This window comes from Cherax quadricarinatus, unplaced genomic scaffold, assembly GCF_038502225.1.
Source record: "Cherax quadricarinatus isolate ZL_2023a unplaced genomic scaffold, ASM3850222v1 Contig1883, whole genome shotgun sequence".
Classification (NCBI taxonomy): domain Eukaryota; kingdom Metazoa; phylum Arthropoda; class Malacostraca; order Decapoda; family Parastacidae; genus Cherax; species Cherax quadricarinatus.
Genome location: NW_027196909.1, coordinates 1 through 72,089, shown reverse-complemented (window position 1 = coordinate 72,089; position 72,089 = coordinate 1). Strand labels below are relative to the sequence as shown.

Sequence of the window (72,089 nt, the reverse complement as noted above, 5' to 3'; positions counted from 1 at the left end):
TCACATGTGTATGGTGCCACCTGAGTCACATGTGTATGGTGCTACCTGAGTCACATGTGTATGGTGCTACCTGAGTCACATGTGTATGGTGCTACCTGAGTCACATGTGTATGGTGCTACCTGAGTCACATGTGTATGGTGCTACCTGAGTCACATGTGTATGGTGGTACCTGAGTCACATGTGTATGGTGCCACCTGAGTCACATGTGTATGGTGCTACCTGAGTCACGTGTATGGTGCTACCTGAGTCACATGTGTATGGTGCCACCTGAGTCACATGTGTATGGTGCTACCTGAGTCACATGTGTATGGTGCTACTGAGTCACATGTGTATGGTGCCACCCGAGTCACATGTGTATGGTGCTACCTGAGTCACATGTGTATGGTGCTACCTGAGTCACATGTGTATGGTGCCACCTGAGTCACATGTGTATGGTGCTACCTGAGTCACATGTGTATGGTGCTACCTGAGTCACATGTGTATGGTGCTACCTGAGTCACATGTGTATGGTGCCACCTGAGTCACATGTGTATGGTGCTACCTGAGTCACATGTGTATGGTGCTACCTGAGTCACATGTGCATGGTGCAACCTGAGTCACATGTGTATGGTGCCACCTGAGTCACATGTGTATGGTGCTACCTGAGTCACATGTGTATGGTGCTACCTGAGTCACATGTGTATGGTGCTACCTGAGTCACATGTGTATGGTGCTACCTGAGTCACATGTGTATGGTGCTACCTGAGTCACATGTGTATGGTGCCACCTGAGTCACATGTGTATGGTGGTACCTGAGTCACATGTGTATGGTGGTACCTGAGTCACATGTGTATGGTGCTACCTGAGTCACATGTGTATGGTGCTACCTGAGTCACATGTGTATGGTGCTACCTGAGTCACATGTAAATGGTGCTACTTGAGTCACATGTGTATGGTGCTACCTGAGTCACATGTGTATGGTGCCACCTGAGTCACATGTGTATGGTGCTACCTGAGTCACATGTGTATGGTGCTACCTGAGTCACATGTGCATGGTGCAACCTGAGTCACATGTGTATGGTGCCACCTGAGTCACATGTGTATGGTGCTACCTGAGTCACATGTGTATGGTGCTACCTGAGTCACATGTGTATGGTGCCACCTGAGTCACATGTGTATGGTGCTACCTGAGTCACATGTGTATGGTGCTACCTGAGTCACATGTGTATGGTGCCACCTGAGTCACATGTGTATGGTGGTACCTAAGTCACATGTGTATGGTGGTACCTGAGTCACATGTGTATGGTGCTACCTGAGTCACATGTGTATGGTGCTACCTGAGTCACATGTGTATGGTGCTACCTGAGTCACATGTAAATGGTGCTACTTGAGTCACATGTGTATGGTGCTACCTGAGTCACATGTGTATGGTGCTACCTGAGTCACATGTGTATGGTGCCACCTGAGTCACATGTGTATGGTGGTACCTGAGTCACATGTGTATGGTGGTACCTGAGTCACATGTGTATGGTGCTACCTGAGTCACATGTGTATGGTGCCACCTGAGTCACATGTGTATGGTGCCACCTGAGTCACATGTGTATGGTGCCACCTGAGTCACATGTGTATGGTGGTACCTGAGTCACATGTGTATGGTGCTACCTGAGTCACATGTGTATGGTGCCACCTGAGTCACATGTCTCAGTAGTAGTAACCAGTTACCAGTAACCAGTGTACCGTTGACTCAACGACCAACCGTCTCTGCCTGAGTCACTATCTGAACTCATATTGCGCTGACCTGGCATTATTCAAAGACCCTATCACATATGGGTACTGTGGGCGGCCAGTTAGTCAGTTATACGAGAGTGAGCAAGGAGGCAGGTCACGGCTGTAAGGGCATTATCCACCTTATCTGTAATTATACGTACTACCAGCCTACGTGAGTATTTCTTTACCTAATCCACGTATTCGAACTCCCACATGATAAATGGTGGCAAAAGAATGTAAGAGGGGCCTTGAGACGTGACTAATGAACAGAAGAAATGTCATTTTAGTGCCAGGAATGTATTTCTTGTTTGTTCTGGACCCTATTCAGAAATTGGCATTTTTTGAAATTTGTGTGAAATTGGCAAAATTGCTAAATTCTGACCACTGTATTGGATAGTTGAAAATGGTAAATGGGTGGTTTCTTGCACTCATTCAATAGAAAAACGTAGTTCTAGCGAAATATTCATGTTTTTTGTTGACTAGTACAGAGGAATTGGCCGAAAATGGGGCTCAAATTGGGCAAAATCGCCGATGCGTAAACATCGCAGTGACCGCTAACTTCGCGAGAGCATAATTCCGTAAGTTTTCCATCAAATCACATAATTTTGGTGTCATCATGATCGGGAAAAGATTCTCTATCTTTTCATAAGAAAAAATAATTTTTTTTTTTTTTAAATTTGGCCGACCCTGAGAACAAGTTTCTGAGAGGGCCTGTCGACCCTCAAAGGGTTAAAGGAGGGGTTTGGGATATTGGCAGTTTAGAGGGATATGTTGTGTATCTTTATATGTGTATGCTTCTAAAATGTTGTATTCTGAGCACCTCTGCAAAAACAGTGATAATGTGTGAGTGTGGTGAAAGTGTTGAATGATGATGAAAGTATTTTCTCTTTGGGGATTTTCTTTCTTTTTTGGGTCACCCTGCCTCGGTGGGAGACGGCCGACTTGTTGAAAAAAAAAAACACAAACTGAAGAAGAAATGCGCAGTTACATGACACTTACATTTATTGAAGATCTGGTGATGATTGATGGTATGGGAGGAGGGGAGAGTGTTGATGGTCTTAGTGTTTAGAAGGGGAATCCCCTTCCATTAAGACTTGAGGTGTCAAGTCCTTTTCTGGGGTTACTTCCCTTCTTTTAATGCCACTAGGACCAGCTTCAGAGTCACTGGACTTCTGTCGCACAACATATCTGTCCATAGAGGTCTGTACCTCTCGTTCCTTTATAACTTTCCTAAAGTGGTTCACAACATTGTCAGTGTAATAGTCACCAGCACGGCTTGCAACAGCTGTCTGAGGGTGATTTTCATCCATAAAGGTTTGCACTTTAAGCCACATTGCACAGATTTCCTTAATCTTTGAAGTAGGCAACTTCTTCAATTTCTCTCTCCACTCCTCCTAAGCAGTTTCCTCAGGTCTGGCCTCTTGCTGTTGAAGTTGATCTAGCAGCTCATCAGTGGTTAGTTCTTCATTGTCCTCCTCCACCAACTCTTCCACATCATCCCCACTAACCTCCAACCCCAAGGACTTTCCCAATGCCATAATGGATTCCTCAACTGGCATAGGATTCCCAGGGTTAGCCTCAAACCCTTCAAAATCCCTTTGGTCTACACATTCTGGCCACAGTTTCTTCCAAGCAGAGTTCAAGGTCCTCTTAGTCACTCCCTCCCAAGCCTTACCTATAAGGTTTACACAACTGAGGATATTAAAGTGATCTCTCCAAAACTCTCTTAGAGTCAATTGAGTTTCTGAGGTCACTACAAAGCACCTTTCAAACAGAGCTTTTGTGTACAGTTTTTTGAAGTTTGCAATAACCTGCTGGTCCATGGGCTGCAGGAGAGGAGTGGTATTAGGAGGCAAAAACTTGACCTTAATGAAGCTCATGTCCCCACAAAGTTGCTCTGCCAAGTCTGTAGGATGACCAGGGGCATTGTCTAACACCAGGAGGCACTTAAGGTCTAATTTCTTTTCAGTTAGGTAATTTTTCACATTGGGGGCAAATGCTTGGTGTAACCAGTCATAGATAAAGTCCCTAGTGACCCATGCCTTACTGTTTGCCCTCCACAGCACACACAAATTAGCCTTGAGGATATTCTTTTGCCTGAACGCTCTGGGAGTTTCCGAGTGATACACGAATAAAGGCTTCACTTTGCAATCACCACTAGCATTGGCACACATGAGAAGAGTAAGCCTGTCTTTCATAGGCTGATGTCCTGGGAGTGCCTTTTCCTCCTGAGTAATGTATGTCCTGCTTGGCATTTTCTTCCAAAACAGGCCTGTTTCGTCACAATTAAACACTTGTTCAGGTTTCAGTCCTTCACTGTCTATGTACCCCTTGAATTCCTGCACATATTTCTCAGCTGCTTTTTGGTCCAAACTGGCAGCCTCACCATGCCTTATCACACTATGTATGCCACTATGCTTCTTAAATCTCTCAAACCAACCTTTGTTGGCCTTAAATTCACTCACATCATCACTAGTTGCAGGCATTTTTCTAATTAAATCCTGATGCAACTTTCTAGCCTTTTCACTTATGATCGCTTGAGAGATGCTATCTCCTGCTATCTGTTTTTCATTTATCCACACCAATAAGAGTCTCAACATCTATCACTTGCGATCTCTGTTTCGAAGACACAGATGAACCTTTGGCAAGAACAGCTTCCTTGATTGCCGTTTTCTTGGACACAATAGTAGCGATGGTTGATTGGGGTTTACTATACAACCTGGCCAGCTCGGAGACACGTACTCCACTTTCATACTTAGCAATGATCTCTTTCTTCATCTCTATAGTAATTCTCACCCTTATTCCTGTAGGGTTTGCACTAGAAGCTTTCTTGGGGCCCATGGTCACTTATTTTGCAGATGAAATCACCAAAAATGCTGCAATATGAAATGTTCCGATTGTATGCTTGGATGTTACCGCGGAGGCTGGCTGGTAAACAATGCCACCGGCAGAACATGTGAGGCTGGCTCAAGCCGCACATTAGACGTGTCTTGGACGAATAGCGTTGAGCGAGTTTTTCAGCGGTATGCAAGGCTGAATTTTAGCGATAAAATGTATCGGTATGCGGATTTAACGTTATGTGATGCCAACGGTATATGAGGGTCCACTGTATTAACTTTTCCACTATAGCAAGCAAAATCCCAAATGCAAATACTCAGCCACAAGACTACAGTGGACCCCCGCATACCGGACGCTTCGCATACCATACAATCCGCATACAGGACGCTTTGATCGCAAAAATTTTGCCTCGCATACCGCCCAAAAACCCGCTCACCGCCCTTCGTCCGAGACGCGTCCAATGTGCGGCCTGAGCCACGCTCACATGTTCCGCTGGTGGCATTGTTTACCAGCCAGCCTCCGCGGTAACATCCAAGCATACAATCGGAACATTTCGTATTATTACAGTGTTTTTGGTGATTTTTTTCTGGAAAATAAGTGACCATGGGCCCCAAGAAGGCTTCTAGTGCCAATCCTACAGCAATAAAGGTGAGAATTACTATGGAGATGAAGAAAAAGATCATTGATAAGTATGAAAGTGGAGTGCGTGTCTCCGAGCTGGCCAGGTTGTATAATAAACCCCAATCAACCATCGCTACTATTGGTGGTACAGCTGCTGCTGTACCACCGTCAGCTGCTGCTGCACTGTCAGCTGCTGCTGCGCTGTCAGCTGCTGCTGCTGTACCACCGTCAGCTGCTGTTGCTGCTGTAGTACCATCTGCTGCTGCTGTAGCATCGTCTGCTGCTGCTGTAGCATCGTCTGCTGCTGCTGTAGCATCGTCTGCTGCTGCTGTAGCATCGTCTGCTGCTGCTGTAGCATCGTCTGCTGCTGCTGTAGCATCATCTGCTGCTGCTGTAGCATCGTCTGCTGCTGCTGTAGCATCGTCTGCTGCTGCTGTAGCATCGTCTGCTGCTGCTGTAGCATCATCTGCTGCTGCTGTAGCATCGTCTGCTGCTGCTGTAGCATCGTCTGCTGCTGCTGTAGCATCGTCTGCTGCTGCTGTAGCATCGTCTGCTGCTGCTGTAGCATCGTCTGCTGCTGCTGTAGCATCGTCTGCTGCTGCTGTAGCATCATCTGCTGCTGCTGTAGCATCGTCTGTTGCTGCTGTAGCATCGTCTGCTGCTGCTGTAGCATCGTCTGCTGCTGCTGTAGCATCGTCTGCTGCTGCTGTAGCATCGTCTGCTGCTGCTGTAGCATCGTCTGCTGCTGCTGTAGCATCGTCTGCTGCTGCTGTAGGATCGTCTGCTGCTGCTGTAGCATCGTCTGCTGCTGCTGTAGCATCGTCTGCTGCTGCTGTAGCATCGTCTGCTGCTGCTGTAGCATCATCTGCTGCTGCTGTAGCATCGTCTGTTGCTGCTGTAGCATCGTCTGCTGCTGCTGTAGCATCGTCTGCTGCTGCTGTAGCATCGTCTGCTGCTGCTGTAGCATCGTCTGCTGCTGCTGTAGCATCGTCTGTTGCTGCTGTAGCATCGTCTGTTGCTGCTGTACCACCGTCAGCTGCTGCTGCTGCTGTAGCACCATTGTTGGTGTGGCTTATTGAGAATACCAAGAAACAATTAACCCCAGAGGATTTGCCTCCCAGGATAACCCAAAAAAGTCAGTGTCATCGAAGACTGTCTAACTTATTTCCATTGGGACCCTTAATCTTGTCTCCCAGGATGCAACCCACACCAGTCGACTAACACCCAGGTGAACAGGGAAAATGCCTGGAACTAGTGGTCATATTGGTGAATTTAGAGCCAGCAAAGGTTGGTTTGAGAGATTTAAGAATCATAGTGACATACACAGTGTGATAAGGCCTGTTCTGGAAGAAAATGCCAAACAGGACCTACAGTACTCAGGAGGAAAAGGCACTCCCAGGACACAGTGTCTCATCAGTCATTGCTGCATCTTCAATAAAGGTAAGTGTCATTTATTCTTCATTTAGTAGAGTAGTACATGCATAATATATATTGTGCATGTACTACTCTACTATTGTGCATGTATCCTTCTCTTTGTGTGTAGGAAAATGTATATTTCATGTGGAAAAATTTTTTTTTCATACTTTTGGGTGTCTTGCACGGATTAATTTGATTTCCATTATTTCTTATGGGGAAAATTCATTCGCATACCGAACATTTCGCATAACAACCAGCCCTCTTGCACGGATTAAGGTCGCTATGTGGGGGTCCACTGTACCTTACTGGTAATTGCCTAAATACTCTATATATATAGCACCAACAAATCCTAATCAAGCCTCACTAATTATTTAATCGTTAAAAAACCAGGCAGGAGATCTAAACAACTTGCCAACATTCATGTATAAAAAAGCAGCTCATGTGCTGTCCCCCATTATTGTAACACCACCACCACCACTACCACTACTACTACTACTACTACCACTACCACTACTACTACTACTACTACTACTACTACTACTACTATTTAACAAATCTGTTGAATCTTCTAAATTCCCATCCGCACTCGAGACGGCAAGGGTCACCCCGATCCTGAGCCTGTAGTTGTTGGAGTGCCACAGGCTAGTGACCTAGGTCCTCTATTCTTTCTTATTTACATCGATGACCTCCCGAATGCACTGCGGCTTCTTAGACCAGTTCTATTCACAGATAACACCACTTGTCTGTGTGTGTGTGTCTGTCTGTCTGTCTGTCTGTCTGTCTGTCTGTGTCTTCTCCCACACAAACACAGCTACACTTAGTAACACTGTAAACGGTGAGCTACTTAAAATATCAAACTGGATGACTGACTACCAACAAACTTGCTTACCCTCAATACAGACAAAACCTACTTCAAGCTTTTTGGAAGCAGAGCATCAAATAACCAGCTAAACATATCAATAAATAGTTCACCCATTACAAGACACACTGTAATCTTAAATTTCAGACCCACATTCAGCATATAACTAACAAAGTTTCCAAAACAGTAGGTACTATCCTTTGCAAGATACGATACTATGTACCCCAACGGGTCCTCCTTACCTTATATCGCTCTCTAATATACCCTAACCTCACCCAAGATATTTGTACTTGCGGATCTACCACGGCCAATCGTCTCAAACCTTTAATAACCCAACAAAAAGCAGCAGTGAGGATCATCACAAACTCCAGTGCCAGACAATACACATCACCTCTCTTTAAAAACATCTACTTACTTAATATACACACTTATTATTGTGCCTACTACATATACAAAACATTAAACTCCAATATCAACCCTCCACTCAAACTTCTCCTAGACAGCTTCAACACAACACACAGGCATAACACAAGTCACAAAACACTTTGATATCCCTCATGTCCATCTCACACTTTGCAAACATGCAATGCACATAAAGGTCCCTAAGATCTGCAACTCTATACCTGAAGCAGCAAGAGGTCCCAGGCCCACAAATCAGTTTAGGATTATACTCAAAAATAATAATAATATGATAATAATAATAATAATAATAATAATAATAATAATAATAATAATAACAATAATCATCATCAATCCCAATCAAATTTAAAGCAACTCCCCTAAAGTCTTTATTATACTTAAACTATTAAGCCATTTTTACAAACTTATAATGTATGTTTGTATCACTAATTGTACTACTGAATATTAATAATAAGAGTAAATGAACTTCTTTCTTTCAACACACCAGCCGTATCCCACCGAGGCGGGTTGGCCCAAAAGGAAAAACAAAAGTTTCTCCTTTTGCATTTAGAAATATACACAGGAGAAGGGGTTACTAGCCCCTTGCTCCCAGCATTTTAGTCACTTCTTACAACACACATGGCTTACGGAGGAAGAATTCTGTTCAACTTTCCCATGGAGATAAGAGGAAATAAACAAGAACAAGAACTAGAAAGAAAATAGAAGAAAACCCAGAGGGGTACGTATATATATATACTTGTACATGTATGTGTAATGTCACCTAAGTTTAAGTACAAGTAGCAAGACGTACCTGGAATCTTGCATATTTATGAGACAGACAAAAGACACCAGCAATCCTACCATCATGTAAAACAAGTACAGGCTTTCGTTTTACACTCGTTTGGCAGGACAGTAGTACCTCCCTGGGTGGTTGCTGTCTACCAACCTACTACCTATGAACTTAATTACAAACTTAAAAATGTATGATTGATTGTATCATAAACTGGCTATCATAAATTGTACAACCTCATATTAATAATAAAAGTGAAATATATAACATTTGTATTCTACCACTGTAAAAGAAGCTAATTTTGTACTTAAAAATGTAAGATTGTCATAAATTGTACAACCTCATATTAACAATGGAGTGAAGATTGACTGTTTGTTTGTATTCTACCACTCTTCACCTGTCTAGAAAAAAGTAGTGTATAAGTATTAGGTAAAGTCTGCCTGAAATACCTAGGCATGATAATGGCTTTCTCTGCTCCATTCATACTATATGAAAACACACATTGTAACCTTAGCAAAGAAATAAATATGGAGTATGGAAGAAGTGAATGTTTTCAGATACTTGGGAGTTGACGTGTCGGCGGATGGATTTATGAAGGATGAGGTTAATCATAGAATTGATGAGGGAAAAAAGGTGAGTGGTGCGTTGAGGTATATGTGGAGTCAAAAAACGTTATCTATGGAGGCAAAGAAGGGAATGTATGAAAGTATAGTAGTACCAACACTCTTATATGGGTGTGAAGCTTGGGTTGTAAATGCTGCGGCGAGGAGATGGTTGGAGGCAGTGGAGATGTCCTGTCTAAGGGCAATGTGTGGTGTAAATATTATGCAGAAAATTCAGAAAGCGGAAATTAAAAGAAGGTGTGGAGTTAATAAAAGTATTAGTCAGAGGGCTGAAGAGGGGTTGTTGAGGTGGTTTGGTCATTTAGAGAGAATGGATCAAAGTAGAATGACATGGACAGCGTATAAATCTGTAGGGGAAGGAAGGCGGGGTAGGGGTCATCCTCGAAAAGGTTGGAGGGAGGGGGTAAAGGAGGTTTTGTGGGCAAGGGGCTTGGACTTCCAGCAAGCGTGCGTGAGCGTGTTAGATAGGAGTGAATGGAGACGAATGGTATTTGGGACCTGACGATTTGTTGGAGTATGAGCAGGGTAATATTTAGTGAAGGGATTCAGGGACACCGGTTATTTTATATAACCAGACTTGAGTCCTGGAAATGGGAAGTACAATGCCTGCACTCTAAAGGACGGGTTTGGGATATTGGCAGTTTGGAGGGATATGTTGTGTATCTTTATACGTATATGCTTCTAAACTGTTGTGTTCTGAGCACCTCTGCAAAAACAGTGGTTATGTGTGAGTGTGGTGAAAGTGTTGAATGATGATGAAAGTATTTTCTTTTTGGGGATTTTTTCTTTTTGGGTCATCCTGCCTCAGTGGGTCACCCTGCCATAGTGGGTCACCCTGCCTCGGTGGGAGACGGCCAACTTGTTGGAGAAAAAAAAAATTGAACTGTATTAATTTCAACTGTTTTTCTTTCAATAACAAGCTCTACAAACAAACCTACGGCATGGGAATCGGGGTCCCCCATCATTGCCATCTTAGCCAACTCGTACGTGGAACACCTAGAGTCCGAACACTTCGCCAACATCATCCCTTCAAGCATCACTTGGTTACGTTACGTGGACGACATTCTCGTAAGAACTCCCAGATGTTTTGATGTACAGAATCTTCAGGCAAGGCTCAACGCAGTTGAACCGGCGATCCAGTTTACACTAGAAGAAGAGTCCAATGACAAGTTACCTTTTCTAGACGTCCTCATTCACAAAGTAGACAACAACCTAAGATTTCAAGTTTATCGAAAATCTACAAATAAAAATGATCTCGCACACTTCTATTCCAGTCAAGATACTGAGACCAAAAGAGGCATCGTCACTGGATTTTTCCCGAGAGCATGCTGAATTTGTAGTCCCGAGTTTCTTGACAAGGAATGTACATACATTCACCAAACCTTCACTGATTTACATTTTCCTTCCTTTTTCACCAAAGACTGCAAGAAAAGAGCACTTCAGATCATTAATTCTCCACGCACCAACACCACTCCCAACAAAGTTATAATTCTTCCCAACAGCCAGGTTGCACTGAATGTTTCTAAAGCACTTTCACAAGCTAACACCAGAGTCGCCATCGCTTCCAGCACTTCAATAAAGAATCTAACCAGAACAAAATCCAAGCACCACAAACCAGTCAACGAAGGGGTTTACACTATACCCTGTGGAGGCTGCAGCAAGATTTATGTTGGTCAAACAGCAAGAAACCACGACACCCGCTTCAATGAACACATTTACGCATGTAGGAACGATAACTTGAACAACGCCTGTGTACAACACCGAAATTCCACCAATCGATCATCTCCTGAAATTCAGGGACGCCCAATTAGTAATCAAAGAAACTAATTTCCACAGACGCAAGTGCCTTGAATCTTCACTAATAGCCATTTCTAATACAGTTAAACAAAACAACGGCAGCTTCACCATCTCTGAAGTCTTAGCAAGAATCCTCCTGAAAACAGTAAACCCTGCCATCACATAGTCTCTCCTGTTAATACTACACAAGCACATTACAGAGAATGAACACTGAAACAGGCCTTCTCTATCCAGCCTCCAATAGAAATATTTATTTAACCTATTTTGATGTTACCCAAGTAATAGCTTTTATATCCTTTTACTCGTGTGCGAGTTAATTGTTCTAACATATTGTATTACTACTATAACTTGCATTACTGCTACTACTACTACCACTAGTATTGCACCTCACTCTGAGCCTATATATACCCTCGGTGTCCACGTACTGTTTGTGACGGCTTGATAAAGCTCCTGGAGAGCGAAACGTTGCCACAATAAAAATGTCACATTAGTTGCACTTGTGTCCTTTTACTTTACACCTTCCTTAGCTCTAACTATTGGAAACTCCTGACCTAATCCCATTTATTTCTCCCCACTGAAACTCTCCTACTACCCCTTTCAGCTTTGTTTCACCGAGCCAGGACATCCAAATTCTTTTCATTTATAACATCCACAATCATCTCCATCTTGTCATGTGTACTACATCCATGCACAAACATCCCAACTTAAAGGTTTTATTTTCATTTTTAGTAAGCTGTAAGCTTAGCATTTTAGTTGCAATGTAGGTCAACTGTGCTTGTAAGGTCAAAAATTTACTTGAATGACCAGTGTAAATTGTCACACCCCTCGCCTTGGCACAGCAAGACTCCTGGTGCCGTTCCTTTGTGCCCCATGGAGGGCGACTCCCAAAACCTGGGGTTAAAGGGGGTTGCAGAAAAGACAATATAAACCAAGGAAGCAGCTAGGGAGGGAGAGAGAGAGAGAGGGCCTGTGAGTGGGAGCTCTGGACAGCCGAGTGTGTAGTGGGCCACTTGGGGCAGAGCTCGGATTGGCTGGTCGGTGAATTGAGAGAGCGTACGAGTCCGTGTTACTGATAACGTTCTCACCCCCTCCTGGTAATAAGTCCCACGAGTCAATTATTATACTATGTAATTCTCTAAGATAATGGTGTATTCCCTCTTTATCAAGTAAACTATAGCCACTGTTCTTATTTTTATATGTACCCTCTTGTTAAGCACTGGGTAATACAGGAGACAGCCATGCTCACTTGTTGGGATACAACAGGCAGAGTGGGTGAATGTCTCGCATAGTTGACTTACGACATGCATGGCTTACGCAGGAACAATTCTTATTCCACTTCCCCATGGATAAGAAAGGAAAATAAGAACAAGAGCTATTAAGAAAAACCAAAGAACGCTCAGATGAGTGTGTATACATAAATGTATACATACATGTGTACTGTGACATAATTGTAAGTAAAAGTACTACCAAGATATACCTCTTATCTTGTGTTTATAAAACAAACAAACAAACAAACAAAAAAAAAGACATCAGCACTCCTACCATCAAGTAGGACAAATAAAGGTTTCTGTCTTGCACTCATCTGGCAGGACAGTAGTAGTAGTAGTAGTACTCTCCTGGGTAGTTGCTGTCTACCAGTTCAAAATGGAATTCATGTGTAAAGCCTGGGAACATAACTAATGAACAGAGGAAATGTTATTTTAGTGCCAGGAAAGTCTGTACTGTTTATTCTGGACCCTATTTTGAAATTTGTATGAAATTGGCCAAATTACCAATTTCTGATCACTTTTTTGAGTAGCTGAAATAACTGATTGGGTAGTTTCTTGGGCTCAATCAATGAAATGGAAGATAGCTAAGAATTTGGTCGACTGGAACAATGTAGTTGGCTTCAAATAGGACTCGAAGTGGGCAAAATTGCTGATGCATACAAACACAAACAAACAGCAAAATTTGTGTAATTTCAACAATTTTCCATCAAATTTCATGCTTTTGGGTTTATTACCTTCAGAAAAAGATTCTCTACCATATCACAAGAAAAAAAAATTGGGGGGGGGGAGAAGAATCTTGGACATTATGGACACTTGAGACTGGGGGTCTGATTACTTAGGGGTTAAAGAACCTACTTACCTTTATTTTTGGATCCTCACTTCTTGTCCATACAATCCAACCCTACCCTGGGTTATCCTGGCTGGTTAACCCTCTCTACCCTGGGTTATCCTAGGTAGCTATCCCACCCTACCCTGGGTTATCCTGGCTGGCTATCCCACACTACCCCAGGTTATCCTGGGTTATCCTGGCTGGTTATCCCATGCTACCCTGGGTTATCCTGGCTGGCTAACCCTTCCTACCCTGGGTTATCCTGGGTTATCCTGGCTGGTTATCCCACACTACCCCAGGTTATCCTGGGTTATCCTAGGTGGCTATCCCACCCTACCCTGGGTTATCCTGGCTGGCTAACCCTTCCTACCCCAGGTGGCTATTCCACCCTACCCTGGGTTATCCTAGGTGGCTATCCCACCCTACCCTGGGTTATCCTGGCTGGCTAACCCTTCCTACCCCAGGTGGCTATTCCACCCTACCCTGGGTTATCCTAGGTGGCTATCCCACCCTACTCTGGGTTATCCTAGGTGGGTATTCCACCCTACCCTGGGTTATCCTAGGTGGCTATCCCACCCTACCCTGGGTTATCCTGGCTGGTTAACCCTCTCTACCCTGGGTTATCCTAGGTAGCTATCCCACCCTACCCTGGGTTATCCTGGCTGGCTATCCCACACTACCCTGGGTTATCCTGGCTGGCTATCCCACACTACCCTGGGTGGCTATTCCACCCTACCCTGGGTTATCCTAGGTGGCTATCCCACCCTACCCTGGGTTATCCTGGCTGGCTAACCCTTCCTACCCCAGGTGGCTATTCCACCCTACCCTGGGTTATCCTAGGTGGCTATCCCACCCTACTCTGGGTTATCCTAGGTGGGTATTCCACCCTACCCTGGGTTATCCTAGGTGGCTATCCCACCCTACCCTGGGTTATCCTGGCTGGTTAACCCTCTCTACCCTGGGTTATCCTAGGTAGCTATCCCACCCTACCCTGGGTTATCCTGGCTGGCTATCCAACACTACCCTGGGTTATCCTGGCTGGCTATCCCACACTACCCCAGGTTATCCTGGGTTATCCTGGCTGGTTATCCCATGCTACCCTGGGTTATCCTGGCTGGCTAACCCTCCCTACCCTGGGTTATCCTGGGTTATCCTGGCTGGTTATCCCACACTACCCCGGGTTATCCTGGGTTATCCTAGGTGGCTATCCCACCCTACCCTGGGTTATCCTGGCTGGCTAACCCTTCCTACCCCAGGTGGCTATTCCACCCTACCCTGGGTTATCCTAGGTGGCTATCCCACCCTACTCTGGGTTATCCTAGGTGGCTATCCCACCCTACCCTGGGTTATCCTAGGTGGCTAACCCTTCCTACCCCAGGTGGCTATTCCACCCTACCCTGGGTTATCCTAGGTGGCTATCCCACCCTACCCTGGGTTATCCTGGCTGGTTAACCCTCTCTACCCTGGGTTATCCTAGGTGGCTATCCCACCATACCCTGGGTTATCCTGGCTGGCTATCCCACGCTACCCCAGGTTATCCTGGGTTATCCTGGCTGGTTATCCCATGCTACCCTGGGTTATCCTGGCTGGCTAACCCTCCCTACCCCGGGTTATCCTGGGTTATCCTGGCTGGTTATCACACACTACCCCGGGTTATCCTGGGTTATCCTAGGTGGCTATCCCACCCTACCCTGGGTTATCCTGGCTGGCTAACCCTTCCTACCCCAGGTGGCTATTCCACCCTACCCTGGGTTATCCTAGGTGGCTATCCCACCCTACTCTGGGTTATCCTAGGTGGCTATCCCACCCTACCCTGGGTTATCCTAGGTGGCTAACCCTTCCTACCCCAGGTGGCTATTCCACCCTACCCTGGGTTATCCTAGGTGGCTATCCCACCCTACCCTGGGTTATCCTGGCTGGCTAACCCTTCCTACCCCAGGTGGCTATTCCACCCTACCCTGGGTTATCCTAGGTGGCTATCCCACCCTACTCTGGGTTATCCTAGGTGGCTATCCCACCCTACCCTGGGTTATCCTAGGTGGCTAACCCTTCCTACCCCAGGTGGCTATTCCACCCTACCCTGGGTTATCCTAGGTGGCTATCCCACCCTACCCTGGGTTATCCTGGCTGGCTAACCCTCCCTACCCCGGGTGGCTATTCCACCCTACCCTGGGTTATCCTGGCTGGTTAACCCTCCCTACCCGGGGTGGCTATCCAACCCTACCCTGGGTTATCATAGGTGGCTATCCCACCCTACTCTGGGTTATCCTGGCTGGCTAACCCTCCCTAACCTGGGTGGCTATCCCACCCTACCCCGGGTTATCCTAGGTGGTATCCCACGCAACCCTGGGTTATCCTGACTGGCTAACCCACCCTACCCCAGGTTATCCTGGGTTATCCTGGGTTATCCTAGGTGGCTATCCCACCCTACCCTGGGTTATCCTGGCTAGCTAATCCTTCCTACCCCAGGTGGCTATTCCACCCTACCCCAGGTTATCCTAGGTGGCTACCCCACCCTACCCTGGGTTATCCTAGGTGGCTATCCCACCCTACCCTGGGTTATCCTGGCTGGCTAACCCTTCCTACCCCAGGTGGCTATTCCACCCTACCCCGGGTTATCCTACGTGGCTATCCCACCCCACCCTGGGTTATCCTGGCTGGCTAACCCTCCCTACCCCGGGTGGCTATTCCACCCTACCCTGGGTTATCCTGGCTGGTTAACCCTCCCTACCAGGGGTGGCTATTCAACCCTACCCTGGGTTATCCTAGGAGGCTATCCCACCCTACCCTGGGTTATCTTGGCTGGCTATCCCTCCCTACCCCGGGTGGCTATCCCACCCTACCCCGGGTTATCCTAGGTGGTATCCCACGCTACCCTGGGTTATCCTGGCTGGCTAACCCTCCCTACCCCGGGTTATCCTGGGTTATCCTGGGTTATCCTAGGTGGCTATCCCACCCTACCCTGGGTTATCCTGGCTGGCTAACCCTTCCTACCCCAGGTGGCTATTCCACCCTACCCCGGGTTATCCTAGGTGGCTATTCCACCCTACCCTGGGTTATCCTAGGTGGCTATCCCACCCTACCCTGGGTTATCCTGGCTGGCTAACCCTTCCTACCCCAGGTGGCTATTTCACCCTACCCCGGGTTATCCTAGGTGGCTATCCCACCCTACCCTGGGTTATCCTGGCTGGCTAACCCTCCCTACCCTGGGTGGCTATTCCACCCTACCCTGGGTTTATCCTGGCTGGTTAACCCTCCCTACCAGGGGTGGCTATCCAACCCTACCCTGGGTTATCCTAGGTGGCTATCCCACCCTACCCTGGGTTATCTTGGCTGGCTAACCCTCCCTACCCCAGGTGGCTATCCCACCCTACCCCGGGTTATCCTAGGTGGTATCCCACGCTACCCTGGGTTATCCTGGCTGGCTAACCCTCCCTACCCCGGGTTATCCTGGGTTATCCTGGGTTATCCTAGGTGGCTATCCCACCCTACCCTGGGTTATCCTGGCTGGCTAACCCTTCCTACCCCAGGTGGCTATTCCACCCTACCCCGGGTTATCCTAGGTGGCTATCCCACCCTACCCTGGGTTATCCTAGGTGGCTATCCCACCCTACCCTGGGTTATCCTGGCTGGTTAACCCTCCCTACCCGGGGTGGCTATCCAACCCTACCCTGGGTTATCCTGGCTGGCTAACCCTCCCTACCCCGGGTGGCTATGCCACCCTACCCCGGGTTATCCTAGGTGGTATCCCACGCTACCCTGGGTTATCCTGGCTGGCTAACCCTCCCTACCCTGGGTTATCCTGGGTTATCCTGGGTTATCCTAGGTGGCTATCCCACCCTACCCTGGGTTATCCTAGGTGGTATCCCACGCTACCCTGGGTTATCCTGGCTGGCTAACCCTCCCTACCCCGGGTTATCCTGGGTTTTAACTCTCTAAGTTAAAAGTATCCAAACAAAATCTTGTTCTCAATGTGAAACAAAATTAGTGAACCTCCAAGCACTTTTCTCACATTTATGACGATAAACAAAATCACCAACAAACAAACATATTATAACCATCAATCAGTAGATAGGCAGATAAAATTTCTCAAAAAAAGAAGAGAAAAAAAATCCCAGAATGACTGACCAGCTGGTGTTGTTGTTGTTGTTGTTTACAAGGGCCAGTCACAGCTCAGTCAATATGGCGGCCAACTTCCAGATGTACTGCCAAGATTTCTTGACCAAAACTGAACCCTGAAAGAAATAAGAAACATGAGTTCTTTTGTAAATATTAACAAGATTTAGAATCTCTCAGTTATATGGTGTGGAGCAGCTTGCCAAGCACCAGCAGAGCGGGATGCCCACACCTTCACCCAAGTTCACTAACCGGCTTCCAAATTAAACCATTGAAGAATTAGATTATTATTATAATCAAGGGGACGCGCTAAACCCAGAGGATTATACAGCGCCTGGGGGGGGATGTGGAAGGCATTCAGGCTTAATTCGGGGAACTGGAGCACAGATCCAATTCCCTAAATCAAGAGCCCCTCACCAACGTCAAGGAACCTTCCTTGAGGGGGAAGAATTAGAAAGGACATGAAAGAGAAGCTTACGACGACGTTTCGGTCCGACTTGGACCATTTACAAAGTCACACTAACCAGAAGTGGAGCAGGACGGCTATATATAGGCAGGAAGAGGTGGTGGTGGTAGTAGTAGTAGTACAAGAATGGTATATAATACCGACAAGATGAAATTAAGACATGCTCAACACCCGGGTGTATATAATCATGTATCTCTCCCTCCTGCGTTCCAGGGAATACAGGTTTAGGAACCTCAAGCGCTCCCAGTAATTGAGGTGTTTTATCTCCGTTATGCGCGCCATGAAAGTTCTCTGTACATTTTCTAGGTCGGCAATTTCACCTGCCTTCCAAGGTGCTGTTAGTGTGCAGCAATATTCCAGCCTAGATAAAACAAGTGACCTGAAGAGTGTCATCATGGGCTTGGCCTCCCTAGTTTTGAAGGTTCTCATTATCCATCCTGTCATTTTTCTAGCAGATGCGATTGATATAATGTTATGGTCCTTGAAGGTGAGATCCTCCGACATGATCACTCCCAGGTCTTTGACGTTGGTGTTTCGCTCTATTTTGTGGCCAGAATTTGTTTTGTACTCTGATGAAGATTTAATTTCCTCATGTTTACCATATCTGAGTAATTGAAATTTCTCATCGTTGTACTTCATATTGTTTTCTGCAGCCCACTGAAAGATTTGGTTGATGTCCGCCTGGAGCCTTGCAGTGTCTGCAATGGAAGACACTGTCATGCAGATTCGGGTGTCATCTGCAAAGGAAGACATGGTGCTGTGGCTGACATCCTTGTCTATGTCGGATATGAGGATGAGGAACAAGATGGGAGCAAGTACTGTGCCTTGTGGAACAGAGCTTTTCACCGTAGCTGCCTCGGACTTTACTCTGTTGACGACTACTCTCTGTGTTCTGTTAGTGAGGAAATTATAGATCCATCGACCGACTTTTCCTGTTATTCCTTTAGCACGCATTTTGTGCGCTATTATGCCATGGTCACACTTGTCGAAGGCTTTTGCAAAGTCTGTATATATTACATCTGCATTCTTTTTGTCTTCTAGTGCATTTAGGACCTTGTCGTAGTGATCCAATAGTTGAGACAGACAGGAGCGACCTGTTCTAAACCCATGTTGCCCTGGGTTGTGTAACTGATGGGTTTCTAGATGGGTGGTGATCTTGCTTCTTAGGACCCTTTCAAAGATTTTTATGATATGGGATGTTAGTGCTATTGGTCTGTAGTTCTTTGCTGTTGCTTTACTGCCCCCTTTGAGAAGAGACTTGAATTTATAAACAGGTAGTGTTTCTTTTATATTTACAGGTAATGAATTCCAAATTTTAGGGCCTTTTATGTGCATTGAGTTTTTGCATAGCGTGAGATGGACACGAGGAACATCAAAGAGTGATCTGTGCCTTGTGTTATGGTCATGTGTTCTGTTGAGGTTGGCAAGATGTTTGAGGGGAGGGTTAGTATCAGAGTTAAGTGTTCTATGTATGTAATAAGAGCAATAATAAGTATGGATGTTTTGTATGGTGAGTAGGTTGAGTGTTTTGAATATTGGTGGAGAGTGCTGCCTGTAGTGAGAATTTGTTATCATTCTAACTGCTGCCTTTTGTTGGGTAATTAGTGGTCTGAGATGGTTAATTGTTGTTGAGCCCCATGCACAAATTCCATAGGTGAGATAGGGGTAAATAAGAGAGTGATAAAGGGCCAGGAGGGCTGACTGTGGAGCATAGTACCGTATCTTCGATAGTATGCCTACAGTCTTGGAAATTTTCTTAGAAATTTGTTGTATATGTGTATGAAATTTGAGTCTATTATCGAGGTGGATTCCTAAGAATTTTCCCTCTGTTAGCTTTGTGATAGGTGATCCGTTTATCGTTATGTTAAGAGGTACATCTGTAGCTCTGTTACCAAACTGAATGAAGTAGGTTTTGTCAATGTTTAGTTTAAGTTTGTTAGTCCTCATCCAGGTAGATATTTTCTGTAATTCGGTGTTTACAGTATTGGCTAGCGTGACTGGGCTCGGGTGAGAGAAGACGTATGTGGTGTCATCCTTAGAGGAATACCTTCAAGCACTGAAAATTTTAGGTAAGGACTGTCACTTCCAAGCAGTGACAGCTGCTCAGTATTGTGAAGAGTCCATCAGGGATGCTTTTATCAGTGGCCTGCAATCACCAATAATAAGGCAGCGTTTATTGGAGAATAAAACTCTCGACTTAGCCGCTGCCTTTGACCAGGCAAGAGCTCTAGATTCAGCCCAGAAGAATTCTGAAGTATACAGTACCACTCAGCCTTCTCGAGTGGTAAGTGCTGCATTTCCTGACCAAGACTCTTGCAATGAAGTTACTGTGGAACCTGCCTCAGTGACAGCAGCAGCAGGTACGGTGTGTTTCTTTTGTGGTTTTTCAAGACATCCACGTCCAAAGTGTCCTGCTCGTGAAGCAATGTGCCATAAATGCCACAAGAAAGGTCACTTTGCTAAAGTATGTCGTGCTAATGCATCAACAAGAGCTAGTGCCTCCACACATTCCAGTGATCATGTGACTCTAGCAACAGTGACTTCTGCGGCTACTCCAAATTCACTGTCAAAGGCAGTTGTGAAAGTATTCATCAAAGGAACAGAAGTAGATGGTCTTATTGATAGTGGCAGCTCAGAGAGTTTCATCAACCTTGACTTAGTTAAACACCACTCCTTGACTGTACATCACTCATCAGGTACCGTTTCCATGCCATCAACATCTCTCTCTATTCAGACCTTAGGGTTTTGTAAGGTAAATCTCAGAGTTAATGGAAAGGATTATCAAGATGTACATTTAGCTATTCTGCCACAACTGTGCTCTGATGTTATCCTTGGTCAGGACTTTCAGAAGCTGCATGGTAGTGTCACCTTAACATATGGAGGTGAACTGCCTCCTCTTGTTGTCTGTGGACTTAGCACTTTAAGGGTAGACCCACCAAAGCCGTTTGCAAATCTTACCGCGGATTGCCATCCTATATCAGCTAAGTCACGCCGCTATTCTTATGAGGATCGGATGTTCATTGAGAAAGAAACTCAGAGGTTGCTGAAGGAGGGTATTATAGAACCGAGTAATTCCCCTTGGCGTGCACAGGTTGTTGTTGTTAAAGATGATTATAGGAAACGGAGACTGGCTATCGATTACTCTGAGACAATCAACAAATTTACACTTCTTGATGGGTACCCTCTACCTCGAATTGATGATACAGTGAACAAAATTGCTCAGTACTATGTGTTTAGCACAACTGATCTACAGAGTGCCTATCATCAAGTCCCTATAAGGAATGAAGATAAACCATACACAGCGTTTCAGGCTAGTGATGGCCTGTATCAGTTTACCAGAGTCCCTTTTGGAGTCACCAATGGGGTAGCCTGTTTCCAACGAATTATGGATTCACTCATTCAGGAAGAGCAACTCATGGGAACTTATGCATATTTAGATAATGTTACCATTTGTGGCAAGACCCAGGAGGAACATCATGCAAACCTTGATAAGTTTTTGGAAGCCGCCAAGAAGAAAAATATGTTACAATGAGGAAAAGTGCACTTTTTCAACTAAAAGGCTTAGCATCCTTGGTTATGTAGTGGAAGGAGGTTCAATATTCCCAGACCCTGAACGACTACGACCTCTACGGGAACTTCCAATGCCTCAAGACAAAAAGTCACTCCGAAGAACTCTTGGTCTCTTTGCTTATTACTCACAATGGATCTACAACTATTCAAGTAAAGTCCACCCATTGAGTGCTACCACATTTCCTGTGACAAAGGAAGCAGAAGCCGCTTTCCATACTCTCAAACAGGACATTGAAAACTCAGTAGTTCAAGCCATTGATGAGTCCCTACCATTCGAAGTGGAAACGGATGCATCTGACATTGCCATTGCTGCAGTCTTATCTCTGGCAGGACGACCAGTAGCCTTCTTTTCGAGAACTTTTCAAGGATCAGAGAAATGTTATGCTGCTGTAGAAAAGGAAGCCCAGGCCATCATAGAAGCAGTTCGCCACTGGAGGCATTATTTAACTGGTAGACATTTCACCATAAGGACTGACCAACAGTCCGTGATGTATATGTTCGACAAGAAGCACAAAAGTAGGATAAAGAATGACAAGATATTATGCTGGAGGATGGAACTATCGTGTTATGACTTTGATATTCTGTACCGACCGGGTCAAGAGAACATCTCACCTGATGCATTCTCTAGGTCCCACTGTGGAGCAGCATGTCATGATTTACAATCACTCTCAGCGCTCTGTACCATTTTGTCAAATCAAAGAACATGCCCTACTCAGTGGAAGATGTGCGACAAGTGATCAGAGCATGCAGAGTATGTGCAGAGTGCAAGCCAAACTTTCATCAGCCAGAGAAGACTCATCTCATAAAATCCACCCAGCCTTTCGAGAGACTGAATATAGATTTCAAAGGACCTCTACCAAGCACAAATCAGAATAGGTATTTCCTTAACATAGTAGATGAATATTCAAGGTTTCCCTTTGTATTCCCCTGTGCAAATATGACTGCTTCAACTGTTATTAGTTGTCTTTCACAGTTGTTCTCTATTTTTGGTATGCCAGCTAATATCCATTCAGACAGGGGATCCTCGTTCATGAGTAACGAACTTCAGGAGTTTTGGGCTAGCAAAGGTATTGCCTGCAGCAGAACAACAAGCTACAACCCTCAAGGCAATGGTCAAGTGGAGCGGTTCAATGGTACTATATGGAAGGCAGTTACAATGACATTGAAGTCGCGCAATCTACCTGTTCAAGAAATTAGATCAAATAGAAATGACCCAAAATGGATGAATAATAGGCTGAAATATCTACTAGGGCATAAGAAAGGAATTTATAGGCGTATCAAAAGAGGCGAGGGTCATCTTATGAATCAGTATATTGACACTAAGAGGGACATTAAAAAGGGGATAAGAAAAGCTAAAAGGGACTATGAAATTAAAGTTGCTAGGGATTCTAAAACTAACCCAAAAAGTTTTTTCCAGGTATATAGAACAAAAGTCAGAGATAAGATAGGTCCCCTTAAAAATAACTATGGGCATCTTACTGACAAAGAGAATGAAATGTGCTCGATTTTAAATAATTATTTTCTCTCGGTTTTTACACAGGAAGACACTAGTAGTGTTCCGGTAATTAATTTTTATAGTGGGCCAGAAGAAGATAAATTATGTAACATCATAGTCACTAGTGAAATGGTTGTGAAGCAGATAGACCGACTGAAGCAAAATAAGTCACCGGGTCCTGATGAGGTTTTTTCAAGGGTTCTAAAGGAATGCAAAATGGAAGTCTGTGAACCATTAACTAATATTTTTAATTTATCTCTTCAAACAGGTGTAGTGTCTGATATGTGGAAGATGGTTAATGTAATTCCTATTTTTAAAACAGGGGACAAGTCGTTACCGTCAAATTACCGCCCAATAAGCCTGACCTCAATTGTAGGCAAATTACTAGAGTCAATTATAGCTCAAATTATAAGAAGCCATCTCGATAAGCATAGCTTGATTAATGATACTCAGCATGGATTCACAAGAGGCCGGTCTTGTCTAACTAATTTATTAACTTTTTTCAGTAAAGCTTTTGAGGCTGTTGACCACGATAAAGAATTTGATATTATTTACTTAGATTTTAGTAAGGCATTTGATAGAGTTCCGCACCAAAGACTGTTGAAGAAAGTAGCAGCTCATGGCATTGGGGGAAGGGTGCTCTCGTGGATCGAATCATGGCTCACAGACAGGAAGCAAAGAGTGTCCATAAATGGGGTTAAATCCGAGTGGGGATCAGTAACAAGTGGCGTTCCACAGGGATCAGTCTTGGGCCCGTTGTTGTTTATAATATATATCAATGATCTTGATGAAGGAATTACTAGTGATATGAGCAAATTCGCCGATGACACGAAGATAGGTAGGATAATTGATTCAAACGTAGATGTTAGGGAACTTCAGGAGGATTTAGACAAACTCTACTCTTGGTCAGAAAAGTGGCAGATGCAGTTCAATGTAGATAAATGCAAGGTTCTGAAGCTCGGAAGTGTCCATAACCCTAGCACTTATAAGTTAAATAATGTAGAACTTAGCCATACAGATTGCGAAAAGGACTTGGGGGTTATGGTAAGCAGCAACCTTAAACCAAGACAGCAATGCCTAAGCGTACGTAATAAGGCAAATAGATTACTGGGATTTATATCAAGAAGTGTAAGCAACAGAAGTCCAGAGGTCATACTGCAGCTTTATACATCATTAGTAAGGGCTCACCTAGATTATGCAGCTCAATTCTGGTCTCCATATTACAGAATGGACATAAATTCGTTAGAAAACATTCAGCGTAGGATGACTAAATTAATACATAGCATTAGAAATCTTCCTTATGAAGAAAGATTGAAGACTCTTAAGTTACATTCACTTGTTAGACGAAGAATGAGGGGAGACCTGATCGAAGTGTATAAGTGGAAGATAGGTATTAATAAAGGGGATATTAACAAGGTCTTGAGGATATCTCTCCAAGAGAGAACCCGCAGTAATGGATTTAAATTAGATAAGTTTAGATTTAGAAAGGACATAGGAAAGTATTGGTTTGGAAATAGGGTAGTTGATGAGTGGAACAGTCTACCTAGTTGGGTTATTGAGGCTAGGACTTTGGGTAGTTTCAAATTTAGGTTGGATAAGTACATGAGTGGGAGGGGTTGGATTTGAGTGGGACTTGCATATCAGAGCTTATTTCTTGGGTAGCATTGAAAATTGGGTTGGTCAAATGTTTGTTAGTGGGATGAATTGTAAAGGACCTGCCTAGTATGGGCCAACAGGCCTGCTGCAGTGTTCCTCCTTTCTTATGTTCTTATGTTCTTAACACTGGCAAACTGTCCTACCTGATGCTCTTCACTCTATTAGATCATTGCTGTGCACAGTTACTAATGCAACCCCTCATGAAAGACTCCTTAACTATTCACATCGTTCCTCTACAGGAGCCTCCGTGCCCACTTGGTTATGTCATGGAAATATAAACACAAATGCAGTATAATGTAATCCTTTATTGACAACGTTTCACCCACACAGTGGGCTTTTTCAAGTCACACACGGATCTACCTGGGGTTGGAGGTAGGGGAGTATTTATAGTCATGTTGAGGTCAGGTGGAGAATGCTGCATCTGATGATCTACCGGGTGGGGTTATAGTCTTGGGTAGCTAGGCAGGGGTATTGGACAAGTTGTGAGTAGACCTTCTGCAGTGTTCTATGTTCTTATGTGGGATAGCGATGAAGAAGTTTCTTGGCGAGTGGTTCAGCTATGTTATAGAAGCCATTGTTCTGGTTGAAATTGTTAGGTAAGACACATATGCAACAGTTAGGTATCTTTATTTTGAAACGTTTCGCCTACACAGTAGGCTTCTTCAGTCGAGTACAGAAAAGTTGATAGAAGCAGAAGATACTTGAAGACGATGTAATCAGTCCATCACCCTTAAAGTTTTGAGGTGGTCAGTCCCTCAGTCTGGAGAGCATTGTTCCATAGAATGAAACAATATGGAGATGAAGTGACAGGATGGAGCCTATTTATAGCGCCAACAGGTGAGACGTAGGTCACTAGGAGAGGTAAGAACTCAGATGTTGGGAGGTCAGGTCCCTCTCAAATCCAGCCGTTCTCACTAGTAGAGGTTGTAAAAGTTGATTGTAGGTCTGTACCAAGATACCCTTGTGTTGCAGTGTCTGACAGGTTGAACATTAAAATGGTATAAAATACCGACAGGTTGTTAGGTAAGACACATATGCAACAGTTAGGTATCTTTATCTTGAAACGTTTCGCCTACACAGTAGGCTTCTTCAGTCGAGTACAGAAAAGTTGATAGAAGCAGAAGATACTTGAAGACGATGTAATCAGTCCATCACCCTTAAAGTTTTGAGGTGGTCAGTCCCTCAGTCTGGAGAGCATTGTTCCATAGAATGATACAATATGGAGATGAAGTGACAGGATGGAGCCTATTTATAGCGCCAACAGGTGAGACGTAGGTCACTAGGAGAGGTAAGAACTCAGATGTTGTATCTTCTGCTTCTATCAACTTTTCTGTACTCGACTGAAGAAGCCTACTGTGTAGGCGAAACGTTTCAAAATAAAGATACCTAACTGTTGCATATGTGTCTTACCTAACAACCTGTCGGTATTTTATACCATTTTAATGTTCAACCTGGTTGAAATTGTTGGTTCTAGAGATAAGCGATGATTCCAGGATTCTTCTGTATTGAGTGTTGTCTTCTGTGGCTATAAGTCTTGAGTTTCTGTAGTTAATTAAATGGTTGTGTGAATTGCGATGTTGTACACAGGCATTCCTTGTATCGTCAGTCCTGCTTGCATATTGGTGTTCTGAAATACGTGTTTGGAGGTCTCTTGACGTTTCGCCCACATATAATTTGTTGCAGTCATTACAAGGGATTATGTATACCCTTGCAGAGGGTGGAGGCTTGTCCTGTCTACTACTGGTGATGTCCTTGATGGTCGTGGTTGTGGAGGTAGATACTTGGAATGATGTTTTGGCAAAGATGTTGGAAACATGTTTGGCAATGGAGTTGGTGGGAAGGACTATGTATCTCTACTCGGCAGTGTCTTCTCTGGGTGTGTTGAAGATGTTTAATGCCCGCCGTCTGCAGTCTCTGATGAAGTGACGAGGATAGTGGAGTTTAGAAAATACTTGTTCAATTATAGTGCATTCTTCCTCAAGGAACTCGTTGCTGCAGATTCTGAGTGCACGCAGGAAGAAGCCTATAATTACACCACGTTTGGTTTTGGTGTCGTGGTGAGAGTAGAAGTGGAGAAGATCGTTTTGGTTGGTGGGTTTTCGATAGACTTTAAAACGAAGTTCGTGGTCAGCTTTGCAGAGCAGAACATCAAGGAAAGGAAGAGTGTTGTCAACTTCTTCTTCAAGTGTGAACTGGATTGAAGGCTCGACCTGGTTGAGCTTGTCTTGGAGAGCTTGAACGTTGAAACGTTTAGGAGTTATGAGGAGAATGTCGTCAACATAACAATGGGTTCTATAACATAGCTGAACCACTTGCCAAGAAACTTCTTCATCGCTATCCCACATAAGAACATAGAAAGCTCACGTTACAAGATCAAGGTATGTTACGAGTTTCTTGTAGATCGGGGGACTGCGCAGTTCTTGAGTCGCAAGGAGTTTGTAATCAACCTATAGTCGGCAGTAAGGTGTGGACTTAATCTAGGTGAAGTAGAGCTTGATCATACAGAATGTGAAAAAGACTTGGGAGTCATGGTAAGCAGAAATCTAAAGCCAAGACAGCAGTGCCTTAGTGTGCGCAACAAGGCCAACAGATTACTTGGATTTATCTCAAGAAGTATAAGTAACAGAAGTCCAAAAGTTATTTTGCAGCTCTATACATCACTAGTGAGGCCTCATTTAGATTATGCTGCTCAGTTTTGGTCTCCTTACTACAGGATGGATATAGACTCATTAGAGAGCATACAGAGAAGAATGACTAAAATGATTTACTGTGTAAGGAACCTCCCGTATGAAGATAGACTTAAAGCCTTAAATCTCCACTCTCTGGAGAGGCGTAGAACGAGAGGAGATATCATTGAAGTGTATAAGTGGATGACAGGCATAAACAAGGGAGATATTAATAAAGTACTGAGGGTGTCGAACCAGGTAAGAACCAGAAATAATGGATATAAGTTGGATAAATTTAGATTTAGAAAGGACATAGGTAAGTACTGGTTTTCTAACAGAGTTGTAGATGCGTGGAACAGTCTTCCTAGTGGGGTGATAGAGGCTAGGACCTTGTGTAGCTTTAAGAAGAGACTGGACAAATATATGAGTGGGAGGGGCTGGGTTTGATTGGTGTTGGGGGGTGCGGGAGTTGTTTCTTGAGTAGCTTTAGGTAGATGTCGTTTTGATAAGGACCTGCCTCGTATGGGCCAGTAGGCCTTCTGCAGTGTTCCTACATTCTTATGTTCTTATGTTCTTATGAGTGGGAGGGGTTGGATTTGAGTGGGACTTGCACATCAGAGCTTATTTCTTGGGTAGCATTGAAAATTGGGTTGGTCAAATGTTTGTTAGTGGGATGAATTGTAAAGGACCTGCCTAGTATGGGCCAACAGGCCTGCTGCAGTGTTCCTCCTTTCTTATGTTCTTATGTTCTTATAAGTACATGAGTGGGAGGGGTTGGATTTGAGTGGGACTTGCACATCAGAGCTTATTTCTTGGGTAGCATTGAAAATTGGGTTGGTCAAATGTTTGTTAGTGGGATGAATTGTAAAGGACCTGCCTAGTATGGGCCAACAGGCCTGCTGCAGTGTTCCTCCTTTCTTATGTTCTTATGTTCTTATGACTTTTGAGTCCAAACAAGTAGGTATATAGTCAGCCATCATCGAATGTAATATGCTGACATAACACCCCTCAGGGGTAATTTATACTTACAAATTATATTTCTTGACAACCCATGTTGAGATGGTTTCGACAGCTTCTAGACCTCGTCTGCAGGGGCGCTTGTGTAGACGATTTGCTGTCATTTATCAGCTAAGTGTTTCCTATATTTATACTTATAAATTAAAAAAAAACTGGTAAGGCCAATATCTTCAACCCACACCAGTCCACTAACACCCAGTATGCAACCCACACCAGTCCACTAACACCCAGGATGCCACCCACACCAGTCCACTAACACCCAGGATGTGACCCACACCAGTCCACTGCAAGACTGTAGTGTGTCTTGTAAGACTGTAGTGTGCCTTGTAAGTCGACAGTGTGTCTTGTAACACTACAGTGTGTCTTTTAAGACTGTAGTGTGTCTTGTAAGACTGTAGTGTGTCTTGTAAGACTACAGTGTGTCTTGTACCACTACAGTGTGTCTTTTAAGACTGTAGTGAGTCTTTTAAGACTGTAGTGTGTCTTGTAAGACTGTAGTGTGTCTTGTTAGACTGTAGTGTGTCTTGTAAGACTGAAGTGTGTCTTGTAAGACTACAGAGTGCCTCTGGAAAATGTACAAAGGAGGATGACAAAGATGATCCCATGTATCAGAAACCTTCCCTATGAGGATAGACTAAGGGCCCTGAAACTGCACTCTCTAGAAAGACGTAGAATTAGGGGGGATATGATTGAGGTGTATAAATGGAAGACAGGAATAAATAAAGGGGATGTAAATAGTGTGCTGAAAATATCTAGCGTAGACAGGACTCGCAGCAATGGTTTTAGACTATGGAACAATGCTCTTCTCCAGACTGAGGGACTGACCACCTCAAAACTTTAAGGGTGATGGACTGATTACATCGTCTTCAAGTATCTTCTGCTTCTATCAACTTTTCTGTACTTGACTGAAGAAGCCTACTGTGTAGGCGAAACGTTTCATAATAAAGATACCTAACTGTTGCATATGTGTCTTACCAAACAACCTGTCGGTATTTTATACCATTTTAATGTTCAATCTGTCAGACACTGCAACACAAGGGTATCTTGGTACGGACCTGCAATCAACTTCGACAACTTCCACTAGTGAGAGCGGCTGGATTTGAGAGGGACCTGACCTTTCTACATCTGAGTTCTTACCTCTCCTAGTGGCCTACGTCTCACCTCTTGGCGCTATAAAAAGCTCCATTCTGTCACTTCATCTCCATATTGTTTCAGACTATGGAACAATGCTCTTCTCCAGACTGAGGGACTGACCATAAGAACATAAGAACATAAGAACACATATGCAACAGTTAGGTATCTTTATTTTGAAACGTTTCGCCTACACAGTAGGCTTCTTCAGTCTACTGTGTAGGCGAAACGTTTCAAAATAAAGATACCTAACTGTTGCATATGTGTCTTACCTAACAATCTGTCGGTATTTTATACCATTTTAATGTTCAACATAAGAACATAAGAATGTAGGAACACTGCAGAAGGCCTACTGGCCCATACGAGGCAGGTCCTTATCAAAACGACATCTACCTAAAGCTACTCAAGAAACAACTCCCACACCCCCCAACACCAATCAAACCCAGCCCCTCCCGCTCATATATTTGTCCAGTCTCTTCTTAAAGCTACCCAAGGTCCTAGCCTCTATCACCCCACTGGGAAGACTGTTCCACGCATCTACAACTCTGTTAGAAAACCAGTACTTACCTATGTCCTTTCTAAATCTAAATTTATCCAACTTAAATCCATTATTCCTGGTTCTTACCTGGTTCGACACCCTCAGTACTTTATTAATGTCTCCCTTGTTTATGCCCGTCATCCACTTATACACTTCAATGATATCTCCCCTCATTCTACGCCTCTCCAGAGAGTGGAGATTTAAGGCTTTAAGTCTATCTTCATACGGGAGGTTCCTTACACAGTAAATAATTTTAGTCATTCTTCTCTGTATGTTCTCTAATGAGTCTATGTCCATCCTGTAGTAAGGGGACCAAAACTGAGCAGCATAATCTAAATGAGGCCTCACTAGTGATGTATAGAGCTGTAAAATAACTTTTGGACTTCTGTTACTTATACTTCTTGAGATAAATCCAAGTAATCTGTTGGCCTTGTTGCGCACACTGAGGCACTGCTGTCTTGGCTTTAGATTTCTGCTTACCATGACTCCCAAGTCTTTTTCACATCACTTTAAGGGTGATGGACTGATTACATCGTCTTCAAGTATCTTCTGCTTCTATCAACTTTTCTGTACTTGACTGAAGAAGCCTACTGTGTAGGCGAAACGTTTCATAATAAAGATACCTATTTTATACCATTTTAATGTTCAATGGTTTTAAGTTGGAAAAATTCAGATTCAGGAAGGATATAGGAAAGTACTGGTTTGGTAATAGAGTTGTGGATGAGTGGAACAAACTCCCAAGTACCGTTATAGAGGCCAGAACGTTGTGTAGCTTTAAAAATAGGTTGGATAAATACATGAGTAGATGTGGGTGGGTGTGAGTTAGACCTGATAGCTTGTGCTAACAGGTCGGTTGCCGTGTTCCTCCCTTAAGTCAATGTGACCTGACCTGACTAGGTTGGGTGCATTGGCTTAAGCCGGTAGGAGACTTGGACCTGCCTCGCATGGGCCAGTAGGCCTTCTGCAGTGTTCCTTCGTTCTTATGTTCTTATGTTCTTAACACTGCAGAAGGTCTACTCACAACTTGTCCAATACCCCTGCCTAGCTACCCAAGACTATAACCCCACCCGGTAGATCATCAGATGCAGCATTCTCCACCTGACCTCAACATGACTATAAATACTCCCGTACCTCCAACCCCAGGTAGATCCGTGTGTGACTTGAAAAATCCCACTGTGTGGGTGAAACGTTGTCAATAAAGGATCTCATTATACTGCATTTGTGTTTATATTTCCATTGTGTCGGTATTTTATACCATTTATTTCCATGGTTATGTCATCCTGGACCCGTTCTCCTGAAGAGTCACCGTAGGATGAACAAGACAGATCCTTTAGTGGAAGAGGTAGAGCTCCTGCAAGCTAATCCACATTACGCCTGTGGAAATTTATTTGGTCCCTAAAGTTTCACGGCAGCTCCAGCATGGCCGTATGGGACGGCCGAGCCGGGCAGAGCCCTTAAAGCCCTCCCAAACATTCTCTGGTTGGCGGTTGTTGGTAAGTCACGTTGTTGGTAAGCTTATTTAATTTATAGATTTACTCTTCAGGGAAGGAATAGGTAGTATTACTGGTAGTACACACTAATATTAGGTTTACTAAGGCATCTGTAGATAATGATAAAGTAGACCTAAGACCTTAACATAGGTAGTAATAGGCTGATAATGTAGGCAAACACTAGGATAAGTTAGCTAGGGAGAACTGGCAGCCCTAGCTTGAACAAAGAGACCAGGGTGGAAGGGAGATTTATCTCGCTCTTTTTAGGTCAGACACGGACTGGGCGAGACGTGCAGTGATCAGCAGTCAGCGCCCCCACGTGTCTTCACATCTGGTAGAGGCTCCTCGGAAATATAAACACAAATGCAGTATAATATGATCCTTTATTGACAACGTTTCTCCCACACAGTGGGCTTTTTCAAGTCACACACGGAAAAAGCCCACTGTGTGGGTGAAACGTTGTCAATAAAGGATCATATTATACTGCATTTGTGTTTATATTTCCATTGTGTTGGTATTTTATACCATTTATTTCCAGAGGCACCTCCATGTACCCTAGATGACCTCCTCCATCAGCCCATACAGTAAGACAAAACCTTTTTCCCGTGGGTTCTGGCCAGTGTCTTGGGAGATTTTTTATTTATTTATTTAAGATAAGATAAGATTTAGTTCGTATTTTTAACCCCGGAGGGTTAGCCACCCAGGATAACCCAAGAAAGTCAGTGCATCATCGAGGACTGTCTAACTTATTTCCATTGGGGTCCTTAATCTTGTCCCCCAGGATGCGACCCACACCAGTCCACTAACACCCAGGATGTGACCCACACCAGTCCACTAACACCCAGGATGTGACCCACACCAGTCCACTAACACCCAGGATGTGACCCACACCAGTCCACTAACACCCAGGATGTGACCCACACCAGTCCACTAACACCCAGGATGTGACCCACACCAGTCCACTAACACCCAGGATGTGACCCACACCAGTCCACTAACACCCAGGATGTGACCCACACCAGTCCACTAACACCCAGGATGTGACCCACACCAGTCCACTAACACCCAGGATGTGACCCACACCAGTCCACTAACACCCAGGATGTGACCCACACCAGTCCACTAACACCCAGGATGTGACCCACACCAGTCCACTAACACCCAGGATGTGACCCACACCAGTCCACTAACACCCAGGATGTGACCCACACCAGTCCACTAACACCTAGGATGTGACCCACACCAGTCCACTAACACCCAGGATGTGACCCACACCAGTCCACTAACACACAGGATGTGACCCACACCTTTATTTATTTATTTATTTATTTATTTATTACAATTTGAGCACACATACAGAGGTACAAAAAAAAAAAAAATACAGATAAGAGCAGCATGCCAAAGCCACTTATACTATGCATAGCATTACGGGCTGGCTTAAAATTAACTTAAGATTAACTAAGCAATGATGAAATCAGTGATAAAACATTAATGTAAACAGATTACTATAAAGCACAAGTGAGTATTACAAAGACAGGTCATATGGTTGCATTCAGTCATATGAAGGATTCTGTTAGGTAGTGTATTTAAAAAATAATAAAGTTAGATTCGGTTTTAGGTTTAACATTTATGTGATATAATTGTGAGAAACATTTAAGATATACAATTTATAAGGTTCAGTTATTCAGTATTTATTTGGTTTTGGGTGAGTAAGTGATCTTTGAGTAGAGACTTGAATTTATAAACAGGTAGTGTTTCTTTTATATTTACAGGTAATGAATTCCAGATTTTAGGGCCTTTTATGTGCATTGAGTTTTTGCATAGTGTGAGATGGACACGAGGAACATCAAAGAGTGATCTGTGCCTTGTGTTATGGTCATGTGTTCTGTTGAGGTTGGCAAGGAGATGTTTGAGGGGAGGGTTAATATCAGAGTTAAGTGTTCTATGTATGTAATAGGTGCAGTAATAAGTATGGATGTTTTGTATGGTGAGTAGGTTTAGTGTATTGAATATTGGTGGAGTGTGCTGCCTGTAGTGAGAATTTGTTATCATTCTAACTGCAGCCTTTTGTTGGGTAATTAGTGGTCTGAGATGGTTAATTGTTGTTGAGCCCCATGCACAAATTCCATAGGTGAGATAGGGGTAAATAAGAGAGTGATATAGGGCCAGGAGGGCTGACTGTGGAACATAGTACCGTATCTTCGATAGTATGCCTACAGTCTTGGAAATTTTCTTAGAAATTTGTTGTATATGTGTATGAAATTTGAGTCTATTATCAAGGTGGATTCCTAAGAATTTTCCCTCTGTTAGCTTTGTGATAGGTGATCCGTTTATCATTATGTTAAGAGGGACATCTGTAGCTCTGTTACCAAACTGAATGAAGTAGGTTTTGTCAATGTTTAGTGTAAGTTTGTTAGTCCTCATCCAGGTAGATATTTTCTGTAATTCGGTATTTACAGTATTGGCTAGTGTGACTGGGCTCGGGTGAGAGAAGACGTATGTAGTGTCATCTGCAAATAGTGTGGGTTTGAGTAATTGCGAAGCATTTGGAAGGTCATTTATGTATAGGAGAAAGAGAAGAGGGCCAAGGACACTTCCCTGTGGGACACCAACTGTAATTGGTTGCGCAGAAGAGTTTGCCCCATTTGCGTACACATATTGGCTTCTGTTGCTGAGGTATGACTTGAGGTAGTTGAGGGAGTGCCCTCTTATACCATAGTGTGACAATTTTACGTGGAGCAAGTCATGGTCAACTGTATCAAAAGCTTTACGTAAGTCAATGAAGATCCCCAGTGGGACTTCTTTTTTCTCTATTGCAGTGTATATATGTTCTAGCATGTGTATAATAGCATCATTAGTATTTTTATTAGGCCTGAATCCAAATTGGCAGGGGTTGAGTATGTTTTGGGAGATAAGGTAGGAGTAGATTCGTTTATGAATTAATTTTTCGAAGATTTTTGAGAGAGGGTGTAAGTTGGATATTGGCCTATAGTTATTCAACTCTGTTTGGTCTCCTCCTTTGTGGATCGGGGTGACCCTTGCTATTTTGAGTACTGTAGGGAAGGTGGAGGATTCAATGGATTTGTTAAAGAGTGTTGCAATGATTGGAGATAGCACTTGTGACACTTTTTTGTATATAAAGGGTGGTAAGGTACTTAAATCTCCTGCCTTGTTTTTTAGTGCATTGATAATAAGGGAGACTTCGTATGGGTTAGTCGGAGCTAGGAACAGTGTGTTCGGGTAGTTGCCGGTGAGGTAGTCATTTGGTGGGGTATCTGAGCTTGGGATTTTATTGGCAAGGTTTTGTCCTATAGTGGAGAAGAAATCATTGAGTCTGTTTGCTGTTTCTGTTGGTGGGAGTTGGGGTTCATCTGATTTTGCTAATTTTATTTCGCTATTTCGTGATATCTTTTTTGTTCCCAGAATTTCTGATAGGGTTTTCCAGGTCTTTTTTATATCACCTCGTAAGTTGGATAATCTGTTCTCATAATACAATTTTTTTGCCCTTCTTATCAGGCTGGTTAGGATTGACGAGTAACGTTTTGTTTGGTCTCTGGTTATGTGACCCATTCTGTACTGTTTTTCATATTGGTGTTTTGTATTTATGGATTTGAGAATGCTGGGTGTTAGCCAGGGACTGTTCAGTCTCTTTGCTGTCATCTGTTTAGTTTTTTTAGGGCAGTGCTTGTTATAGAGGTATTGGGTCTTTTTTAGAAAATTATTAATACATTCGTCAATATCTGTATAGATTTCTAGCTCAGTGTGCCAATCAATGTTTGCTAATGCTGTTGTGAAGTTATTAATGGCTGCCTCATTGTGAAGTCTGAAGGTGACTTTAGTAGTGTCTTGGGGTAGTTTACCAAGAGTTGTTATGAGGAAAGTAGGGTAGTGGTCTGTGGTATTATCTGTAATTATGCCTGATTTTAAAGGGGATATGGTGTTGGTCCAGATGTGGTCAAGTAGGGAAACACTAGTCTCTGTAACTCTTGTAGGTTTTGTTACTGTTGGTAGTAACATACAGTTACTCATTGTGTTTGTGAATTCAGTAACGTGTGGGTCCTGGTCTTGCAGGAGATTTATATTGAAGTCACCTGAGAGTAGTAAGTGATCTTTGTTCATGCGTGCATCAGTTATCATACTTCCTAGATTTTGACTAAATTGGCTAATGTTTGACTGTGGAACTCTGTAGATGTTTATCAATGTGAGAGGTTTTTGTAGGTATTTGGATTTGAATTTAGCTATTATATATTCCCCATGTTCATCCCTTGTGCAAGTATTAGTGATACATTCTAGTTGGTCTGAGTAGTATATGGCTGTGCCACCCCCTTGTTGGTCTGGCCTACAGTTGTGTATGGCTGTGTAACCAGGAATGGCATAGACATCTGTACTATCAGGCTTTAGCCAGGTTTCAGTTAGTGTAATGATGGACATATTGGCATGTAAGGAATTTAGTAATGCTATGAGGTCATCGTAATGCTTGCTTAAAGATCTGATATTGTAGTTAAAGATAGTTATGTTGTTGTTGGCACTGAGAAGTGCCTTTGATTGTTCTGCAGTGTAGTAATTACAGTAACTGTTTGATTCATTTAAGTCATTAAATAAGAGGTTGGTATCAGGATCAATGCTTGTAATCATAAGATTTGTAGTGAATCTATAGTTAGAATTAAGTATAAAACAAAGTAAATAGTCTTAAGCTAAAAAAGAGCACCTGAATTATTTAACAAATGTAAAATAATGAGCTAAGGGACTAATACAAATAAAGTGATGATCATATAATAGAGCTTGGGAATATGATAGTAGGTAGTACTATAAAGGTAATTTTTTAAAGTTAGAATTATAGTTTAAAATTATAATAAAAAGGGACTAATATAGGTTGTGGTGAACAATAAAGTGGTAATCAAATAAATGAGCTTTGGAATATAATGGCAAAATTGTGAACTTATTCTACTTTAGCACCTGAGAATAGCACCTTGATTATTTTAACAATTGTGGATATATAAACTAGGATAGTTATATAAAGCTAAAATAAAGGAGAAAATATATAAGGGACTAAAATTAAGTAATGGTAAGCAAAGTTAAATGGACAGATGGTAGGAATTATAATATAAACTTATAATATAAAAATACAATTTGAAATGGTACTTGCAATTGCACTAGAGTCTGGTATAGGTTGTTGACAAGATCAAGATTATAACTATAGATTTAAATTGACAAAATAAAATTCACAATTAAAGTACCAAAAGAATAATAGTAAAAAATCACAATGGTAATGTCTTGGTTATAATATGATAGTAAGATGGTAGACAGGTACCCAGGTACACAGGTACAAAGGATAATATAAAGGTTGGGGTTGAATATAAAAACTTGAAAATTTGGCAACAAAATGTTATGGGAAGTATAAAATAATGTTTAATGTACAAAAGTAAAATTGACTGGTAGTAAATATGGTGTTTAATAAAATTTTAGTAAGTAATAATGATTACAAAAAAGTGAAAAAGTAATGTTTATTTCATTCAATATTGCACTGGTAGTTATACTTGAGGTTATATGGCAGTACAAGGTAATTAAGAGTAATCTAGGATAGTAAATGTGGTATTAAAACAGGTAAAGGTAATTAGACAAGTAATGGTTATTAAATGTCAAAAATGTTAAGAGTAAATAGAAATTTTAGTAAAAATGATATTTATTAATTTTAGTAAGTAATATCAATTGATAGTATTTAAAAAAATAAGAGGTAGTAATATGGACAGAGAAAGTATCAATTCAGCTAATGTTCAAGCGAACAATAGTAAATAAGAAAATCACATAAGGTGATTTATGCTTACTAGTAAAATTACAAAATGAGGTAGTTGAATATTTAATTACTAAGAGATTGTACAATGAAATTTGAACAATAATGGAGCAAAACATACACTACACTACGTAGGCTTTTAAGTTGGACATTGTTTAGTTATTCTCTGTAAGATTAGTATCCCTGAGAAATCGTGATAGATCATTCTCGTTCGTGATTGTGTACAGTTGACCTACATTTGTTTTCCTAACTAGAATTTTCCCATCCCGTGTGAAGCATTGGTGTATTGTGTCATTATTCTCTCGCTTAAGTTTTCTGACTCTATACAGGAGGTTCTGACGTTTTTTGGTAAGACACTCGTTTATGTATACCTCTTTCTTTACTTTAATAGATGCAATAATTAAGTCTTTTTTCCTGTCATGTGAGTGGAATCTAAGCATAACACTTTTTCTACCATGGGATCCTAGTAACCTGGCTTCTTTTATTTCAGACTCTGGTACAATAACACTAGTTTGGTCCTTTATGATCTGCAGAGTAATTTCTTTACTGTTTGTTTGGTTCATATCACTGGGAAAAAGTGGACTGTTAACTATTACTGCGTCCGATAGTTTATCTTGCTCAGTTTTATCTTCTTGGAGAGCAAAGTAGTCACTGAACTGGTTATCTAAGTTGTTCTTCCATTGTTTTACTGCTTCTTCAACCTTTGTATTAAGAGATATTATTTGTTGGGTATGGCTATCTATGACTGTTTGGATGGTCTTGTCACAGTTAGTCATTCCAGGTGTTGATAACTTTTGTTCAAGACTGAGGATTTTGTTTTCGAGTTGTGTCATCCTGGTGTCTTGTTTTGTTAGCGTCTCTCGAAGATTCATATTTTCAATAACTAAGTTGGAGATGCATGACTTTAGGGTATCTGGATCGTTGGTCATACCTGAGAGACTACTTGGTAGGTTGAATCCGGGGAAGAGAGGGGAGGATGGGCTGGCGGCAGCCATGTTTGTTGTTATTGTTGTGGTGTCGCCTTGAGTTGTGGTGAGTGGGGTGGTTGCTGGGCCGGCGTCCTCCTGACTACACTTGTTGAATAGTTGATTTTTCGGTGTTTTCTTGCTGGCCTTGGTGCTGTTTCCTCTTAGATTGCGCCTCATAATACTACAGGAATTGTTGTTGTTAAGAAGAAGTTGTAGTATACAAAGCTTAGGGTTACGTTGTTCGGCTGGCAGCGGGGTGTTGCTTTCGGTTTGTGTGCAGTCTTCCTTTGATCTCTATTATTTTCGATTTGTAGGTTTCACTGTTGGTAATCTTTGGTCATTCTGGGTGCTACGTTGGGTAGTGCAGTTTTGCTTGTAACTAGGTCATCATAGGAGCATTGGTAGCTCTGGTAGTTGGAGAAAAGTACGGAGCTTGGAAGTCGCTGCTGCCGCTGCCGCTGTTGTTTGAGGTGAGACACAGCAGGATACAGCCAGGAGACACATAAATAACGGCCAACATGTCACAAGATAAATTAGACACACGGTCCATATATATAGGAGAAACTTGAAGAACAGGAGGAGAATGAGGTAATCAGTCCCTCAACCTTGAGTCGATGTGGTCAGTCCATCAATCTGGACTGATGAAGTCACTGTGGCGAAACGTTTCCTCAGTAAACATTATTATTATTATTATTATTATAATCAAGGGGAAGCGCTAAACCCGGAGGATTATACAGCGCCCAGGGGGGGGATGTGGAAGGCATTCAGGCTTTTAATTCGGGGAACTGGAGCACAGATCTAATTCCCTAAATCCCCTCAAGGAAGGTTCCTTGATGTTGGTCAGGGGCTCTTGATTTAGGGAATTGGATCTGTGCTCCAGTTCCCCGAATTAAGCCTGAATGTCTTCCACATCCCCCCCCCAGGCGCTGTATAATCCTCCGGGTTTAGCGCTTCCACTTTGATTATAATAATAATAATAATCCCCTAAATCAAGAGCCCCTCACCAACATCAAGGAACCTTCCTTGAGGGGCCGGGCTCAGATTATTATTATTATTATTATAATTATTATTATTATTATTATTATTATTCAGGGAACTGGAGCACAGTTCCAATTCCCTAAATCAAGAGCCCCTGACCAACATCAAGGAACCTTGAGGGGTCAAGAGACCCAAGAGCTGCACATGTGTCTAATTTATCAACATGTCGGTTCTCTGAACCATTCATCTACAATATAAATTGTCATTTAAAGTGATGGGATCTTGATCCCAGGAATGGGAGTTGGTCCTTTTTTTTCTAACTAAGAGGAGCTATGTGCCCAGAAGGTGCTAGTTTCTAGTGACTTGTTAAAAAGTAATGAAATAGCATGCGAAAGGACATGGGCCGCTCGCTTGTACAATAATGGTGGGACATGAGACAGATTCCCTGAGTTATTTTTAAGTGACTTTATAATCTCGGTGACTTCCGTGGGCTCAGTTGGTACAAGATAGAAGGAATTTGGGAAATTCCCATCTAGGTAGTCCCCGGCATGGGCATTGGTACGTGGGATTTTATTGGTGGGATTAGATCCTATGTTTGAGAAGAAGCCGTTTATCTTGTTAGCTGTGTCAGTGGGATGTAGTGGTGTTTCATTAGGTTTAATTAGGACAATATTCTTGTTCTTTCTCAGTTTGTGGGTCCCTAGAATCTGAGTGTTTTCCAGGTCTTTTTTTAAATCTCCTCTTGTGTCAGTGAATCTACTGGAGTAGTATAGTTGTTTGGCTTTCTTTATTACTTCGGTGAGAACTGATGAATAGTGTTTAAGAATATCTTTGTGTATTAAGCCCTGGCTATATTGCTTTTCATATTGGTGTTTCTTATCAATGGATTTCAGAATGGTGCTGGTTAGCCATGGGCAACCAAGCTCCAAATTTTTCCCCTCCCACAAACTGAACCCTGTTAAGTTAATTTTACAAAGTGTTATAAAAAATATGCTGCAATTCTTCAGTAGTGCTATAACCAAAATGTGCCAAACAAAACCCTGTTAAACGACTGTCTACTCTACATAATTAGATATTTATAAATTTACTATGAAGTTCTTTTAATAAAAATATTTTCATACATTTGTAGGTAAGCATAAGTGCGAGTGAGTCTACACTGTGTTTAACGATGGTCCAGATCCCACAAAAAAGACGACGACTTGAAGAAACTATGGTAATGGACGATAAACCAGAGGTATAGGTGGTGCTATTACTAATGGAAATGCAAAGTGAAAAACTTGCTTGTTATAATACCATCATTTGATACCATTATAAGTCATTAATAAAGCTCTATTTATTCACAGGGAGCCACCCTGGAGGGCGAAGGTGAGGATACTGCTCCTCCAGGAGAGGAAGGAAGCCACCAGGAGGTAAGGCTCTATCAAAGCTTTTTGTCAGTTTATTATATATATGAATAATATATATACATGAATAAGGAATATCCACTAGGAATTTTTATTGACCTAAGAAAAGCTTTTGACACAGTAGACCATGGCATCCTACTCCACAAACTTGACCATTATGGTATAAGAGGCCATGTGCTTGCATATTTCAAATCTTACTAATAGGTATCAGTATGTCACCATTAAAGACACAGCATCAACAACATGGCCACTTGATACTGGAGTTCCGCAGGGAAGTGTCCTTGGTCCCCTGCTCTTCCTCATGTGCATCAATGATCTTCCAGTCGTATCCCAACACCTGAACCCCATTCTCTTTGTTGACGACACGACTTATGTCATCTCTCACCCTAATCTTGCCACCCTCAACACCATTGTTAACGAGGAGCTGATCAAAATATCGACTTGGATGACAGCCAATAAACTTACGCTTAACACTGACAAAACCTACTATATTATGTTTGGTAGCAGAGCAGGAGCTGCGCAAATTAACATTAAGATTGACAATACTCTAATTTCCAGACATAATGAGGGCAAATTCCTAGGCCTATACCTCGACAACAACCTGAATTTCAGCACCCATATCCAACACATAACCAAAAAAGTATCCAAAACGGTTCTTATCCTCTCCAAGATACGATACTACATGCCGCAAAATGCCCTTCTCACACTATACCACTCACTTATTTATCCATACCTCACCTATGCTATTTGTGCTTGGGGATCAACTGCAGCAACACACCTAAAACCAATAATAACCAAACAAAAAGCCGCAGTAAGAATAATCACTAAATTCCATCCCTGGCAACACACCCCCCCACTCTTCATAGATCTAAACTTACTCCTTGTTCAGTACATCCACACTTACTACTGTGCAATCTACATCTACAGGACCTTAAATTCCAATATTAACCTTGACCTAAATTGCTTTCTTGATAGTTGTGACAGGATCCACAGGCATAACACCAGACACAAACATCTCTATGACATTCCCCGTGTCCGACTAAACCTTTACAAAAATTCAATGTATGTCAAAGGCCCTAAAATCTGGAAGACCCTACCTGAAAACTCTAGAACTGCAGACACATTCATCACCTTCAAAACTACCATTAGAAAACATCTTATCTCCCTGATACACCCCGTCAACTAACTTCACGAATACCACCTGGTGGTTCACACTTACACTCACTTACCCATTTGACCATAAACAGAAATATCAATCTCAATCTTAAAATAATGAATCCTAACTAGTCATAAGTTGGCCTGTGATACTCCAATACTGAAACTGTATTGTGCCAAAACAAAAGCATTCACATTGCTAAACTCACAAACTAGTATTTAGTCACTTAGCCATAATACCAACTTACCTCATAATTTGTAATATTTTAAAGTTAAGAATTAATCTAAGTCTGCCCGAAATGCCTAGCCATGCTAAACTAGTATTTAGTGGTACACTTAGCCATAATAGCCATGCTAGGTGTTCTTACCTCTGTAATCATAATTTGTAAGTACACTCTTTGCCTAAAGTTAAGAATTAATCTAAGTCTCTGTAATGCCTAGCCATGCTAGGTGTTCTAGTGGTACACTCTGTAATGCCTAGCCATGCTAGGTGTTCTAGTGGTACACTCTGTAATGCCTAGCCATGCTAGGTGTTCTAGTGGTACACTCTGTAATTAGTATTTTGCTACATGTAAACCACACAATAACCAAATTCTGTAAACTTTGAATTTGAATTTGAACTAACAAAAAAATAAGTACAGTCATGCAGACATATTTCTATCAGTGTTTTCAGGCTTATTAACATGTGATAGAGCTCTCACACACTAGTGTTCAGCAGTAGTTAACATGTGATAGAGCTCTCACACACTAGTGTTCAGCAGTAGTCTACCATCAAAGTGACCAGGTTTCCCTAAAATCTCTTCTCCATGATGGCTATGTCATTGTGAAATCATTCACCGTGAGGTTCGCTTTTGTAAAAACTGTACGGCTGGAGCAAAACTTAAGTTCAGATTTGACTTCAGCATCCCAAAATAAGTTAGAAACACATTTCTAAATGAATCGAAACTTCAGTTAACTGTTATTTTTACATTAGACTGTTAAGATTAGAAAATGAAATTGATTTATATTGCAGAAATACAATCATAGCTTAAAATATTTCATGTGTGGACCGTAGAATGTTTCATGTGAGACCATAGAATGTTTACATAGACCATAGAATGTGCTTGTGTGGACCATAGAATGTATTTCATATGAGGATCGCATAATGGATTTTTTTCCAAGCCATTCTCCATCTCATGGGAAGGGATTTTTCACACTTTTATCACACCATAGTTTACCAAGTCATACTCCATCCTACACCATTGTTTACCATTATACTCCATCCTACACCATCGTTTACCATTATACTCCATTATACACCATTGTTTACCCAGTCATACTCCATTCTACACCATCGTTTACCCAGTCATACTCCATCCTACACCGTCGTTTACTCAGTCATATCTCACAAGACTCCTGCGCCCAATGAATCTTATGCCTCAGCTGCACGTACCCCTACATCACCTAAATCTTCTAAGCCCAACTCTTCTAAAACCACTGCTTAAGCCTTCTCTTCCCCTTCATGCTGCTGAGTATTCCACACACACTCCAAAGAAGAGAAGCGATGTACACCGTTTACCCAAATGCGAGTCACTCCCTCTTTGCCCTCTCCCCAAGTCTTCGCTCATCCAATGTCTACAGGTCCCATATACGTAGTTGAACTCTTTGTCGAGATCGAGTTCACAAGACTTGTGTTCTAGTGTTGAAATCACTCGCCAGGGACATGATTTATCCCACAGTCTCTCTCTATGAGGGAACAAGAGATCTAGAGCAAATGGCCTTAAAAGGAATCAGATCTTAAACTAACACATTCAGTATCTTACAGTGGAATTGTCGTGGTCTTAGGAACAAATGATTACAACTTTCATTGCTAATAAGACTTTATTAACACTCCATTATTTGCCTATAGGAGACACTTTTTACCAGAATGGTTGTAGACTGTGCTGCTCATCGAAACTACCATTTGTATACCAGTCAAGGGGCACGGAATCCTCGTTTATGTTCACAATACTTTACTTTCATATGGAGTGCCGTTGTATTCAAATCTCAGTTCTGTCACTTGTTGATTTAAATTCAATGAGGCGTACCTGGATGTTTTTTTAATGTATTATCCTCACTCTGAGTCACTTGATGTTGATGGGTTTCACTCTCATTAATTAGTTGCCCCAGCCTAAGCTGGGGCAACTAATTAATGCTTCCACCCTTACCAATGGCACACCCATCAGCCAGGTCTGGACCACTATTCACTGCATCACCAGACAAAATGTTAAATACCCCATCACTTCCTTAACCATTAATGACACAGTTGTTGATATTCCCATGAACATAGCCAGCACCATCACCAAGAGGTTTGGATTAAACAGTAGCTCGGCCAACTACCATCCAGCTTTTTTTACATCACAAAGTTATGGTCGAGTGTACTCTTATAGACTTCGTCACAGAAGGTCATAACAACTTCTACAACTTTGACTCACGAAATCATAATATCACGATTGCACACAAATCAAGGAACGGGTGGGGTTTGAATCCATCTGGCTGAGTGGTTAAAGCACTGGTCTTTGAGTTATAGGATTCACTCACCATGGGTTCAAACCCCACACATTCCTGATTTATCCTACAACTGTGTTTTCATAGTACAGTGGTCCTCCGACCTACGATATTAATCCGTTCCTGAGAGCCCATCGTAAGATGAAATGATCGTAGGTTGAATTAATTTTCCCCATAAGAAATAATGGAAATAAAATTAATCCGTGCAAGACACCCAAAATTATGAAAAAAAATTTACCACGTGAAATATACATTTTTCTACTCTGCTCTACTAAATGAAGAATTAATGACACTTACCTTTATTGAAGATGCAGCAATGACTGATGAGACACTGTGTCCTGGGAGTGCCTTTTCCTCCTTAGTACTGTAGGTCCTGTTTGGCATTTTCTTCCAGAACAGGCCTTATCACACTGTGTATGCCACTATAATTCTTAAATCTCTCAAACCAACCTTTGCTGGCCTTAAATTCACCAATATGAGCACTAGTTCCAGGCATTTTTTCTTGTTCACCTGGGTGTTAGTTGACTGGTGTGGGTCACATCCTAAGAGACAAGATTAAGGACCCCAATGGAAATAAGTTAGACAGTTCTCGATAACACACTGACTTTTTTGGGTTATCCTGGGTGGCTAACCCTCTGGGGTTAATTGTTTCTTGGTATTCTTGATAAGCCACACCAACAACTGTGCTACAGCAGCAGCAGCAGCTGATGGTGCTACAGCAGCAGCAGCAGCAGCTGACCATGGTACAATAGTATTTCGATAATATTTCTCACCCTTTTTACCACAGGGTTGGCACTAGAACCTTTCTTTGGGCTCTTGGTGGCTTATTTAGCAGTTAGAAGCACTAAAAACACTGGAATAATACAAAATATTCCGAATGTATGCTTGGGAGTGACCGCTCTGGCTTGTAAACATTGGCACACTAACTGCAGGCAGGCCAGCTGAGGCTGTGGATGTGTACTGGACGAATGCTGTAGGTCGAGTTTTTCAACATTGGGGTCAAATTTTTATGCTGAAAAGCATTGTAGGTCGGTTTTAACGTAGGTTGGGGATATCGTACGTCAGGGCCCACTGTACTTGAACTATGCCTTGCCTTAAAATCTTGTAAAGGTAAAAGTCCCTGTCCTTTTGGGGTCACCTATGTTATGCTTCAGTATCTTAGTCAGCCAAACCTGATTAAGTTGCTTTCATTGTACAACAAAACTTGGACGTCGTGTACATTTCCAAACGCATGTCATACTGATCCCCAAAAGGCTCGGGAGAATAACAAATCCCTCTCTTTTCCACCTTATTCCTGTGACTGACTGCCTCTGCAAAGTGTGGAATGAATGATTAACAATTTGTCCTAGAATGTTTGAGACTCAGTTGCACTTATCTCACTCACCTGAAGCTGTGCCTCAAATGTCAATTTTCCCTTCAGTGTTACTGAAGCAGTTTCCTCACCATACCTCACATCCTGTTCTCTGTAAACTTTTTCTCGTTATCCTCTTTTATGTCTGCAAAAAGGAACACCTCCCATTCACAATTGATTCCCTTCTTCACGATGATTATCCATCTGTTGTCAACTCCCAGATTCATTTTCTCAAAGAGGCAAATTTGATTAGGGTGATGTAGTTTATGTACTCATACCTGTACATATTCATTTATATGTTACCTCATTGCTTGTAATCCCTTCCTGCCACCATACTTCATTCATTTTTTTCTTGAATTCTGCCTCCTCTTCTATTTAAGCACCTCTCCTATGCATTGCATTTTTGTGTGTGACTTATTTTGACAAGATAAGCCTACAATAATAGTTTATACTGTTCACCTTACACTGAAACTAACATTCCACCCTTCTACACTATATTTCCACATTCATGTTCTCAACATTTAGGTAGTTGTAGGTTTCTTCTTCCTTGTCCCTTCCATTACTACTAGGTGACCTTGTGTCGTTTATTAAAAAGGGCACCTCTAACTTAATGACTTCCTTATAGGTCAAGGGCTGTTAAGCCCAACAAGGCAGGAAGAATTTCTCTCAGCATATATATACTGAGCAGTTGCTTTAATTCTTATTTTTGGGATTAATGTATTCTTGTCTGGTTATGAAAAGGATACCGTGCAACCTTAATGATCCTCGAGTATTTGAGAAGCGTTAAACTACCATTAACTAACGCAGTCTCAGATTCAGTATGCCATCAACCGCCGCCAGTGTTTTTTTTTTTTTATTTAATATATTTATTATGCACCCCATATCTATCTTGTGGGCGGCACTCAAAAGATTACAGACACACAAAATAGGTCCAGGGTCTCAGGAGATTATGTGCCTCTAATCGTTGGTGCTATGGTAATGGACGATAAACCAGAGGTATAGGTGGTGCTATTACTAATGGAAATGCAAAGTGAAAAACTTGCTTGTTATAATACCATCATTTGATACCATTATAAGTCATTAATAAAGCTCTATTTATTCACAGGGAGCCACCCTGGAGGGCGAAGGTGAGGATACTGCTCCTCCAGGAGAGGAAGGAAGCCACCAGGAGGTAAGGCTCTATCAAAGCTTTTTGTCAGTTTATTATATATATGAATAATATATATACATGTTTAGAAGCATACACATATAAAGATACACAACATATCCCTCCAAACTGCCAATATCCCAAACCCCTCCCCCAAAGTGCAGGCATTGTACTTCCCACTTCCAGGACTCAAGTCCGACTACATGAAAATAACCGGTTTCCCTGAATCCCTTCACTAAATATTACCCTGCTCACACTCCAACAGATCGTCAGGTCCCAAGTAGCATTCGTCTCCATTCACTCCTATCTAACATGCTCACGCACGCTTGCTAGAAGTCCAAGCCCCTTGCCCACAAAACCTCCTTTACCCCCTCTCTCCAACCCTTTCGAGGACGACCCCTACCCCGCCTTCCTTCCCCTATAGATTTATATGCTTTCCATGTCATTCTACTTTGATCCATTCTCTCTAAATGACCAAACCACCTCAACAACCCCTCTTCTGCCCTCTGACTAATACTTTTATTAACTCCACAACTTTTCCTAATTTCCACACTCCGAATTTTCTGCATAATATTTACACCACACATTGCCCTTAAACAGGACATCTCCACTGCCTCCAACCGTCTCCTCGTTGCTGCATTTACCACCCAAGCTTCACACCCATTTAAGAGTGTTAGTACTACTATACTTTCATACATTCCCTTCTTTGCCTCCATAGATAACGTTTTTTGACTCCACATAAACCTCAACGCACCACTCACCTTTTTTCCCTCATCAATTCTATGATTAACCTCATCCTTCATAAATCCATCCGCCGACACGTCAACTCCCAAGTATCTGAAAACATTCACTTCTTCCATACTCCTCCTCCCCAATTTGATATCCAATTTTTCTTTATCTAAATCATTTGACACCCTCATCACCTTACTCTTTTCTATGTTCACTTTCAATTTTCTACCTTTACACACATTCCCAAACTCATCCACTAACCTTTGCAATTTTTCTTTTGAATCTCCCATAAGCACAGTATCATCAGCAAAAAGTAACTGTGTCAATTCCCGTTTTGAATTTGATTCCCCAAAATTTAATCCCACCCCTCTCCCAAACACCCTAGCATTTACTTCTTTTACAACCCCATCTATAAATATATTAAACAACCATGGTGACATTACACATCCCTGTCTAAAACCTACTTTTACCGAGAAGTAGTCTCCCTCTCTTCTACACACCCTAACCTGAGCCTCACTATCCTCATAAAAACTCTTTACAGCATTTAATAACTTACCACCTATTCCATATACTTGCAACATCTGCCACATTGCTCCTCTCTCCACTCTATCATATGCCTTTTCTAAATCCATAAATGCAATAAAAACTTCCCTACCTTTATCTAAATACTGTTCACATATATGCTTCAATGTAAACACTTGATCTACACATCCCCTACCCACTCTGAAACCTCCTTGCTCATCCGCAATCCTACATTCTGTCTTACCTCTAATTCTTTCAATTATAACCCTACCGTACACTTTTCCTGGTATACTCGGTAAACTTATTCCTCTATAATTTTTACAGTCCGGCCTGCCGGTTTCCCTGAATCCCTTCATAAATGTTACTTTGCTCACACTCCAACAGCACGTCAAGTATTAAAAACCATTTGTAGGAGTGAATGGAGACAAATGGTTTTTAATACTTGACGTGCTGTTGGAGTGTGAGCAAAGTAACATTTATGAAGGGATTCAGGGAAACCGGCAGGCCGGACTTGAGTCCTGGAGATGGGAAGTACAGTGCCTGCACTCTGAAGGAGGGGTGTTAATGTTGCAGTTTAAAAACTGTAGTGTAAAGCACCCTTCTGGCAAGACAGTGATGGAGTGAATGATGGTGAAAGTTTTTCTTTTTCGGGCCACCCTGCCTTGGTGGGAATCGGCCGGTGTGATAATAATAAAAAAAAAAAAATTTTTACAGTCTCTTTTGTCCCCTTTCCCTTTATATAAAGGGACTATACATGCTCTCCACCAATCCCTAGGTACCTTCCACTCTTTCATACATTTATTAAACAAAAGTACCAACCACTCCAACACTATATCCCCCCCCCTGCTTTTAACATTTCTCTCATGATCCCATCAGTTCCAGCTGCTTTACCCCCTTTAATTCTACGTAATGCCTCATGTACCTCCCCCACACTTACATTCTGCTCTTCTTCACTCCTAAAAGATGGTATACCTCCCTGACCAGTGCATGAAATTACTGCCTCTCTTTCTTCCTTAACATTTAAAAGTTCCTCAAAATATTCTCGCCATCTACCTAATACCTCCATCTCCCCATCTACTAACTCCCCTACTCTGTTTTTAACTGACAAATCCATACTTTCCCTAGGCTTTCTTAACTTGTTTAACTCACTCCAAAATATTTTCTTATTTTCATTAAAATTTCTTGACAGTGCCTCTCCCACTCTATCATCTGCTCTCCTTTTGCATTCTCTCACCACTCTCTTTACCTTTCTTTTACTCTCCATATACATACTCTGCTCTTCTTATAACACTTCTGCTTTGTAAAAACCTCTCATAAGCTACCTTTTTCTCTTTTATCACACCCTTTACTTCATCATTCCACCAATCACTCCTCTTTCCTCCTGCCCTCACCCTCCTATAACCACAAACTTCTGCCCCACATTATAATACTGCATTTTTAAAACTATTCCAACCCTCTTCATCCCCCCCACTACTCATCTTTGCACTAGCCCACCTTTCTGCCAATAGTCGCTTATATATATATATATATATATATATATATATATATATATATATATATATATATATATATATATATATATATATATATATATATATATATACTTTTTCAACAAGTCGGCCGTCTCCCACCGAGGCAGGGTGACCCAAAAAAGTGTTCTAAATGCTCTAAATCGTCGAAATATGCAGAAAAACATCATTTTACCATATTTTTCGATTTTTTCAATGCTTCAGCTATTTCATATATTTCAAGCATTTCATATATTTCATATATTTTTTAAAAATACCAAAAGCATTGAAAACATCGAAAAATATGGCAAAATGATGTTTTACTGCATATTTCGACGATTTAGAGCATTTAGAACACTTTTCAGACAAACCTGACATTTTAGCTAAAATTCATGGATTTTCAAACTTTTTTATCAGAATTGCTAGAAGTGTTCTAAATGCTCCAAATCGTCGAAATATGCAGTAAAACACCATTTTACCATATTTTTTTATTTTTTAAATGCTTCAGGTATTTTTAAAAATAGCAAAAGCATTGAAAAAATAGAAAAATATGGTAAAATGATGTTTTACTGCATATTTTGACGATTTGGAGCATTTAGAACACTTTTCATACTATGCTGATATTTTAGCTAAAATTCATGGATTTTCAAACTTTTTTATCAGAATTGCTAATGCAATTGAATTTTTCGAGGCTTTTCAATATTTTAAAGTATATTACATATTTTTCAAAAAGCCCAAAAAATTTCGATGAAATTCAGAAATATTTTTGAATATTTCATATATTTTTTAAAAAATACCAAAAGCATTGAAAAAATCGAAAAATGTGGCAAAATGATGTTTTACTGCATACAGTGGACCCCCGCATACCGTACGCATCGCATAACGTTCAATCCGCATACCGCTTGCTTTTATCGCAAAAAATTTGCCTCACATACCGCTCAAAAACCTGCTCACTGCTCTTCGTCCGAGACGCATCCAATGTGCGCCCTTAGCCAGCCTCACATGTGCCGCCGGTGACATTGTTTACCAGCCAGCCTCCGCGGTAACATCCAAGCATACAATCGGAACATTTCGTATTATTACAGTGTTTTTGGTGATTTTATCTGGAAAATAAGTGACCATGGGCCCCAAGAAAGCTTCTAGTGCCAACCCTACAGCAATAAGGGTGAGAATTACTATAGAGATAAAGAAAAAGATCATTGATAAGTATGAAAGTGGAGTGCGTGTCTCCGAGCTGGCCAAGTTGTATAATAAACCCCAATCAACCATCGCTACTATTGGTGAGACAGCTGCTGCTGCTGCTGTACCACCGTCAGCTGCTGCTGCTGCTGCACTGTCAGCTGCTGCTGCTGCTGTAGCATCGTCTGCTGCTGCTGTAGCATCGTCTGCTGCTGCTGTAGCTCTGTCAGCTGCTGCTGCTGTTGTACCACCGTCAGCTGCTGCTGCTGCTGCTGTAGTACCGTCTGCTGCTGCTGTAGTACCGTCTGCTGCTGCTGTAGCATCATCTGCTGCTGCTGTAGCACTGTCAGCTGCTGCTGCTGCTGCTGTAGCACCGTTGTTGGTGTGGCTTATTGAGAATACCAAGAAACAATTAACCCCAGAGGATTTGCCACCCAGGATAACCCAAAAAAGTCAGTGTCATCGAAGACTGTCTAACTTATTTCCATTGGGGTCCTTAATCTTGTCTCCCAGGATGCAACCCACACCAGTCGACTAACACCCAGGTGAACAGGGAAAAATGCCTGGAACTAGTGCTCATATTGGTGAATTTAAAGCCAGCAAAGATTGGTTTGAGAGATTTAAGAATCGTAGTGGCATACAGTGTGATAAGGCCTGTTCTGGAAGAAAATGCCAAACAGGACCTACAGTACTCAGGAGGAAAAGGCACTCCCAGGACACAGTGTCTCATCAGTCATTGCTGCATCTTCAATAAAGGTAAGTGTCATTTATTCTTCATTTAGTAGAGTAGTACATGCACAATATATATTGTGCATGTACTACTCTACTATTGTGCATGTATCCTTCTCTTTGTGTGTAGGAAAATGTATATTTCATGTGGTAAAATTTTTTTTTTCATACTTTTGGGTGTCTTGCACGGATTAATTTGATTTCCATTATTTCTTATGGGGAAAATTCATTCGCATACCGAACATTTCTCATAACAACCAGCCCTCTTGCACGGATTAAGGTCGCTATGCGGGGGTCCACTGTACATCATTTTTTGTATATAGTTCTACTGTCTGCACTCTGAAGCAGAAGTAGGGTTGTTGTAGTCGGAGTGTAATCTGAATTGTGAGGTTAGCTCACTTCTGGCAAGACAGCTATTGAATGAATGATGGTAGATGTATTTTCTGGTTTGGCTCATCATACCTTGGTGGGAGACAGCTGTTGTTAAAAAATTGATCTTTTCAATAAATATTTCATTTTGATTATTTAGATAATGGTACTTATAAAAACTTATATTGTCAGATGCAGAAATTGGCTTCTGAAATGAAAGTGGGGCAGAAGAGAAAAAGACCCAACATCAAGCTGGAACCAGGAACTGTGAGTGGCACTGTAAATGTTCCAGTAAGTACACTGTACCATTTTAGTTATTGTGCTCTATTTAATAAACACGATTACTGTTTAAGAAGTTAATCATTACAGTTTTATAGGTTACCAACTAATTAGTCAGGAAAGGTAATTTGAGTATAGTGTTTTACAAGAGGCTTTATCAGAGCTTCTCTCAGGTAGGTTCCTTGATGCTGGCGAGGGCTCTTGATCCAAGGAATTACAATTGTCCTTCAGTTTCTTGGACTGAACTCAGTTGCCTCCAATTCCCCAGACACTGTATTGATCCCTACAGGCTTAATGCTACCCCACAAATGTAATTTTTTTTTTTTAACTGTGCTTCTGTTAATTGCAGTGGTCCCTCAATAATCGTCCGGCCTGAAAGTCGTCCATTTCGGAAATAGTCCTGTTTTTTCGTCAAAATATTGGCTCGCAAATGGTCCGGTAACTCGCTAATAGTCCTAATAGTCCTTCGTCCTGGACACGTACTCGCGCTCTGAGCCGCCTCGGCCTTTCCTTCCCAGCCAGTGTGCCATTGTTTACCAGTGAGTGACGGTCTCCTCACATGCTCCTACGAAATATTTCATAATATTCCATTGATTTTAGTGCTTGCAAGTGCTAAATAAGCTACCATGGCTCCAAATAAAGCTTCAGAGGTCATTTTGATAAGGACCTGCCTTGTATGGGCCAGTGGGCCTGCAGTGTTCTTCCATTGTTATGTTCTTATAGGCTATTTGTGTGAGGGAGGGATGGCAAGTTTATTGTTGGAGAATATGACACTAATATCAACTCTATGGCTTATTTATCTATCAAAATTCAACTAATATGACATAATAAACAATATTAATAACATAGAAACATGGAATATACTGTAGAATGAATAAAATAAGTCATTACGTATGTCACGAGAGGTGTTGTGTTGTTGTTGGGTATATAAGGGCCACTGAGTGTAAGCCGTCCATAATGGTGGTGAGGCGGCGGTGGTTTTTGTAGCCCTATATAACTCCAACAACATTGGAGGAGTTGGTAGAATTGCTGAATCACTAAAGAAGGAACCCTCTACCACCATCACTACAACCTTCTACCACTATTACAACTGTTACCACCATCACAACTACCTACTACCACCATCACTACTACCTTCTACCACCAACACTACTACCTTCTACCACCAAAGAAAGCTTCTAGTGCCATCCCTTTGGTAAAGAATGTGAGAAATGCATAATTTATGAAAAAGTTTGTAGAAAAATACTCTACAACACCTGATAAATTAGACACATGTGCAACTCTTGGGTATCTTTATTGAGGAAACGTTTCGCCACACAATGGCTTCATCAGTCCATACAAAGGAGAATCTTGAAGAACAGGAGGAGAATGAGGTAATCAGTCCCTCAACCTTGAGTCGATGTGGTCAGTCCATCAATCTTGAATAGAATAGAAACATGTGTCTAATTTATCAACATGTCGGTTCTCTGAACCATTCATCTACAAACACAACCCTCTCGTGACATACGTAATGACTTATTTTATTCATTCTTCAGTATATTCCATGTTTCTATGTTATTAATATTGTTTATTATGTCATATTAGTTGAATTGTGATAGATAAATAAGCCATAGAGTTGATATTAGTGTCATATTCTCCAACAATAAACTTGCCATCCCTCCCTCACACAAATAGCCTATAAGAACATAACAATGGAAGAACACTGCAGGTCCACTGGCCCATACAAGGCAGGTCCTTATCAAAATGACCTCTACCCAAAGCAACCCAAGAATTTACTCCCGTACCCAATGACACAAATCAAACTCAGCTCCTCCAACTCGTATATTTGTCCAATCTCTTCTTGAAGCTACCCAAGGTCTTAGCCTCGATCACCCTACTGGTAAGTGTCATGTTAAATAAGAACTTAAGAAAGTAGGAACACTGGAACAGGCCTGCTGGCCCATACTAGGCCGGTCCTTCACAAATCCAACCCACTAACAGAACAGATGCTACCCAAGCAATAAACTCAGGTGCAAGTCCGACTCAGATCCAACCCCTTTCACTCGTGTATTTATCCAACCTAAATTTGAAACTACCCAAGCCATAGCTTTTAGAACATTGGAAAGGAGGAACACTGCAATAAGCCTGTTGGCCCATACTAGGCCGGTCCTTCACAAATCCAACCCACTAACAGAACAGATGCTACCCAAGCAATAAGCTCAGGTGCAAGTCCGACTCAAATCCAACCCCTCTCACTCGTGTTTTTATCCAGCCTAAATTTGAAACTACCCAATGTTTTAGCTTCAATCACCCTACTGGGCAGACAGTTCCACTCAACTACCCCTATTACCAATGTTCATTTATACATTTTATTAGTGCCCTAGAGTCCTTATGGAGGGGGATTCCCCTTCCAAATAACCTCTCTTCCCTCTCTCCTCCCTGTCTTCCATTCATCAACAACAGCCTTCAATAAAGGTAACTGTCATGTTGAATGTTCATTCTTTTGTGCATGTAAATCTATCTTTTAGGTAAAAAAAAAAATTGTTGTTGATACTTCTGGGTGTCTGGAACGAATTAATTGGATTTACATTATTTCTTATGGGGAAAATTGATTCGAAAATCGTCAATTTCGATAATAGTCCCACTTCCAGGAACGGATTATGGACGATTATTGAGGGACCACTGTACTTGGTTGACAGCCTTACTCCAACAAATACTGGGTTATGAAGGAGGTAGTAAGGTCTACAACTATTGAAAACCTTGATATATACATTCTGAAAATAGAGCAACGCGAGACTAGCTAGTCTCACGTTGAGAGCAACGTGAGACTAGCTAGTCTCACTAGCTAGTCTCACGTAGCTACAATGACTAATCATAGATGTAAAACGACTTGTGAGCAAACACTAGGACATATTTATTAGAAAATGTTTCAGTTCTGGGACCTTAACCCTTTGCAGGCAGGTGCTGTAGTACTATGTGATGAGCTCAGCTTAGATAAGCTGTGTACAGTAAATTTTGGCCTACATATGAGAGACTGGGTCTTAGTGGTGAATGTGAACCATATAAAAAAGTCCTGCCTCATGCAGTGCATGATGGGAAAAACTGCGATTTTGCAGTGTACTTTCGTATGGTTTTTATGGTTGCATTCTCAGTTTCTTGGTCTCATTTGATAGAATGGAAAATATATTAGAGAAATAGGCAATTTTGATTAGTTTCAGGACAAAACGTAGCCAATATTCCAGAGTGCATAAATGATGTCACTCGTCCAATATGCGTCCAGCTGGCCAGTCTAATACGCATTTAGGAATAAATTGACATTATTAGTACAATTATTACAATAATGCAGTAGTCTGCATAACAGTAAATCTTCTATATTTTGTGTGGATAAAAATTTAAAATTTAAAGCGAGCGTAATATGGGATAGGCCTGAGGATGTAACTGATGAACAGAGGAAATGTTTTTTTAGTGCTAGGAATGTTTACATTGTTTATTCTGGACCCTATTTTTAACCCCTTGACTGTCGCAACCCCAAATCCTGAGGTGTCTCCTGGTGTCGCAAAATTTCCGAAAAAGAAAAAAAAATTTTCTCATGAAATGGTAGAGAATCTTTTCCCGATTGTAATGACACCAAAAGAACGAAATTTGATGGAAAACTGATGGAATTACGCTCTCGTGAAGTTAGCGACCTCGGCGATATTTACAAATCAGCGATATTGTTTATTTGTTTATTCTGGACCCTATTTTTAACCCCTTGACTGTCGCAACCCCAAATCCTGAGGTGTCTCCTGGTGTCGCAAAATTTCCGAAAAAGAAAAAAAATTTTTCTCATGAAATGGTAGAGAATCTTTTCCCGATTGTAATGACACCAAAAGAACGAAATTTGATGGAAAACTGATGGAATTACGCTCTCGTGAAGTTAGCGACCTCGGCGATATTTACAAATCAGCGATTTCGCCCACTTTGAGCTTTATTTTTGATTAATTCCATTGTTCCAGTCGACCAAACTCATACCTATTTCTTTAGAACTCCATTTTTTGTATCGATTGAGTACAAGAAACTGCCCATTTACCGATTTCAACTACCCAATAACGTGGTCAGAAATTTGCAATTTGGCTAATTTCACGAAAATTAAAAAGTATGAAAATTTCAAAATAGGGTCCAGAATGAACAATGCAGACATTCCTGGCTCTAAAATAAATTTTTTTTTGTTCATCAGTCATGTTTCCAGGCCCCTCTGATATTACTCTTGCTTTCTATTTTGAATTTTTATTCATTTCAAAAATAGAAGATTTACTGTTATGCAGACTACTGCAATATTGTAATAATTGTATAAATAATTTCAACCCATTCATGACTGCATATTAGAATGGCTACTTGGACATTTATTGAAAATGACATCATTTGTTTACTTTTGAACATTGGCAAAAATCAAACAATTCCCCTAATTTGAGCTCCATTTCAAGGTTCTTTTCATAGTAAAACCAATCAAAATCACCTCTATTTCTATAATATGCTTTCCATTCTATCAAATGAGACCAAGAAAATAAGAATACAACCATAAATACCATACAAAAATAGACCGCAAAGTCGGCATTTTAATTAAAAAAAAAACAGTCGGAGATTTTTTTCTCATTATGCACTGCCTGCTGCAGGATTTTTTTAATATGGTGCACACTGACCACACAGACCCATTCTCTCACATGTGGGGCTACCAGCTTTCTCCTGCTTCATTTGAAGCCACTAGAATTGATGAGTAGATATATGTCAAACACAGTGGCTTGTAAGACATATACAGTGGAACCTCAAAAATCGAACTTAATCCGTTCCAGGAGCTAGTTCTAAATTCGAAAAGTCTGAAATTCGAAGCAATATTTCCCATAAGAAATAATGGAAATACAATTAATCCGTTCCAGAAACCCAAAAATATTCACACAAAAAATACATTTTATAGAGATTAATTAGTTTTACGTACAACAAATACTGTAGTTTTTAATTATGTATAGTAATACATATAAAATAACATTTTTGCTTACCTTTATTGAAGATTGGTGATGGCATCTGGAAGATAGGGAGGAGGAGAGAGGGAGTTGGGGTTAGTGTTTGGAAGGAGAATCCATCTCCATGAGGACTTCAGGTAAAGCCCTCTCTGGGGTTACTTCCCTTCTCTGTTTTTTAATGCCACTAGGGCCAGCTTGAGAGTCACTGGACCCCTGTCTCACAAAATAACTGTCCACAGTCCTCTGTTTCTGGCACCTCTTTAACATTTCCCTAAAATGGGACATGGTTCTGTCACTGAACTTATTGCAAAGATGGCTTGTTTCAGCTTGCTCAGGGTGGTACTTCTGCACAAACATTTGGACATCATTCCACTTGGCACAAATCTCCTTAATCTTTGAAGAAGGCACCTCATCCACTCCCTATATTAACACCTTTCGCAACATCAGCTTCCTTGATTTGTTCTTTCTTTGACAGGATAGAACCGATGGTTGACTTGTTTTTCCCATACATCCTGGCAAGCTCAACAAGTCTCACACCACTCTCATACTTCTGTATTATTTCCTTCTTCACATCTATGGTGTTTCTCACTTTCTTTACCACAGGGGTACCACTAGCAAGTTTCTTTGGGCCCATGGCAGCTTATTTCACAGTCCCACAAGCACTAAACACAACGAAATAATCGTAAAATGCGTAAATGAGAGCGCAGGTTAGTGTTCACTCAAGCATAAACAAAGCTAGACTGCTCACGGCGCATGCGCGGGGACGCGGACAGAGCGGGCAGCAGACAGGTCCCATACCCGGCGGTCCGAAAATAGGGGCGCGTTCGATAATAGGGACACAGTTTGTCCGAAAAAATGGTCCTATTTTCGAAACGTTCGATATGTGATACGTTCGATTTTTGAGGCTCCACTGTATATACGACTGAAACAGTCAAAGGGTTAATTTGGAAAATTTTTAATTTTGTGTGAAATTGGTAAAATTACTAATTTCTGATCACTTGATTGGGTAGTTGAAATAGGTAAATGGGCAGTTTCCTGTATTCAGTCAAGGAGGAATAGTAGTGAAATAGCTATGAGTTTGGTCAACCGGAACAATGGAATTGGCTGAAAAATAGGGCTCAGAGTGGGTGAAATTACTGATTCATAAATATCACTGAGACTGCTAACTTCGCAAGAGCATAATTCCATAAGTTTTCTATAAAATTTCATACTTTTGGTTTCATTACCTTTTGGAAAAATATTCTCTTATTTCATAAGAATTTTTATTTTTTATTTCTTTGACCCTGAGAGTGATTCTCAGATGAGGTGTTCTGACTCTGAAAGGGTTAAGGATCACTGCTCAGTGGTCACGAGTGGTCATACTCTCCCAAGCTGCTTTGGGTTCTACTTCTTCAGGAATAAAATAGGTGGCTTAAAATTCACCTTAGTGGGTTTGTGAGTGAGTTTGAGGTGGTTGGAGTTGCCTGTGAAACTAATCAAAATCATCTCTATTTCTGTAACATGTTTTCCATTCTATCAAATGAGACCAAGAAAATGAGAATATGACCATAAATACTATACAAAAATACACCTCAGAGTCGGTGTTTTAATCCAAAAACACGGTCGGAGTTTTTTTCTTCTCATTATGCACTGTGTGCTGTAGGATTTTTTTATACAGTGCACACAGACCCGTTCTCTCACATGTGGGCCTACCAGCATTCTCCTGCTTTATTTGAAGCCTCTAGAATTATTGAGTATATATACGTCCGAAACACTGGCATGTAAGACGTACAGGTCTCCCTCAACATTCGCGAGGGTTAGGGGATCAAGAGCCTCGCGAATGTTGAAAAACCGTGAATGTTTGGTGCCCCAATATATTGTAGGGAAATATATCACAATACTGCTTCCTTAACTTGTTGAACCATGAATAATCATAAAATACATGAAAACGTCGTAAATTGTACTAAATATTTACATGTTATGCTTTAATAACGTATGTTACTTAATAACATGTATGTTAACAACATGTATGTTATTAAATAACACAGACTCCACCACTGCCTCCACCACTGCCTCCACCACTGCGAGTCCCTACTACCCTCCCTCCGACCCCCACAACTGGCAGCCAGCCCTCCCACCACTCAGTGTGGTGAGTGTTTTGTTTGTTCATTATTTGCTATTAAACTACAGAATAAATAATGTAAACTCATCCAAGACTGCATATTGGAACGGCTATTAGACGGTGACATCATGTGTTTACTCTTGAACACTGCAAAGAATCAAACATTTCTGCTATTGCTAATAATAACAATAATAATAATAATAATAATAATAATAATAATAATAATAATAATAATAATAATAATAATAATAATAATAATAATAATAATAATAAATACGATATAATTGAAGAAGGAAATTGTACAAAAATACGAGAGAGTGGTTGACACATCGTCAGTGTGACTTTGTTTATGCTGGAGTGAACATTAGTCTCCCTGCTCTTCCAAACATTTCACAATAATTCAGCGGTTGAGGCAGTGGTATTTAATAACATATATGTTATAAATAATAATAGTACATGTTATTATTAATAACATGTATTATTATTAACATGTATGTATTTAATAACATATATGTTATAAATAATAATAGTACATATTATTAATAACATGTATTATTATTAACATGTATGTTATTAAATACCATTGCCTCAATCACTGCCTCTACCACTCCAGTCACACTCAATCTACAAGCACCAAACACAATGAATTATTGTGAAATGTTTGGAAGAGCAGGGAGACTAATGTTCACTCCAGCATAAACAAAGTCACACTGACGATGTGTCAACCACTCTCTCGTATTTTTGTACAATTTCTTTCTTCAATTATATCATATTTATTATTATTATTATTATTATTATTATTATTATTATTATTATTATTATTACTACTACTACTATTGTTATTATTAGCTGTAGCAGAAATGTTTAATTCTTTGCAGTGTTAAAGAGTAAACGCATGATCTCACCGTCTAATACCTGTTCGAATAGCCATTCCAATATGCAGTCATGAATGGGTTTACATTATTTATACTGTAGTTTAATAGCAAATAGTGAATAAACAAAACACTCACCACACTGAGTGGTGAGAGGGCTGGCTGCCAGTTGCGGGGGTCGGAGGGAGGGTAGTAGGGACTCGCAGGTGGCGGGAAACTTAAATATGATTTGGCGGCTGGGAATTTGGTGGCTGGGAATTTGGCGGTTGGGAATTCGCGAATGTGTGAAGCCCGTGAAAGTTGAAAATGTGAATGTTGAGGGAGACCTGTATATGTACGGCCAAAACAGTCAAAGGGTTGAACCAAAAACCTGGTCACAATTTTTTTACCCCTCATGCACTGCATGATGTTACCTGGAGAGGGTTTCGGGGGGGGTTAACGCCCCCGCAGCTCAGTCTGTGACCAGGCCTTGCGGTGGGTCAGGGCCTAATCAACCTGGCTGTCATTGCTGGCCACATGTAAACTGACATACGAACCACAGCCCGGCTGGTTAGATACTGACTTAAGGTGCCTGTCCAGCACCTTCTCGAAGACAGCTAGGGGTCTATTGGTAATCCCTCTTATGTGTGCTGGGAGGCAGTTGAATAGTCTTGGGCCTCTGACACTTAATGTGTTTTCTCTTAGTGCACTTGTGGCACCCCTGCTTTTCACTGGAGGGATGTTACATTGCCTGCCGAGTCTTTTGCTTTCGTAGAGAGAGATTTTTGTATGCAAATTTGATACTGATCCCTCTAGGATTTTCCAAGTGTATGCATCCTCTCCTCACCTAGAAACATACTCATTCACTAATAACTTGGACTTACGACAGGCTCTCTGAACAGTATGCATAACTAAATAATGCATAATGGTGGAGTTCTGTTCCTAAGACCACATTTTTAAATAAATTCATCGCTAAGTGAGGCGCATACTATAATGGTAGTGGGTTTGTGTCGCTCATCTTTGATATTGCTTTAATGTCACCTTTGCACCATTTCTAACATTTCTGGTATGCTTTTAAATGTTTATACAGTAGTGTACTGTATATTGTAATAAACAGAATAGAGGAAATCAGCTCTAATATACATTATTTAGGCATTCATACTAGTCAGAGAGCCCGTCGTAAGTCTGGGGCGTCGGTAAACGAGTACATTGCTAAGTGAGGAGATTAGGATAATAGCTGAGGTTTTTGAGATGACAACATTTTGGGTCTCATTCATAAAAAATTAATTTGGGTTGTCGACCATTCTTTTCAAGATTGATGGACCGACAACATCGACTTCAAGGCTGAAGGACTGATTACCTCAAACTCCTTGTGTTCTTCACGATTCTCCTTTGTGTGGACTGATGAAGCCACTGTGTGGCGAAACGTTTCATCACTAAAGATACCAAAGTGTTGCATGTGTGTCTAATTTATCGACCCTTAGTCTGGGCAGCAACTCGCTGAACACTGAGTCGTATTGGGACTTTAGTATCTCACTCATTTCTTGGTTGTCATCTGTGTATGTCCCATCTCGCCTAAGCAGGGGCCCAATACTGGATGTTGTTTTTTCCTTAGATTTGGCATAAGAAAAAGTATTTTGGGTTTTTTCAATTTCCTTTATGGCTTTTAGTTCTTCCTGTGATTCTTGTCTCCTGTAAGATTCCTTCAGTTCAATATTTGCAATTTCATTGGCCAGTGCCTCCCTTCATATTTCAGATATATTGGCCCCTCTCAGCAGCTCTGTGACTCTTTACCTTTGTCTGTATAGGGAGTCTCTCTTTCTGGTTTACATCTCTTTCTTTTTCTTAATGGAATGTGCCTTGAGCAGATCTCAAGAGCCACACAGCTTATTTTTTCTAGGTTCAGATCTGTGTTGTTTAGGATATCTTCCCAGCTTATTTCATTGAGGACATGGTTGACTTGTTCCCATAGTAAAGGACCCAGAATATTACCTTGAGGAACCCCACATGTTATCGACATGGGTTCTGATTCTATGTTGTTGATCTTAAGAATTTGTTTCCTGTTGCTAAGGTAGGATTTAAACCAGTCTACAGTACCCATGCCGATAGCTTGTAGTTTCTTAACCCTTTCACTGTAGTGACCCCTGCTCACAAACTTGCTCCCAGTGGGCTTCAAAGCCCTGATACAATGGTACCAACAATGAAAGGGTAAATAAAGTTAACCATTTTGACTTACACAAGAAAGGTCATCACTGCCGCTTCTAAAGTGAAGAGCTGAAATTTACAACTCGACATCTTTACTTACACGTAGCCTAAACCACTTCATCAGAGCTTGATCTAGTTCTCAACATTTTCCTTCATTCATTTTACACATCTGCTTCTTTGAATCACTGTTAGCAAAGAAAAGTAATTTTTCTTTGTCATAAACTGTGGAAGAGCCAGTGCTGTATAATTCACACAAGCTTCTCACAGACACACTGCTGTCAAGTTTTTCCAGAAGTTCAACCTTGTCTTTCATGGACTTTGTACAGCGTTTGCTCTTTACACAACGAGAAGCATTTTCTTTATTCATTGGAACTATGTTTGGGGTTAAAGCGAGCAGGTTATAACAATAAACGGAGAAAAACAAATTGGAATTGCTAGCCTATGTTTGCAAGTGACACCAACAGTTTGTTCAGCAAGTACAGCAGGTTGGTGAGGCAACCCGGGAAATTTGAAGTTATGTTAGCCGAAATTAGTGATGGAACCAGATTAGTGATGGCCTACCGGATTAGTGATGTTTTGTACACAGTAGGCTTTATCAGGTTCACCTCTCAAGAAAACTGTCATCACTAAAAGTTCTACACAACTGTGTGTCTTCCCCTTACCATCATGTTGGTATCTCATACCGTACAATATTGATAATATTTTGTAAATTTCTTTCAGGTTCCTGTTCGATATCTCAGCAGAGTCAAACACTATATAAACACCCTAGAACTGCTGGAGATCTGCAGGCAAGTCCATCCAAGCATTCTTTCATTTCCAGAGGAAGAACATTATCATTAGGTAAGATGCAAATACTGAAGAACATTTGTTTATAAAGATCCTTTATAAAAAAAATTATACAGTCTTCTAAAAAAAAAAAAAAATGTTGTGCAAGTTTCCCTAGTTATAGAAAGGTACTGCTTATGCTATTTTCTCTGCTTGTTAAATTAAGAAAAAATTAGGATTGTAACTAAATTAAAAGCTTGTAAGTAGTTCATTAACTTTCTTAACTACTATTACATGGATATGCAGTCTCTGGACCCATTATGTGCCTCTCTTAATTTTTTGACTACTGTCTGCAGGATAGGGTGCATTATAAAGTTTTAAGCCAGCTAGACTAGTATAGCAGTCTTCATGTTTAAATCTACCCTGACCTTGTCAAAAAACACTTCTTTCGTACATTGTCTCCTGTACAAGTCTACCCTAGTTGTTGAGGGACAGTAGAATATTTGAGAATTAGAATACTGTACTGGGTGTTGGCATTGTTAGACAAATTGACATGAGTAACTATTGCTACATTCACTCTCTGGGAACTCTTATCAGGCTATTGCAAACAATAGTTTGCTTGTTGAAAATGGTATAAAATAACAAGAAGTTGATAAGATGCATGTGCAACTATTGTAGGCAGCAGGAGTAATGGTGTGGTAAAGATAATATAATATAGTCAGTCCATCAGTCTTGGAGAAATAGTTTGAGGTGGTCAGTCCTTCAGCCTGGAAAAGAGTTCAGCTCCGTATTGTTTCAGACCATGGAGCTGAGCTCTTCTCCAGGCTGAGGGACTGACCACATCAAACTATTTCTCTGAGATTGATATACTGATTACATCAGTCATCTTTACCTCTTCACTACTACTACTGCTGCCTACAATACATTCTTCTCTGTATTACACAAATAACCTGCACATAGGAGGGTGAGGGAGCCAGTATATATCATGTGCTAGTGTGACTTGTCAATGTTCCAAGTCAGACCAAAACGTCAGCATAAACTTTTATCTCCTATGTGTGGGGTTATTTGTATATTGTTCCAGTCATGTAAGTAAGTTTATTCAGGTATACAAAAATACAGTTACATAGATAAATTAGATACATATGCGACATTTGGGTATCTTTAATGAGGAAATGTTTCACCACACAGTGGCTTCATCAGTCCATACAAAGGAGAATGGTGAAGAACAGGAGGAGTTTGAGGTAACCAGTCCTTCAGCCTTGAGACAATGTGATCAGTCCATCAATCTTGAAAAGAATACAGCATATGTGCAAAGAAATGGCTTATATACTGTAGGCAGGAAAGGTGCAGCAGTTGTAGGTGGTATGATCTACTTTCACATTCGTCAAATGTGATAACACCTACGACTGCTGCACCTCTCTTGCCTGTAGTATATAAGCCATTTCTTCGCACATATCCTATATTCTTTTCAAGATTGATGGACTGATCACATCGACTCAAGACTGATTACTTCAAACGACTTCTGTTCTTCACCATTCTCCTTGCTATGGACTGATGAAGCTACTGTGTGGCAAAAAGTTTCCTCATTAAAGATACCCAAATATTGCACATGTCTAATTTATCAACTTGTCGGTTCTCTGAGCCATTCATCTACAGTTACATAGAGTATCATACATAGCAGCATATGTGTAGAGTACCTAGAGTAACCCAAAAAAGGTCGAAGTGACTTTTTTGGGGTCCTTTGTGCCTTTTTGTCCCTTGTAGTTGACTGATAAAGCCTACTGTGTAGTTTAAACATTTCAACAAAAAAAGATGCCCAGCTGACGCACATGTCTTACTCATCGATATTATGCTTGCCAGAGGCTTTATCAAGCCAGTGTAAACAATTGAAAGGTGTAGTAGTGACGGTGGTGGTTGTTGTGGTATTGGTGGTTGTTAGGTGATGGCAGGGTCTATTGTGCTGGTATTACAGAGAAGAAGCTGCCTTATATTTGCATAACTGTACACATATGAAAAGATGTTGTAAATGCTGTTTCTATGCATTTTTGTTTTGGGGAGTGTCTAGTGTTGGGAATATATGTATTTACTGACTTGACCGATTCTGACTTAGTGTCAGTCTTCCACCCAGAGAATACCAGCTGCAACATACCTCTGAAATGTTTGTTGGACACACCCTCGACAAGTACACTGGACATTGTTACGCTTTCCAGGATAGCCCATGAAGATGCCTGGTTCTTGGGTTCAGACCATGATAAATGATCCAGTACACCTAATCACTGGATAAGTGGGACTTGACATGAAGGATGAATATACAAAATGTTGAATTAACACTTTGACAGGCCCCATAGCTTGATGACCTCTCACTTGCCCTAATATCAACACTGCTATGCTTTAATCAAGTCCTTGCCTGCCTTACACAATCTATTTAATGAACATGGTAAGGAAAGAGAACTGGGCCAGTACCCAGGTAGAATATTTGGGATCTTCGGTGTGTTTTGCTGGACAGGATGTCATTCAACTAATGTCCTGATCGGTGATAAGAGCTATGATGATGCCCAAATGTTGTATTGTTACTGCTGACACTTGATTCACTAAAGTGCCTATAACATCAAGTCCATCCTTAGAATGTGGATTCTTGCTTAGGTCCAGAAAATCCTCTAACATTTAAAGTGAGTCTCAGTATTTTCTCGCACATTTTTCTTAATAGACGTCTAGAACATGTTAAACTATGGGTGGCTACTAATCTGGCTCCTTAGTTCTCATGGCACAGGAGGCATACATTCTGATGTGTACTGTTGGTGCTAAACTGAAGACTGTCCATGGACATTCAAGAGTCAGACTGCTCAGCCTGCATCAGGCCTCTACCCAGGGCATTGTTGCCAAACTGCTGGCAAAGATGAGAGAAGAGTACTTTCAGTATGTGAGAGAATGTCAGCCACACTTATATTCATAATACTCATCGATGATCTGAGACCCAGAAATCAACTGGGTATAAACTCATATTGCAAGTTTACAGTTAATGAATTCACAGGAAACCTAGCACATGGCATGTCTTGATGGGAACTCTTCCTCAAGGCAGCTTGGGAGTACCATCAATTCCCCTCCCATACTTTTACATAAAGGGGAATAACAGTCATGGGAACACTCCCTTTTTTCCCTCTTTTCAAGGAGGGGGAAAAGGGTTAAACAGACACTGTATAGAACACTCACAGGCTAAGCTGGTGGTTATCTGGTGTTGTATACATGTTGTTCAGGTTGTCTTGTGCATGCGTAGGTTTTTATCATTTTTTCCCTTGGTCACAATCTGGAATTCAAGGTTATGTACTTTGGTCCTAGTGAGTATGATGGATGTACTGGTTGCTATGGCAGCACTGGTGTTGCTTTGTGAAAGTCGTTTGATTGGTAAGAAAGATAACTTTTTTCCAAAGTGGTGTTAGTGTGTTTTAGGGTTGAAGGAAGGAAAGTATAGTTTGGTATGTATTGGAAGCATTCCTTGGGATTGCCAGTTCAACTTTGTTGAATCTTCTCTAAAGGTTATGGACATCAGAACGTCTGAAAGTAAATGTAAGAATGTTTTTTCACATGCACTTGTGTAACATTGCTGGGGATAATAATTGTGAAACATTTAGTTTGGGTTGGCTTTATGTTGATCTATGCCAAAAAAAAAGTACAGTAGTCTCCAAATATAGTGCTTTTACCTCTCATGTTTAGTCTGACATTAAATATAGGAGAGAACTAGAGTAAAGTGAAAATCAATTGTAACAGGAGTTGATGTTGTGTTGATGTACAGGAGGGCCCTGCTTTATTGCATTTGGCTAATACAGACACTTCAAATTATGACCAAAGCTCGTTACATGGTTCACCCTTCCCTACCTGAGATCTGCGTCTCTCCATTTTGTCTGGAAATTTAACCCTTTCAGGGTTTCCGATGTACTAGTACGGCTTAAACACCAGGGTTATTGACGTACTAGTACGCCTAAATTCTGGCACCTTCAAATCTAGTGAGAGAAAGCTGGTAGGCCTACATATGAAAGAATGGGTCTGTGGTCAGTGTGCACAGTATTAAAAAAATCCTGCAGCACACAATGCATAATGAGAAAAAAAAACTTCGACTGTGTTTTTGGTTTACAACAGCGACTTTGCAGTGTATTTTCATATGGTATTTATGGTTGTATTTTAGTTTTCCTGGTCTCATTTTATAGAATAGAAGACATATTACCTTGAAATGGAGCTCAGAGTAGCAGAAATGTTCGGTTTTTACCAAAGTTCAAAAGTAAACAAATCATGCCAAGCGTCCAATACACGTCAACTGGCGAGTCTAATATTCTTTCACAAGTGCGCTGGTATTATTTATACCATTTCTACACTAATGCAGTAGTCTGCATAACAGTAAATCTTCTATTTGTGAGAATGAAAATGTTGTGATAATGAGAGATTTTAACTTTAGACAAATTGATTGGAACAGTATGACAGGAAATCTTGAGTCTAGTGACTTTCTTGATACAGTTCAGGATTGCTTTTTAGAACAGGTTGTGACAGAACCAACTAGAGGAAACAATCTGCTTGACTTGGTTCTTGCCAACCAAGATTCACTAATTAATAATCTTGAGGTTAATGATGAGCTTGGGGAAAGTGATCACAAATCACTTAGTTCCAATATATCATGGAATTACCCAGATAACTGCAATCAAATCTCTGTCCCTGATTTTCGCTTGGCCGACTTCATGGGACTGAAAAATTACCTGGGTGGGCTAAATTGAGATGTCCTGACTATGGGCCAGGTAGGTGATCTTGGTTGCCAATATGACGTTTTTCAGAGCATAGTTCTAGCTGCCCAGACAACTTTTGCTCGGAGTAGGGAAATTAGATCTAACAAAAATGATCCCAAATGGATGAACAATAGATTAGAATATCTCATCGGTCAACAGAGAGGCATATATAGGCGTATCAAAAGAGGGGATGGGCAGTTAAGAAATCAATATATTCAATTAAAGAGAGAAATAAAGAAAGGAATAAGAAAAGCAAAAAGGGATTATGAGGCTAAAGTCGCAAGGGATTCAAAGACTAACCCAAAAGGGTTCTTTCAGGTATACAGAAGTAAGATTAGGGACAAGATTGGCCCATTTAAGAGTAACTCTGGTCAGATCACTGACAGTGATAAGGATGTGTGTGAAATTCTCAATACCTACCTCCTCCCAGTTTTCACCCAGGAAAATACAGTGGACCCCTGGTTTACGATATTTCATTCCAGAAGTATGTTCAGGTGCCAGTACTGACCGAATTTGTTCCCATAAGGAATATTGTGAATTAGATTAGTCCATTTCAGAACCCCAAACATACACATGCAAACGCACTTACATAAATACACTTACATAATTGGTCACATTGGGAGCTGATCGTAAACCGGGGGTCCATTGTACTAGCGATACTCCCGAAATAATAGATTATGTAGAACAGGATAATAATAAACTATGTATGATTGCAGTAACTAGTGACATGGTCCTCAGACAAATAGAGAAACTAAAACCTAACAAATCCCCAGGTCATGATGAACTGTTTGCAAGGGTGTTAAATGAATGTAAAGAGGAACTGAGCATAGGTGAGGCCCTACTAATGATGTATAAAGTTGTAAAATAACTGCTGGACTTCTGTTGCTTACACTTCTAGATATAAATCCCAGTAATCTGTTTGCTTTGTTACGTATGCTTCAGCACTGCTGTCTTGGTTTAAGGTTGCTGCTTACCAGAACCCCCAAATCCTCTTCGCAATCTGTACTGCTAAGTTCTACGGTATTTAACTGATAAGTACTAGGGTTATGGACACTCCCGAGCTTCAGAACCTTGCATTTATCTACACTGAACTGCATCTGCCACTTTTCTGACCAGGAATTGAGTTTGTTTAAATCCTCCTGAAGTTCCCAACATATAAGTTTGAATCAGTTATTCTACCTATCTTTGTGTCATCGGCGAATTTGCTCATATCACTAGTAATTCCCTCATCAAGGTCATTGATATATATTATAAACAACAATGGGCCCAAGACTGAATCCTGTGGAACACCACTTGTTACAGATCCCCACTCGGATTTAACCCCATTTAAACATACTCTCTGCTTCCTATTGGTGAGCCATGACTCAATCCATGACAGCACTTTTCCCCCAATGCCATGAGCTGCCACTTTCTTTAACAGTCTCTGGTGCGGTACTCTATCAAAAGCCTTACTAAAATCTAAATAAATGTTATCGAATTCTTTATCATGATCAACGGCCTCAAAAGCTTTACTGAAGAAAGTTAATAAATTAGTTAGGCAGGAACGGCCCCTCATGAATCCATGCTGAGTATCATTAATCAAGCTGTGCTTATCCAGATGGCTTCTTATATTATCAGCTATAATTGACTTAGTAATTTGCCTACAATTGAGGTTAGGCTTATTGGACGGTAATTTGACCGTAACGACTTGTCCCCTGCTTTAAATATAGGAATTACATTAGCCATCTTCCACATATCAGACACTACACCTGTTTGAAGAGAAATATTAAAAATATTAGTCAGTGGTTCACAAAGTTCCATTTTACACTCTTTAAGAACCCTTGAAAAAAGTTCATCAGGGCCCGGGGATTTATTTTGCTTTAACCGGTCTATCTGTTTGATAACCATTTCGCTAGTGACTGTGATATTGCATAATTTATCATCTTCAGGCCCACTATAAAAATAAATTTTGGGATATTGTTAGTGTCTTCATGAGTGAAAACCGAGAGAAAATAATTATTAAGAATAGAGCACATTTCTTTCTCCTTGTCAGTAAGATGCCCAGAGTTATTTTTAAGGGACCTATCTTATCTCTAACTTTTGTTTTATAAACCTGGAAAAAACTTTTTGGGTTAGCTTTCGATTCCAAAGCATGTCCAGATCCCTCCAGTATGGTGATATTGGGATGTTAGCCCTTTCAGTGGCTGTCACATAGGACTGTGTCATTAAGAACAGGGTCCCTTAGGCTCACTCACATAAATTGTGAGCAGTAAATTTTGGCCCTAAATATGAGAGAATGAGTGTGCACATTATAAAAAAAATCCTGCCATATGCAGTGCATGATGGGAAAAACAAAACTGACCCTGTGGACAGTTTAATATATTGACATTTTTTTTTTCTTGGTACCATTAAATAGGATGGAATGCATATTACTGAAATAGAGATAATTTTATTTGGTTTCAGAACTGGAAGTAACATACATGTAACTTAAAATTGAGCGGAAATAATTTTTTACCGTTTTTGCTGAGGGCAAGTAAGGCTTCCCAACACCCCAGTCAGTTTTATGGGTTTTAATTAAACAGGTCTGATTCAGTTACTGGGATGACCAATCTTTCCTGGTTATACATATTTTATTATTTGAGAAAGAGCAAATCTTCTATGTTTGCATGAATAAAAATTCAAAATGGAAGGTAAGCGTAATATAGGAGAGGCCTGGGAATGTGATTAATGAACAGAGGAAGTGTTGTTTTAGTGCCAGGAATGTCTACATTCTTTATTATGGGCTCTATTTTTAAATTGGTATTTTTTTAATTTTGTGTAAAATTGGCCAAATTACTGAATTCTGTGTACTTTGTACACAGTACTGTGTACTTTAGAGTGGTTGAAATAGTTAAATGAGTGGTTTCTTGTGCTCAATCAGTAGAACAGAAGGCACACTAGCAAAATAGCTAAGAAAATGTGGGTGAAAGTGCTGATGCATAAATTGTGCCAAGACCACTAACTGTGCCTGTGCAATTCTGTAAGTTTTCCATCAAATTTTGTGTTTTTGTTGTCATTACCTTCAGAAAAAGATTGTCTACCATTTCAGATTTTTTTTTTTTTTAAATTGGACACTGAGAGCAACATAAATTTTGGGGGTCTGGACAATGAAAGGGTTAACACATTGTGTTCTCTGACGTGTACCCACATCTTTCAGCACAAATTTTGGGACACGAGGAAAAGACTGGAAAAGAGAAAGGCAGTTTGATGACTATTTAATGCTATTGCTTCTCTTGAGATATGCTGGGATAAAGGCATGATTTACTGTGAATTCATAGGGATAGTTTTCTTTGCCTAACTTATGAAACAGTTTTATACTGTAATACGTTTATTTGTGTTTCTGCTGTTCTCATTCCTGCACTTGCTAACTATATTTACCATATTTTCATCATTCCTACCCTCAGATTCTTAGCATTTAAATATTTTACTTGTGGGGAAAATCTTAACCTGTAAGGGACAAAGTGCCTGGTGGTAAAGAAGGCTTTCAGAGTTGATCCAGATGCCATTTGTTGTATAAAAAATTTATGCATGGTAAAAGATTGTTTATATAATCAAGGGAAGTTCTCTGCTAGATTTTTTTAGTGTACCTTATTAATTTATGCATTTTGTCTTTTCAGAAATAACTTCACTCTTGGCAAGGCACTACTTTAAGTAACAGCTTTAGTGATGCACCTTTAATTTTTTTTTTGTTTATAGTGGCATTGGTAAGATTATTTTTTATTCTACTTTAGCCTGGCTGGCTAATAATTGTAACTTTCTTTTATATTTGAAATCACTTACATACTGAATATGTATTATATAATGCATGTACTGAATATGTATTATATAATGCATGTTACCTACGAGCTAGGCATTTTTTTCTATAAAATCTCCATTTTTGTTTTACATTTAAAACTAATTTATAGTGTATGTAACATTTATTAAGTTACTGATTCATTTAAAGTACTGCAAGCCCTCACATTTTTGCTATTCTTATAATAAAATATAATTCTGAGAGCTATTTGCATACTCTATAAAACAGTTTGAGAGTATCTAGGTCTTAGTTTTGTTACAGTGCCTCCTGCCTCTTTTTATTGAGTCACAATCATAATCTGATCGACCCTTATGGGAACTTGTCCGGTGCTGGTGCACCGGACAAGTTACCGTAAGAAAGGAGCACTGCTGGAGGCCTCCTGGCCCAAGCTAAGCAGGTCCCAGGTCCAACTCTCACCCACCCATGTACTTGTCTAACTTATTTTTAAAGCTATACAAAGTTTCAGTGACGCTACTCACGATTTTGTTCCACTCGTCCACAACTCTGCTAACCTAATGTTTTCCTATATTCTTTCTAAATCTAAATTTTTCCAACATTAACCTATTGTAGAGAGTCCTGTGTTGGCTAAATATTTTTAGTACTATAATGGTATCCCCTTTATTCCTGTATTTCATTTATGCACCT

General features: G+C 41.0%; 1 protein-coding gene across 4 annotated transcripts; it reads left to right on the top strand.

Moving 5' to 3' along the window:
• Positions 1-31,254: 31,254 nt before the first annotated feature.
• LOC128695489 (uncharacterized) lies at positions 31,255-72,065 on the top strand. Of its 4 annotated transcripts, none has more exons than XM_070081174.1 (8): positions 31,622-31,666; positions 31,871-31,916; positions 40,199-40,303; positions 40,413-40,478; positions 46,610-46,675; positions 51,880-51,978; positions 62,820-62,939; positions 71,269-72,065. In XM_070081174.1, exons 3-7 carry the CDS (start codon positions 40,238-40,240, stop codon positions 62,937-62,939), a joined length of 417 nt encoding a protein of 138 aa, XP_069937275.1. In that variant the 5' UTR covers positions 31,622-31,666; positions 31,871-31,916; positions 40,199-40,237; the 3' UTR covers positions 71,269-72,065. The 4 variants fall into 4 exon arrangements, with proteins under 4 accessions (XP_069937274.1, XP_069937272.1, XP_069937275.1 ...); XM_070081175.1 differs by having other exon boundaries at positions 31,624-31,666; positions 40,199-40,282; XM_070081173.1 differs by lacking the exons at positions 31,622-31,666; positions 31,871-31,916 and adding an exon at positions 31,255-31,335 and having other exon boundaries at positions 40,199-40,282.
• The last annotated feature ends 24 nt before the right edge of the window (positions 72,066-72,089 follow it).

Excerpts from the sequence above, each read along its gene's own strand:
- LOC128695489 (XM_070081171.1), top strand. The coding sequence starts at position 31,270 with ATGGGACGGCCGAGCCGGGCAGAGCCCTTAAAGCCCTCCCAAACATTC. Across the intron at positions 31,336-40,198 it reads TCTCTGGTTGGCGGTTGTTG|GTAAGCATAAGTGCGAGTGA; the intron begins GTAAGTCACGTT and ends ATACATTTGTAG. Across the intron at positions 46,676-51,879 it reads AGGAAGGAAGCCACCAGGAG|ATGCAGAAATTGGCTTCTGA; the intron begins GTAAGGCTCTAT and ends TTATATTGTCAG.